The sequence below is a fragment of the Passer domesticus genome, chromosome 4 (genome assembly GCF_036417665.1).
Source record: "Passer domesticus isolate bPasDom1 chromosome 4, bPasDom1.hap1, whole genome shotgun sequence".
Lineage (NCBI taxonomy): Eukaryota > Metazoa > Chordata > Aves > Passeriformes > Passeridae > Passer > Passer domesticus.
Genome location: NC_087477.1, coordinates 60,439,848 through 60,509,408, shown reverse-complemented (window position 1 = coordinate 60,509,408; position 69,561 = coordinate 60,439,848). Strand labels below are relative to the sequence as shown.

Genomic DNA, 69,561 nt, shown 5'->3' with positions numbered 1-69,561 from the left:
ATTTGGAATATGCAACTGAAATATCCTACATTTCTTTCCAAATTTGCCATATTATATTAAATCTGTTACTGCTGGAACAGAATACAAATCTATCAAGGTTAATAACATTCTTTTTTGGACCCTAAATCTTGGTATACAATGCAGAAAGTTTTTTATTGAAAACAAGCAACTGAAATGGCCCATTAGAACAGTTAGCCCAGAGCCCTGTCTTGCCAGGTTCATTGCTTACAGTCAGGAGCAGAGGTATAATGCAATTATGTGGCTGTGTATTCTGCAGCATCTCAGGAAAATATATCTGATCATAAGCCTGTTTTTCTCTGGTAAAAAGAGCTTGTGGACAGCTTGATGGCAGAATATGGCTGGTCTTTGTGTGTGGCGATAGCCAGACTGATTGCAAGAATTAAAGACAAAACACTGCAATTGCCTGTGATTTTATTTAGTTTTGAGTAACATTTGCAGTAATTTTTATATCTAAGGGGGGCTGTATATTTGCCCAGACCTATTCAATTTTTACAGTGCTCCTTGGCAGCTTTTTGGCCCATTCCAAGGGATGGATGTTATTTTGGGGGAAAATAGGTACCTGGGACTGCTCCTAATAAGTGATCCTGGCAGGGTATATAGGCAGGGTTTGTGTATTTTATCCATATGCCCAGAAAAAAGACCCAGGCCAATTTTATTTACTTATGTTGACAGCTATTTTCTCATAGTATGTTTTATAAATAGCTGGAAAATGAAGTAATTTCTTCTTATTTGATTGCTTAATTTTGAGGGGATCTTTTGGTAAAGGTGTTAGACCAAGTAATTTCCTGCCATGCAGTTAAACATTCAGAAGGAACTAATTCCATTCTGACAGAATCAGAGTTTAGAGTATGAATATGTTTTCATTTGCTTATAGTTTTTGTAAAGAAAATCTGGCAGCAGAAATGTCTTTAATTAGTACAGCAATTATTAGCTTATTAGGAGCAATTTTGATCTTGAACAAGAATTTCCTTTGTGATAGGAAATTTCTTTTGAAACCTACAGGAGCTGCATAGAATTGATAGTGCTGATTTTCCCAGTTAAAATGTTCCAACAATAAAGCCACGCTGAGCCTCATGCATGATATAGACATGGAAAAAAAGGATCAGAATACGGGATTTCTGTTTTCTCTACAGCTTATCAGTGTTAGTAATGGGCAACAGCCCTGTTTGCTCAGGATAAGTCAGAAGGTGCCTCTATGCCACTGTCTCTGAAAACTCTCACAGGACAGGTAATCTGTACTGCTGAATTTAAAAGGGCTAGGCAGTATGACTGATTCCAAATGACCAAACAACATTTGTCCACATTGGTTTTTGTCTCCCTTACAGATTCTGTTTGAAGAAAATTTATGGAAGTAATCTAAAGCAGAACAAGGACCGAAAGAGGAACTGGTCAGTCTATCACAACTGCTCAAATTCACTTTATGAATATTTTTTATTAAATGCCCTCTGCATCATCCTGATTACCCTGGATTTCTGGTGCAATGAAAAATGATGCTGTGGATTCAGCACATGAATGTTTTAAAACTTGCATTTATTCTTTCTATGCTGGTCCAAGGTGCACACAGTATCTTCAGCAAGATCTCATCTAAGGACTGACAGATGGCTCCGTGGGATGGATTGCAGGGAGAAGCCAAACTTCCTGCAATAGATAGGAAAAGTATATTTGCAGATAGGCCTTTGAATTAAGACTGCCATCACATTTTGTAAGGATATCTTTCAGCAGCCTTATAGCAGTTAGTAGACTAAGGCACAGGGTTTCTGTCTTTCTTGCCTAATGATTTACAATTGAACCTCCTCATACATGGGTTCTTGTAGTAGCTTAAACCATAACCCAAACTCTATTTCATCTAGGAAAATATTTGTCTTTTCTAGTTGCTTTTACTTTTAGATTGATAAACACACTGAATTGTGTGGAGACTTGTTACCTGGACAAATATCTATAAGGAACAAGTAAGAAACCACTAAGCTGATTTTCACCGCTGGTTTCAAAACCAGTAGATAGTCTAATCAAAGATTAAACCCAAGTAAACTCTTTGGTATTAGCCTTAGGAATTTTATTCTTCATAAAATAAAGCTCTGCTTTGATACCAGGTGTTAATGCCTTTACTAAAATTGACCTCAGCTGATAGCATTACTGAAAAAGCTTTCAGCAACTGATAGAAATTGAAACACTGTCTCTATTCATGTGTAACTAATACATATGGTAGACATAATTTAAAGTATTTCTCAAACTAGTTGGCTTGATATTCAGTATTCAAATAGGAAAGAAAACTATTCACACTGATCTGCAGAGCAGAGCAAAATAGATGACTAGTGACTGAGCAAGCTAGGTTCATGAAAACAATCTTTTAATATTATGGGTTGAATATAAAGAATGCACAGAACAGATCAAATCCAGAATGCAATACTGTATTTCTATTCACTGGATATCAATGTGCCCCTTTTATTGGTCTCGCAGAATCTGAGGAAGTCGTGATTAGATGGCATGAGTGTTCCATTTTCAAAAGAATAGATAAATAGCATGAACGTTCTCTTATGACTTTAAGAAGAAATTCCCCCCACACTATTTCTGGTTCCTAGTAAACTTTGCTGTTCTTTGAGAAATACCATTCCTACAAGATATCATGCAATTCGACATCTGCAGATGCCAGAAATACTGGGATGCCAACACCACTGAAAAAGTCCTTCAATATATAAAACTTGTCTCCTAACTGTTCTTCTTGTAATAAATATTATTCACTATTCATTTCTAGTGACCTTTTTAGCAGTGTTAGATTGTTTTATACTTTAAACAAGAAGAACCTTAGTGTGAGGATCTCCAGTGAAATTTTATGAGATAATTATACAATAAATGGTGAATGTACTATTTGCAGTCATCACTGTTCTGTTTTATTGCTTTTGTAATCATTACCTCTAAAGGCCTCAAATGAGGCTATTGAGACTTTGTTGAATGTTGCACTTGCTCAGATTAAAAGAAATCTTGGTGTTTTCTCTTTTGTTCCTGGGCTTTTGCAGTCTGAGGCCTTGACTGAAGTAGGTGGATTCAAATCAACCAAGGTAAGTGCACCTCTTAGTGTTACTGAAAAAGCACAAAGGTACTGGTCTACCTAGTTTTCAAAGCCAATGAGTAGACATAATCCAGTTCTGGATAATTAGACATCTGGATTATCATAAATGACCTTACTGAAAAGGCATGGTAGGAGTTTAACTTTTCAGTACACATAAAATACAAACTGACAGATCATAATGCTTTAAATCTCCATTAAACTGAGTCCTGAGAAAACTGCAGAAACAAGAAATTCACCCATGTTCATCACCCATTTACTCTGTAAGAGCTCTTATTACCTCCAGAATAACAAAATGCATTTCAAAACCAAGGTTACCACTGATCTGCCGTGTTACTGAGGTTCATTCACTGGAGTTTAGTGAGAGGAAGACTCAAATTGTCTGATGGGTGTTGTTATCACAACAGAATCAATTGTGAGGTTTTCCAGCACTGACAGGGACATAATGAAAACAGATCTGTCTTCTGGCCCTGCTATCTCTTGCTGAGCAAGATGTGGTATCTTCAGAAGAGATATGAAAACCCAGCTTATTCTTTTGGCATAAAATAATATATTTGACCACTAGCTATGCCTTTCCTTTCACCTGCTATTTGGTCGTTCATTCTTATTTTTATTAGTTTTGAAGAATTTCATTTCTTCTCTAGGCCATGCACTAGTACACAGGATGTCACCCTGACAGGAGGACATAAAAGACATTTGCGTCCTCATGAGAGCCATGTATTGACCAAGTAAAGAGGACAACAATCTATTTATTTTCTTAGGCTGATTTTTTTCATGTATCAAAAGGCTATTTTAAATTATATTCTAATTAAAGGTAAAACCACTTTCGGAATAGAAATGTACTAATCTGATGATTAACTCATAATTTTAGCATTAATCGAAAGCCACAGTTAGATCTCTAAACTCTTAATTATATTCTTTTTTGACTCATTCATGTTTTACTTCTGAATTATTATTTTCCAGTTCTATTGTTACATGATAAATCCTTTGATAAGCATATGTAAAGCCAAGAACAATAAATATTTGATTGACACAAGTCTTATTTTGTTGCATGAGCTGATGCTCACAGGTGAAAAGAATTAAATTTTATGGTTTATGCCTGAGGGACCTCTGGTATAAAAGCGTTGTAAAATACAGATCATGTTTAAGAGTTAGAAGTATACACTGCCACTATGGCATAGTAAGGTCATTAGACTAGCAAATGTTATCAATATACTTTTTTTTTTTTTTCTGGAAAAACATCTTTCGTTGTTTCTTTTGAGCTGAGCTCTTCATAAAAACAGACACTCTAGAAATCATTCTTGAGGAAGCAGGTTCTGTGAGCAGTCAGACCTTTTATGGTTACCATGTTTTGAACTCTAGAATTCTGACAGCATCCTTATCTGAGTCATGGACAACTCCACCAGGTTAATTGAAGGAATGTTTGGTGCCCTGGCCAGAAGTGTCACATCTTTGTTGTGCAATTGAAGGGGACAAGCCCTGTGACCTGCTCTCTGTCCATATTTCAGGATGCCAGCTCATCAGTGCCTCAGGGCCAAAGCACCCATGTGCTACTGAGGAGAAGCTGATCTCGGGATTACAGCTGATCAAAGAGGTGCTGACTTTCTTGGTGCCCACAAGAGATCCAAAAGGAAGCCAATGACTGGAAACTCAGTGAAGTTTGAGTGACTGATGTTTGGAAATGCAGACAAGAGTCAAGATTTTACCTTGTGCTTGGGGACAGCATTGACAGACTGTTCTCATGACTTGTGACTTGTTTCTTAGACACTTCTAAGAGGATTCTGTCCCCATCTTGAAAGCAGGGGGCAAAATTCTAGAGACATTTTAATTATTTGACTATGGAATCCACTATGCCATCTCATTTTAGTCATAGAACCTCAGAGATGCTTTCTAACAGACATCTTGCAAAATTGTTTTCTCTCAGAAATTGCAGAATTGCAACATTTCTTAGATTATTAAAATCAAATCACAAAATAGTAAATATGCATGATGGATAAACACTTTTGCTATGAAAAATTAAGAATTATTTAGAGTTCTAGTGTGGCACAACCAGCAGCAGCAGTTCTCAAAGGATGCACTAACCACAGAAATCCTCTTCATTTTGTAGGTTTGTTCATAGTGTCCTTTACAATAAAACAGTAAAAACAATTATGTCTGATGCTGTTTCAAGCCTCCCAATTAATGGGCAAAATTAATTCAAACCCTCTATGGATGATTCAGAGACTTTCTCCTTAACATCCCAGAAGGAATCATCAGGGTTTTCAAGCTGTATAAATTTACTAAACTGCATTTTACGAGCATTTAGATGTTTTCATTCCACTGTTTTCACTGTAAAGATATTACAGATTCTTCTTGTTTCTACTCTAAATACATGATTAGCAATTTATACTCCTTTATTTTTATATCAACTTCAACCTAACTAATTGCATGCCTGTCCTGCTGTTACCTAATACAGAGCAATTCTGTTCTACTGTCCTCTCATAAAATCTGCTATGCCACCAGCCTACACTCCCTAATATTGAGATTTTTTTTTCCCTCCTGGCCATTTTAAGAGACTGGGGAAAGGATTACAGACATTCTACTGCAGCATATATAATTTTTTCTTATTTTATTTTTAATTGAATTTCTCTGAATGGATGACATCACTGGTAATTTACTCAATTTATTGATGGATATTCTTGTAAAATATAAAAAGCTCAGAGAAATACCTTTTGTTTATTCAATTTATTTTGGACCATGTCCACTTGCAATTGTTTAGTCCAGTGTTATATTCAACAAAAAGTTATAACAGATTTTTTTTTTATTTCCAAACCCAAGATTGGTGCAGCAGCTCAGCTTTTTGATGCAGTGTTGATGAGGAAGTTTGTGAGCTGTAGCATTTCAGAGTAGCTGCACTGTGTGGATAAAAATAACTTGTATTCTGGTGCTTGTATCTTAGAAATCAACACTTCTCATAATGATGGAATTCATTAAAACATTTATTTTGTTATCAACCTTCACTGCTACTCATCACTTTAATTCCTACAAATCTTTAAGACTCCTTATCCTTCAGTACCTCTGAACAACACATCTGCTACTCCATGAGGCATTTGCTATCCTGACAACAGTGGCTGTCACACCCATCACTAGTTGTTCCAGTTTCTTCATTTTTTGCTGCTTAAGATTCTCACTTTGCACAAAACCAAACAAATATTGATTGGAAGGGATCCCAGGGCTTAGGTGGTCCCACTCCACCCTTGAAGTAGGACTATAGCTGAATCTTGAAAATCTTCAAGGATACATGCATGTAAATTATTCTCTCATTTCTTATTGTTCATCTCTGATTTGTCATTCCTGTCACTAAGCTTGCTACAGCTTTCTTCTTAAAACTCAACCTTCTCCAGACTGACATTTCTTTAGCTATTTTAATACCTCTATTTCTCTGGTTTTGGGAGATTTTTTTAAAAATTGTGCTAAAATTAGTATACAAATTAAGCTTTTCCCTTTTTATCTTCTTCTTCTTACATTTTCTTTTTTTTCCCACATTGTCAGTCTTAATCCTAGAATGCTGCTCAAAATCCCTATCATGAATAACTCTGAGTGGCCAAACATCTTTCCCTGTTTCCTGCCTCCCTCATCATGAATATACCTGCTGAGGATATTTTCTCATAGCTTCTGCCTCCTCAATGGGCTGACAGAGAATTATACTGAAAACTGTCTGGGTTTATTTTCCTTTAAGTATCTTTGCTGGGATATTGTCCATGCAGTCATTGAATTTTGTCGCATCAGGTGAACTTCCAGAACTTTTTTCCAGCTTCTGTCAGTATTATTTTAAATGTTGCATCTGCACATTTTTTCTTGCTGCAGATAAAATACTCTGAAGGAATCATGAGATGAGCTTGCCAGAGTTTTTGATATTTCAAGGTTTTTAATAAATACCCTCTTCCTAATGTTATCCATGAAGACTAAAACAAAGGTGCCATGTGAGAACTATTTGTAGTGGTCTTGGACTAATGTAAAGCAAACTTAGAGAATATTTTTTTTAAATCTCCAATTTATCTTTCAGTTAGGAGAATTTGCTTACTTTTCAGAACTGTGCAGCAGATTGAAATTCCTGTCAGGAAGAATGCATAGCATAACTCACCAAAAGTCCCATTAAACCTCAGTGCAGAAGGTAAGAGTGAGTGTACTCAGTTTTCTGTAGCCATACGCTGAATTCCCTGTGTTTCTCTTCCCAAGTCTCTGACTGATAATACATTAACTATTACTTACCAGAAGCTGTCATATATGTCAATAATCTTGCTCTGTGTTTAATTCATTTTACTTGTGACTCTCTCTAGATTGCTTACAATTTTCCTTGTGTAAATGCCAAATATCTCCCTTGAACTCGAACCTCCCTGTATTTTACCTTCCTAATGAAGTAATTACTACTGGCTTTGTATAAGCAAGCAAAGATTGCTAAAGAAGAAGTGTTAGACAGGACATTTCTGCAAAAGTCACAGCATGGAATTCTATAAAAAGTTATGAGCCTCAAAGAATATCCTTCCCATACCAGTCACTCTGGTCAATATATAAATCAGAAGCTTTGTGACTGAGCAAGAAACATCCTTGACTTATCAAGTAGACTATCTGACTAATTGGTATCCTTGAGGATTTTTATATCTCAGTAAGAACATTTTCTGGGCTATGGACAGCTTGATTTCATTCTATTTCATGCCACTTCAGCACATGATTAAATCAGATTTAAATGGATGGACTTTACCTATGAGTGTTTGGAAGGACAAATTGAATTAACCTGATTGTCTTTCCATGTATTCTTTATATTTTCTAAATTTTAAGCTGTTACTGATTATCAGTGGCTACAAAAGCCAGTTGGATAAAATATGTATATACCTTTTTTTGGCAATGATAATAAACTTAAATTAATCTAACTAAATTATATAGAATAAAATTAAAAATACAGGGAATAATTTTATAAACTGGAACACTTGCCTGCTATGTCTGGAATTGGATATGCTGTGAATGAATAAACACCAATGAATAAAAATAAGCAATAAAAATATCTGTGGAACATGTCAGTTGACTGTGCTTTAAATTTAATATCCAATATCAAATGTTAAAAATACTATATATTCCTATCATGTAATCACCCATCCAGTTTTCTGTGACTAAATTTCTGAATGGGGTCTCACGAACAATACAGAAAGTTACTGATCTTTGAGTTTATCTAAATGCTTTGGAAAATTCAGCACTTGGAATATGTATTAAAAGATCAAGAATGATTTATGTAATATAATAAATGAGATCACTCAAACCTACCCTGGTTAGGAAAACATACTGGATTGTGTAAAAAACTGTCCAAAATCTAAAGCTTTTCTCTGAAGCCTCCTCTAATTTTAATAAGGTCTTCTATATATACACCTGTATACCTTTACTGCCTAGGACATTTATAATGATGGTAAGAGCACAGATGATGCAGACAGACATGATCAAAGGCCTAAAGATGCTTGTAAACAAAACCAGAGGCAGCTTTGTGGGTGCAGAGAACAAAAAAGTGCAGCCCATTTGTTGTAGTTGTGTGAGAAAACTTTTCTGTCTGAATGGGATGGGATTTCTGCCATAACTGGCTGGTACACTTTTGTCAGAAGGAGTCTTTGGTTTTGTCACCTTCAGATGAAAGCAAAAATATTTCTCAGTGGTTCCTTTTTATTCAGTTTATACAGCTTGCAACCCTAATTATTTATCTGCAAACTTCTGCTTGCACTGAATGAGTGGCAGAACGTAATAATAAAATCTCTGCTGAAGAAAACAGGACCACATATTATAGTGTTACTAGTTTTTAGTTATTAGCGCAGAACCATGTTAAGTTGCTGTCATCAATCTTTATGGGGTTTTGCTCAGATCCTATAAAAGACATTATTTTAAAAAGTGAATTACTTCATTTCACATTTCTCTGCATGCATAGAGCTAACATTCTTTGCATTGTAACAGAACTTCTTCTTGGGAAAGCTCATGGGTTTGGAGTTTTGTCCTTTATCCTCTTTTGATTCCCTCATTGTAGCCTGTGATCAGTATGAGATAAGGAAGCCATTTACCAGCAACTAAGTACTGAGTTCAGCATTGATCAATACACTTTCAGAAACTTCTCTGAGCAAGATGATGCTTATCAATCTCTCCTGCTGTGGTATTTATAATCAAGCACTACAGGTAGTCGAAAGTTTACATCTATAATTCACTATGTTCCTCCATTTGTTGATATGGTCTCTTGCTGTAGATTTCCAAAATCTTCCTAACCTTCCTTTAATTAATTTTTAAAAGAACACTTGCCCATCTTTTTTTTCCATTCTTAAATTTTCAATATTTTTCATGTCCTTAATGGGTAGGACATGGCAAATAAAATACACTGGCAAGGCTGCTCTTCGATTCAATCACATGACAATCCTTGTGCCATGCCTTGAATACTATAAAACACATATATAAAGTTATCATATTTCTTTGTACAGTCTTAAGCTTACACTTGAAGCTTCTCTGTCATTTATTTTAGTAACATAGGGATATAACAAAATGCTGAGAGTTATGAAATTGCTGACACAGAAAACAACTGGAAGGAATTTTGCACATCTATTTCACACATCTTCAAAAAGTGTTGTTTCTCTTTTTTGCTGCTTTGGCACACACTCAGTAATTAAAAGGGTAATGCTTCCAGGAAGGGTGAGTAAATGGAAACTCCAGCTGCAAAGGAAAAGAAAAAAAGAACATATTTGATATTGCTATAGACCATCCAGCAAAAATCACAATGCAATCTGGTAGAGACAGAAGACTTCTGTTTCTTTTTCTGAAAAATATAACAGGCATTTACCCAATGTCCTTCATTGTTTCTTGAGATTTGGATAGCCAGCTTGAGATAACCTCAAACAAGAACCAAATTGTTCATTAGAACTTTGCATAAAAACTTATTTTATCTTTGCATTATACACTACTGATACAAATAATGGAGCTAGTTTGGCTATGAGGAACTGTAATCCTATCAGTCTTGAAGGAATGTTCTCTCTTTTATTTGAAATAAATGAAAACTGCATGCAGATGTTAGCAACAGTACCTTCTTTCAAATCAAGGACAAAAGAGATAAATCATTATTTGAACCTCAAGTGCCCCTTGCTGCAAGGTGATGAACACCACCTAAACAACGCTACGCCATCGTCTGTTAAAATGGTTAAGAACTGACGCCACTGGAGATTGCATGCTTGGGATGGTGATGCTATTAAAAAGACAATTAAAAATTCAAATTTAAAACAACCTTTAATGCAAAATACCGGTTCTATAAAGTATTTATTATGGCTGTCAAATGCATTGACAAAGAATTATTGTTTATAAAGTATTTCCATAGTGTCAGTAATGAGGTTCTCAGTAATTAATTTGAAACACCATCAGAGCTTTCTTTGGATATTCAAACTGGCTTCAAATTGCCTATGGAGTTTTGCATATGATTTAATCTGAAAACACATAATGACTAAGAAGAAAACTGGCAATGGAGTTATATATTCCATTTCTACCCATAGGCTACTGCTTGTGCACCTACAAGTAAATTACTAACCTTTTTGACCTAAAGTCTTTATTGAACTTCATCTAATTAATGGTGATGTGAGCATTTGTAAACTTGCACTGCCTCTGGAGAGTCTCAGCATTTCAGTCTCAGCCTTGCAAAACAAATGTAAAGCACTGCATTCATATTTTCTTCCATATAATTCTAACATGTGTGACTTATTTTGCAGACGTATTAAGGTACTTTATTTTTTTCCCCAGGAGATATCAAATGGATTAGTGGAAGTAGGTGTATTCATCTGGGCATAAAAGGTCAAAATATACCCCTTTGCATCTATAACTTTTTAAATTAAGAGCAAGTTGATCCCAGGTATCATTACTGTCAGTAATTCTCTGATAGGTGTATAAATTCTGTGGGGGAAAACGTGGAAGTGCTAGTTACAATTTCAGCTGTGTCTGTGCTGATTGTGCTGGACTGCCACAGTGGAGAAATGGGACTGTACTGCTAATGAGGTAGATAAGTCCTCAGCAATTACACTGACACTCTTCTAAATATCTGAACTATCAATTACCAACGAAAGCAAATGGGTGCCTTGATGGTATGGAAAAATTCTCTTACAACTGTTGGAAACAAAATCATTAATAACAGACAGATCAATTTCTGCTCTTCCTCTCGGCTCAATCATTACTGTCATAGCAGAGGAGAATTGGGAAAAGGAGGAGACAACAGCTGACACTTGATTTCTAAAAATATAATTTAATGTTTTCTTGCAAGTTAAACTAAACAGTAGCATGGCCTGAAGTACTCACAGAAGAGACTACATCAAACAAGAAGCAACTACAGGTGCAGAACAAAAGGGCAAGGACTGGTATGAAGGAAAAGGGGACTGGTTGCAAAGGACGAAGAGGGACATTTTGTATTAAAATATGACATTTTTTAATCCATGAACTTTTGGAAATAATGGCTTAACATTCTATTTAAATGAAATTAAAGCAAAATTATGAAAGACAACTTTTGCTGTTACGACCAAGAGACCAAACCAGAATCTAAAAATTAATGCTTTGCATAAAACCGCACTGAATATTTCATAAATTACAAGTGCTAAGAAATGAAAAAGCACTCTTGCTAAAGACATGGAGTTGTCATCCTAGGTTCATTTAAGAAATACAAATAATCTTGAACACTGGCCAGTTTTCTTTCCCCTTGTGACATTTCAGTTAAACATTCAGTGGTTTTCATGTTTCAGTTGCACCTAAACAAATCTCCTGGATATATCAATATTTCATTTTGAAATTTAGTAATCTGGTAATGGTTCAACTTGAATTTACCGGTCTATATCTGTAGTCTTAATTTTGGTTTAGCATAAATGTTTGTCAGTCTTTTTATTACACACCTGAGAATGCCCAGCAGACACACTGAGAGTCCCAACTCTCTACTGTTTAGTAGAGTCTTCTCCACCTGCAGAAAAATCACCTCCAAAGTAGGAGGTATTTCTTGTGTCTACTTCTCAGTCACCTAAATGAGAGATGAATGGTTGGGAGAGAAGTGGGAAATCAGGTTCTGCATCTTCAATTTAAAAGTGTTAACTAGCCTGAGATTGCTTAGATTATTTGTAAATGTTATAGTATTAGAATCCCTATCAGCTGACTCTTTTGCTCCTTTCTCGTCAACCTACTTCATTACACATTCTTCCTGAGCATCTTCCAATCAATTTTCAGGTTTAATCACCATAAGTCAGAAATGAGGCTGATTGCATATGTTGATTCCCAGCATCCTTGGTGACAGGAATGTGTCTTTCTTGCTGTTAAAGAGTAATTGAATTGAAAGCCTCTGGGAACGATTAGAACCTGGCGCAGGCTCTGGCTGTCCTGAAACCCGTGCTGCCAGGAGGGGGAACCTGCTGCACATCCTTGAGAGAGCGCCAGAAGCACAACTACATGAAGCCACAGCAGCCAAAAGTCAAAGGTGTCGGTCGCCAGGCCTGCATTTTGTTTTCTTTTGCTTTGATGCCATTTCAGACGAGTTACAGACTTCCAACTGAGAACAGAAACATGTTCACCTAGCTATCCGGCACAAATAATTAAAAAAAAATCTGTCAATATTAAAGACAAGGGGAAGATTAATGAAAGGAGGATTAAGCCTTTCCGAGACCTCGCAAATTACATAAACTACGTGTTGGAGAGCGAACAGAAGGCTGCTTCTGCTTTGTGCCATCCTTCTGTCAGAGGTTGCTGAGTACCTGTAGCTGAGTAAAGCTCCCTAGCTTTATGATTTGACGATTATTCACCAAAGATTTCAGAATTTTATTTCAAAAATCCCGCTTTTTAACGTAATACCGCTGACAGTCTTTAGGCCCACGTGGCTTTGAAGCAGTGCGTGTTTGGGTTTTTTTCTCCCGTCTTTTTACATTACAGGGAACCAATGACACTAAAACACAGGGGCACAACCTCGCACTGAGACCACCGGGCCACTGCAGCCCCGGGAACTGCGGATCGCCCTACGCGGGTCCTGGGACGCTACGATTCCCATTGACATTGCTGATGCTCTGCACTGAGCCTCGCCAGGCTGCCGTGGAAACCCAGAGCCCTGGAAGTCCAGTCGGCCCCCAGTGATCAAACACTCCCCAGACCGGGGCCGAAGCGAGCATTGATACTGTTGCTGTTGCTGTCACCACACACAAGCGCCCCTGAACAGGCAGCACAGAAGGAGCCGAGCACCTGATGTCCGGGCTGCTGTGGACAGCGGAGAAGGGACCAGTGTCCTGCCCCGCGGGCTCGCCCCGCTCCCGCAGCCGCGCTCCCGCCGCCATGCCCGCGCTGCCTCCCAGCGCCGGCCCGTGACGCCGCCAGGCGCCGTCGGGAGCATCCCAGTCACCGCCTACATTGCCCGGCAGCCCCGCGGCCCGGGAAGTGGCGTCCGGCCGCATCCGGGAGTGCGGATCTGCCGGAGCGTGTTTCGTGCCCGGAGTGGCGCTTGCGGTGGGTCGCGGCCGGGCCGGGAGCGGGAGCTCGGGAGGCGGCGGCTGCGGTCGCCCGTGTCCCACAGACTGAGGCGCTTCTCTGCCCGCAGGTGCGGCCATGGCGGACTCCACGCAGAACGGGCCCATGCCAGGCGGGGCCGGCGGCGGGGCCGTGGTAAGGAGCTCGCGGGCCCGGGGCCCGGGCCGGCCGCGGTGCGGCTCCGGCGGCGGGCGGGGGTCCTGCGGGCTGGCAGCGGGGCGCTGCTCGCCCGGCTGCGGCACGGGTGAGCGGCTTTCGCTTTCCCAGCGAAAGCTGTTGGTGTGCCGCCGCTCTTGAAAATGGCTGAATTGGAAGTAATTCAGTGTGCTAGCATCTGTATTTCACAGAATCACAGAATATGTTGAGTTTAAAGGGACCCACAAGAATCATCGAGTCCAACTCGTGGGCCTGCACAGGACCCCCCAGAAGTCACACTGTGTGCCTGAGAGCATTGTCCAAAGGCTTGTACTCTGTCAGGTTTGGTGCTGTGATCACTTCCTTGAGGAGCCAGTTCCAGTGCCCAACCACCTTCTGGGTGGAAAACCTTTTCCTGGTAGTCTAACCTAGCCTTGACGCGGCTTCATGCCATTTCTGTAGCTAGATTGTGCAAGTAAGATACGAAATCATATTATGAAGATGCTTGTAGGTTTCTGGTCATTTCCATAGACATGCACTAGAAATGTAGAGGAAAAGATGACTCTTCAAAAGCTGGTCTAAATTTGGAAAAAAAATTGGAACTCTATCAGAAGGAAGGAAGCTGTTGTTTTGACTCTGATGCACATATAGTCAAAAACATTCTGTGTTTCATTAGAGCCTTTAGGGCTATATCAGGACTGAGGAGGGCAGTGGTTAGGGAAGAGAGGTGCAGGATTGCTGTGAAAAGTTTCCTGCTTTTTGAAGGCCGGGAATATGTAAGCCAAAATGATGTCGCTTTCCTTGTAATGTGGTTATGCTAACTTTAACTGACCCTATATTTTTCTTCCTTCAGTTGGAAGAATTGTGGAGATTTAGCCCCAGGTTTGTGCACTGATTTCTAAAAGAAACCTTGAAGCAAAAGTCAGTCAGGTCTAGAGACCCTACATGATAACATTTGTGAAGCTGACTGTTTAGTGAGGCGTGTTTGGATAGAAAAACTATTTTTCTACAAGTCCTTACCACTGTATTTGATTGTAATGTACAAAGGAACCTCTTGGTTCTGAGGAAGCAAAGCTATTTTTGATCTGGATAGTAACATCATATGAGCCAAGTATCACAGAACAAAAAAAAAGCTTTCTGCTTCAAGCTATAATTTGCTTATATTTGAGGTTGGAGAAAGACTTGAAATTTAATAGAGTTGGGAAGAATGTTCACTGTATGTGAGTATTAAGACACCAACCTCTGGTGGGGCTGGTCTTTTTTTTTCTCTTTTTTTTTCTTTTCCAATGTAGCAATTTCTGATGGCTAACAAGTTGGATACAGCAATGTGGATTTCCCGCTTGTTCACAGTTTACTGCTCAGCTTTATTTGTCCTGCCTCTTCTAGGGTATGTACTGTAATAATAAATATAAATATTATATAACGAAATATAAATATAAATATTTGCAAACAATCTACATTCTCTTTGCACAGAATTGTTTTTTCATGTAAGGTAAATTGCTGCTATTCAGGTTACTTAGATGCTTTTTGTCAGAATAGCTTACAGATTTTAGATTGGTTTAAAACACTTGTAGATGTGTTTGGAAAATGTATTGAAAAAATGTAAAGTAGTAGTAAATGCATGTTTTTGTGTGTAAATGGAGTATTATATTGAGTTGTCTTAGGCACCTGCAGTAAAGTCAGTGTTAAACAGCTTTTGAGTTATTTTCTGGCAACAGTGCTTGTGTACAATAATATAAATAAATACTTCAGGTATTGTTCAGTTGTGATGCAATTCTCAAAGGTAGAAGACTTCTGAGCTTGGTTCACATGGTAACATCTCCTCTGATGATTTGCAGGTTGCACGAAGCAGCAAGCTTTTACCAGCGTGCCTTGCTGGCAAATGCTCTTACCAGCGCCCTCCGACTACACCAAAGGCTACCACACTTCCAGCTTAGCAGGGCGTTTCTGGCTCAGGCTTTGCTGGAGGACAGCTGCCATTACCTGTTGTACTCCCTTATCTTTGTGAATTCCTACCCCGTTACAAGTATCCTTTTCTTGTGTCATCCTGCTAATGCTTTTAAATATATTAAAAATATGATTCTTTTCATCACCTTTGCCATGATTTGAAAAGCTAGTTGAACTAGTTTGATATGTTTGTTATTTATAGAACATACTGTATGTAAAATATGAGAGGCTTATGTTGATTGATACATATTCAGATTAATCAGCTCTATAATTAGAGCACTTTCTTCTCTGGCTACTTAAATTTTCTTTTTTTGAGCCTTAAGTTTAGTGGATTTTATGACCAGCCTCCAGTGATATTTGGAGAAGATGGTAATTTTCATTTATTGCCAGTGCAGGGTTTATACATGTCTTCTCACTGTAGCAGACATTCATCCTGCAGAGAGACAATTATTCAGTAGTAACTTTCTCACATAAGTTATTAAACTGATAAAGTCTGCAAAATTTGCTCCTGTGGATTGTCAAAGGTGATATGTCAGAGCTGACATTTCCTTATGCCACATGATGTACACTTAATGTCCTACTATTTAAATCCTTCTGGCAGAGAAATGTCTACATTCTTGCTCTGTAAAATCAGAATGGCTGGCAACTGCATGTTCTTTGGTAAAAAAATTAGTTTTGTAGCATCTTTTAACAAAAACTATGACTACGTGTATTTCACAGGTTTTGATTAGTAAGCTCAGGTGTGCCTTCTGTGCAGAGAGAATGCATTTTAGTAGAAGCACACTGGTATCTAATGGTGTGTGTTATAGTTTTGCATACTTGCAGACACAAGACAGACATTAATTTGAAGTTAATAAAAGTGCATAGCAAGGAGGTATAAGAAGCAGAAGGAAGAGCTATAAATATAGGTTTTAGACTTATACATATCTTCATCCAGAATAGGTCATTCAGCCAAACTTTTGCAAAGATCCATCAAGCTATCACTGGTGTAGTATAACATCATGGAGAAATGAAGCACATGCACACCCTGTAATTTTCCTTATGGCTTACTTCAGTGAGTATTTTTCCAGTTCTGCTGTTCTCTTTGCTTCATGCTGCCACGTACACAAAGAAGGTTCTTGATGTAAGTATGATATGTATATGTTACAATGAATACAGTTAGTATTCTTGGGGTTTATAAACAGGTTTGAGTTGCAGCTCTGGTTTGGTTTTCTTTGGCTGCATTAGAGGAATTAGAGTGAAACTGTAATATAGAATCTCAGCTAACTATTTTTCTCACTAATTATTTTTCTTCAAATGCTTTTCTTTGAAGGAAACAAAATCTTTGGAACAATTAAGTTGAAACTTAAGACTTGTCTTTTTCAAGCTAAACCATAGCCTCTGAATTTTACAGTTCTATTTCAGTAATAAAGTAACAAACTACAGGGTGAGACTAGCAAGCAGAATACTTGCCATTTGGACTTGCTGCTCAATGCACTGCCTTGTGCATCATAATGTAACTCCAGGCTTTGGTGTTCCTAACTGGGCTGTCTTGCTACCATGGACACTTCCTCCTAGTGGACTGAACAAGGCTCGTGGCTGTCTCTGTGCAGTTGAACCTAAAATTGGTGGGTGAGGGAATTGCAAAATCTGATGCTTTTAATTGAACTCTGGAAATTGTGGAGTTCCAAGCCTGCAGTTTTCCTTAGGATATTAATCTCAAAACTGATAAAGTCTTAAAATGTTGAAATGGGTGGTAAATAGCAATTGTTTGCATTTTGTTTGCATTTTGTTTTCTCTGTATTAATGGAGATAGATGTAACTTTTATGTTTTTTGTAAATAATTTTTTCTTCTTTTAAGGCACGAAGTTCAAGTAGTTTGCCTTTTTTGAGAAATCTGTTAGAGAAACTGAATGCTAATCAACAGAATATTCTAAAATTCATTGCTTGCAATGAAATTTTCCTGATGCCAGCTACAGTTTTTATGCTCTTCAGGTAAGAATAATGATAAATATTTAAATAATTAGAAACTTGCTACACAAGACTGCTTTTTGCAAATGAGTTTTCTGTGCTCATAGTACTCCATTTGTGTGGTTCTGGCTGACAGGCTTGAACTTCAAATAAAATTTAAGTGATTCTTAGGCTTCTTAAGCTGGTGCATCCTGACATCAAAAGGCATTTACTATGATGTAACTGAGCACCAAAAACCCTTCCCTTTGATAGTGTGGGTGTTGAGTCACATGGGAGTTTTTCAGGCTTGACACTTAAATTCGCCTACATTTCCATCAGCACATTGTTCAGTAAGTTTAATTTTGGTTTGTTTAGTAGAATATTAAGATCTTCAGCTTCACTAAAACTGAACTATTATTTTTGACAATTAGATTCCTGAAATTTAAATGGAAAAACTTCATAATGCAAAAACTGTGCAAGCAGGAGTAGGTTGCATTCTCTCCTGTGCTGCTTCTGAGCAGGGACCCTACTGGGTTTTTTTATTCCATTTGATTTTGCTTGCTGTGTTGCCTGTTGAAGTAATTTTAGGGATTTCGAACATGTTGGAATCCTACTGAAGTTGTACAGTCATAATGACCTGCCAGTCACAGAAGTTTGGGTCATTGCCTTTTAATATTTGGAGGAGGATTACAGCCTTTGTTCTATACAGGTTAGAGCAAAGTGGGAACATTTGTCTTGAGTGGTCTCATAAGCAGTAGAAGGGAGGCTTTCTTGGATAGGTTGCATAATTTGTCTTATATTTTGATATATCAGCTGAACATTTCAATGCTTCAGCCCTCAAGGATTACATTCCATCTGAGACCACTTACCAGCTGACAGATACACTCTATCCAGTATCTGAAACTTTCAAGTGCTTTGAACTTGGTACAGCTTTTTTTTTGCCTTTTGCCTCTCTGCGGAGAATGTAGTATGTGAAACATTGCTGCTTGATATGTCATCTGGTAGATACTGAAGTGTTTGTAAAAGGTCATAGGCTAAATTTTAAAATAATTTAATTGCTAAATGCAGCTGTTGTGAGATTTTCTTCTTTAAATGTTGTAGCATAAAAATTGTTTGTCAATATTGTACAGGTTTCAAGATTTCCTCTTTCTTCCCTCATATAGCTCACTTTCAGTTTATATTTTTCTTCGGCCTAAAGATGCTGCTAATACTTGAAGGAGTTCTACTTACTGGAACTTACTTATCATGATGTTTAAATTCAAACAGAATTTTTCAATACTGTGCTATTTAAAGTGGCTTCAGTCACTAAAATTTTGGGCATTTCTGTGCTTCACTGTGTACGGTCTGTGTTTTATGTTTCCACTATTTCACAGCACAGCCACGTCAAACAGCAGTTTTGTGAAATACCAAAGTCTAATTTCACTGTAACTGGGTATTAGCTTGGCAATAAAGTCTCATTATACATCTGTAATTGTCTGCAGTGTGTTCTGAGAAGTTTTGCAGAAGATACTAGAAATATGGTCCAGATATTCAAAGTACTGCAATTAGATTGAACAGGGTCACTGTAACTGGACTGCTTCTGTCAGCCAGTTTCTGGGCTTGCCAGCAAGTGTTTTCTTGCTATGGAACACGTGCCCACCATCATTCCTGTAATTCTTTGCACAGCACCAGAAATGAGGCATATAAAAACACTTCATAAATATAAAATCAATACAAGAACAGCACTTCTTTAACTGCTTCATTGAGCAGTTTCATTCTATAATGTTTCTGCATTTCTAAGTGTATAGTTATGTACTTTTGCTTGTCAGATCTAGATTTTCTGATCCAATGTGACTCAAATCTTAACTTGTTTTGAGCCCAAGTAGTTTGCTAGCTTTTCTTAAAAAATTTTTCTTAAAAATTCCTGGTTTTGGTGTTGTGTTTTGGTTATTTGTTTGTCACTAGTAAGCTCTACTGAACTATTCTCTTTCAGTGGACAAGGGAGTCTGCTGCAGCCATTCATTTACTATAGGTTTCTTACATTACGCTACTCCTCTCGGCGAAATCCGTACTGTCGGTAAGTGCTCAATTGATTTTGGGAGTTCCTCTTTAACTGCATAGTGCTTAGGCATTCAGAAACTTATCATTCTAAAATGAATGCAGAACTCCTAATACTATGTCTGCAAATGGCAATTGTAGAATGTGAAATACATCTGGATGCTAAATAAAAGCCTGTCTGGTTAAAGGTTAGATTTATTTAATGTAAGTGATCAGAAAAGTACCAGCATTCTTGAATGGGAGCTTGCAGAACATGCTTGTGTAATGAAAACTACACTTGTGAATTGAAAGTCTTTCTTATCAGAGAGATATCCTTATTTTTAGATTCTAGGTATATCTGAGGCTAATCCCAAATATGAGTAGGCACTTAAAAACTTGTGTAATAATGAGAGAAAAAAAGGATGTGGATGATCTTAAATATGTTCATTACCTTTTTTAGTGAAATTCATAAATAAAGGTAATTGTATTTGAAATAGAACCTTACTGATTTTGAAAGTTGGTCAAGCAAATATTATTGCTTTAGACTCTGAAATCATAAATATTCCTATGAGTGTTGTCTCAGGTGAGTGTTTTTTAGAAGTTTTCTTATGAGCATTGCATAGCATAAGATTTTGTGAACAGACTTTCCAGTCTACTCGATCAGAAAATGGCTTGCAAGAGTGCCAATAAAGTGGCTTTGGCTACCACGATATGCAAAGACAGGTGTGAGAATCATAAGCTTGATTGCCTTCTATTCCCTACTTTTGTAAAAAATCATTTGTTCCATCCTGCTACATATATTTGTTTTTAACAACACCAACAACATCTATGAAGTCGCTTTACTACTTTAGTATCTAAAAATAATTTAAGCTGTACAATACTAAAATTGACATTCAGTAGAACTAGTTTATCCAAAGTGTTCTGCTGGCATTTTTGTAGTTTTAAGGGAAATTGGTGACAATGGTTTTATTTTTCATGTCTGTCTTCTAATAGTTGCTTCTGCAGTGCAGGGTTCTTGCATATTGCCAAGAAGTAGCACAAACAGAATAGCCTCCCAGCTCCTTACACTATTTGTGACAAAGTATTATTCCTTTTTCTAATTTTTATAGTGCTTATGTAGCCTTTATAGTCTTTTTTTTTCCTTTTGTTTTTTTTTGCTTGAAGGTGGAGTTTTTCTGCTGTCTCTAGCTCAGTAACTTCCAGCTGAGGATAGAGTTAGTTAAAATGTTAATGTTTAAAAGTCAAGAATTCTGAAGCTCTTGGAAGCAGTACTGAGTTGGTCTAAAGAATTTAACTTAAAATGTGTATATGAGTGTGCTATTGAGAAAAGAAGTTAATGAAAAAGATCTGTGTGGATAATACTTCTGATAAATGCTGTAGGATTTTAAAACTGTCTTTAAATCTGATTTTTCAGGACTCTCTTCACTGAGCTCAGGATTGTTGTTGAACACTTAATAACGAAGCCCGCGTGCCCTGTTTTTGTAAGAAGACTATGCCTCAGTGGCATTTCCTTTATAAGCAGATTGGCACCAACTGTTGCATAGCCAAATTCAGGCACTGGTGTTTTGTGAACATTATGAGCAGCTGGCACTTCTGCTGATGATTGGAAATTCCTGGTTTTACACTGATTTCACTCCAGGCTGTATAAAAATACATAAATGCTTTTCTTGGAGATAATGTGAAATTTAGCATATCAAAAACAAATAATAGAAACTTAAATTAACTGTGCTGTATTGTTAATTGATGAAAAAAGTAGCTGCATCCTACCTAAAACATGCCCTATCATACAAGTTTGTTGTTTTGTTTTGGTTTTTTAAATCAATGATTGTTTGAGATTGATTGAAAGTTATTATAAGAGAACTGTGCTCACTAGGTTTATGTTAGTTGGAATTCTAGCTACTTTAGGATGTCTCCAGTGGATAGCAGTTGATACATATACCTATGCAGTACACTTTGGACAGTATTCTTCTGCTTACTAAATGTATCTGTAGAACTATTTTGTCCAATTTGCTATACTCAGTGTGGAAATATGGCTCACTTTGAAGTTAACACAAGGGATTAAAATCTGTCAAGCTGACAGAGATAACACTCCTTTCTGAAGGAGAGCCTATTTTTATTAATAACACTTTAAAAGAACTCTCCCATGTTTCTACCTTGTGACATAATCTTACATTATGCTGTTGGAAGAAATACCAAGACTGATCACAGAAAACTGTGCAGTTTTCTTGTCGTAACAAGTTGTTTTACCAAGCCAAACCGCTGACCTGTAGATTTTAAGACTAAGAGGCAATGCTTAAACTTTTAACCATGTCTCAAATGAACTAATCAATGTTAATGAAGTAACATTTGCAGGGTCATTGCAGATTTGTTCTCGTGTCCACACAAATGTGAGACTGCAGTAATTCAAGCATGTTAGCTTTTTAGAAAATTAATCTGTAGGTAGCTCTGTATAAATTGTTATTCCAGTTTCTGAGACCCTCATTGTGATGAGAAATTTGCATACAGAATTGCACCTGTTTAGGCAGCTTCTGAAACAAATGGGTGTAGGATTTCTTGGCATAAATCCATCTGAAGACTGATCTGAAACCAGTGTCATGACTACAGAAGTGAATATTAAATTAAGTGCATAAATTAATTACACTGGTTATGCATTCACCCAGCAGCTGAAGGGTAGGTCATGGAAAAATAATACTGTCTGAACACAACTTCTTTCCAGAAATTCAAGACAAAATATTTACTGAATTTTCTGTAGTTAGTGTTAGTATTCTAATTGCATAAAGTTAAAGGGCTTTCATTGGCCTTTTGTAAAATTCTGTTGTACTCAACTATTCTTCCATGGTCAGAGAAACCTTATGAGAAAACAGTTTCAAAAACAGTCTTGAAGCAAAGTATTTTCCTGTAACTATTGAGTTATCTTGTTTGTCATATGGATATCATTACAACTTTCCAGTTGTATTAGTTTTTAGATCAGAGCCATGTATTTATAAACTTATTTCATTTTTTTCCCTCAACCTCTTGGTACCAATGAAGCAGTTGGTAATTGAATATGATATTCTTTGACTACTTGTCTTGCTCTCTGAACGTGATTAGCTATTTATAGAATACTGGCACACTGCAGAAGCAACTGCATGCAGTTAATGCTCTACAGCTGCTAAAGACTTGCTATGAGATTGATTATGTGTATATCCTGTAATTTGAGGATTTGATAAAAACTAAAATTTCTACTACAATAAAAGGAGTGTTAAATGTAACTCGCTAGGCTCTTCAGGCTCATTTTCTCCCTTTAACACAACTTACTGATGCTTGAACCTGGAAGTTGAGCAGAATGCTGTCCTGTGTACATGTGCATGTTCTTATATTCCCAGTGCTGCTTCTGGATTGGAATATAATATCTTGTGCATTTCTAAATAATTTTTAGAAAAAAAATTTGCCTTCTGAAGTGCAAAACTTTATGACCTTTTCTTCAAAATCTAATTCAAGAATAAGCACTGCAACAATGGTATCTAATCAGAGAAAAATCCAGACCTACTTATTACTGTTTCAGCTCCTCAGCACGACTCTAGACCCTCTGTCATGTTGCATGATGTGTTTTTTGAATGGTGACATCAGATTCTCTTCAGCTGTTGGCACCACTGCGATGTAAAAATGAATTTGGTCATCTACGTTGATCCCCCATACTGGGAGGGGGAGGCAAATAAATCTGTAATTATAGAAAGCAAAATAACATGTTACTTCTGAGCAAATTTTTGTGGTCTGACTGCTGTTGTGGGTGCATTCTACTGTTCCCTAATTGTATGATGGTACTAAATTAGAGAGGAGTCTAAACTGGATCCAGTGTAATGCAGCTGTAACTGAAGGATGATAAGTAGAGATCCAACTCAATGCACGCAGGAGAAGGATTAAAAAGGAGTAAGTGAATGACAATGCTGTGAGTAAAGAGCTGGAAGACAGTGCTGTGAAATAGAACTTAGATGTGAAACTGAATTTATCTCTTTCTATTGAGTCTTGAAAATGGACCAAGAGAAGGAAATTCCATAAAAGGGATTTGATTTGGTTTTGCTAGTAGCATATTCTTGGCTTTGCTTGACAAAAGAGCAGCTTGTGGCCTGGTAAAACTTACTTCTCTGATGTGTCGAGAAAACATGGAACAATGTTGTAAGAATAATGTTCAATCCAAATAAATAGAGCAATTGACCTGTGCTCTGCATCAACTTTGATTTTTACTGTAGCCTTTCAGCTGCCTGAGTGATAACATCCTCAATGCTGGCAAAAACATTCTATCCTAGAGCCTGCCTCCTCACATTTTTTGACTGTTTCTATTCTAATGATTAAACTAAATGTAAAATGCTGGTAGTATCCTGATAGCTTGAGGGTTTTTTTAGGTGAATAGAGCTGTATGTTCATGCTGCTATGATGTGAACAGCAAGCTGTGATGCAGAGGCCATGACAGAAGTCTGTGATTGTAGAGAAATTTTGCAACTGACCATAAAGTGCCTGCCAATCCCAAAATGAAGCAGAAGAGTTTTTTTACTGAAAGGTTTCCTACCTAATGTGATAACTGTTTCCACTGGCATAAATCATACTGCTCGTTGCTTTTTGTTGTCTTAGCTTTTGTAAGTTAAGTGCTGTTGCACAGATTCTGTGGGTAGACCAAACCCTTGCTCTGTACAAGCTTTCTGTAGAAGTGATGCTTCAGCTTAACACTTGTCTGTTTTCCTCTGTAGATAAAGTATCAGGAGCCATTGGGTCTGTTGGAATAGCTAATGCCAGTTAGGATTTCTTACACACAAAGTAACTCACCAATACATCCATTCTCTCCTTTATCGCATTTTATTTGATTTTATACATATATTGTCATTTCTATGCTGCCAGTTTTATGTTTTTCCTCCTTTCTTTGATGGGTGTTTAAGTGGAGCAATATCTGCTCATGTTGTAAGGATTTAAATAAAAATGAATTATAATTATGAGCCACTATTTCTTCCAGCAGTTTTGAAGCTGCTAACTATGTATGTGATTGTATTGTCCAAACAAATAACATAGCCAATTATTTTGTACAGTCTGTTAGACCCTTTTATCGTTAGGTACCTGTATTGCAACATTTGCTGTACAGATGCCATGTTTATTAAGGAAGTTCTTACCCACTTTAAAGACATGGAAGGAAAGAGCACTTACCTGATGTAAGAGTTCTGGCAGAGCAGGAAATAGAAAGGAGTTGGACAAGTGCCCAGATGAAACTAATTTGTTTTTGCTCTACATATAACTTGTTAGTCCTGCTCCTAAAATTATTGTAACTGTGGTCTTAAATACTTTAAAAAGTACTGTACTTTTGTTCAGATAAAAAGTGCTGTACAGTGCTCAGATTAAGGGTAAAGAAGATAGTGTGCTAGAACAACATATTCTTTTAAAGTCAAAATTGATTTTCATGTGCAATGCTAGGTGTGCCCTTTGTATCACCATCTCTGACAAAAAATAATGCAACAGAGTAAGATCCCAAGCCCTTAACATGCTAGATGGTAGTAGGGTACACGAATCTGTTTTAATTGTCTATAATTTTAAATTGCTGTGGTACACCTATTTGTGATTAAACTTTATATCCACTGAAATTGGTTAATGTATCTTTGTATCGTAACTTCGGTAGTGCTATAAGCCACAGAACAGTCAGGCCTTGCTGTTTTAAATCACCTTTTAAGGACAGAACCTTAAGCAATTCTTTATTCCAAAGACGGAAAGATATCAGTATGGATAGTGTAATAGAATTTAATCTTGAATGTGGATTCAAAAATCTTTTTCATAAAATCTCAGCATTACTTTTTAATTTCTCTGCAGAAGCTAGCTTTGTGATAATGGCAGATGTTGTGCAGGTAAGGGAGTTTCATTGCTTAGTTCTGTGCCATCCAGATGGCATAAACTTTTAAAATTAATTGAAAAATTCATCTTTTACTTGTATTCAAGGACTGAGGCACAAAATGCTAATGTAAGGGCTCAGAGGGGAAATATAGTTCTCCTGCATATTTGAGAAAATGTGAAGCCCTTTCAAGAAAATCTAATAAACATAATAATCTCAGGCTGCTGACACTAAGGAAAAAGCACCTCATTCGCTCTTTCTTTTATGCAGCGATTTACTGGTCCCTACTGATTTTCAAATTGGATCACTGCAGTAAATTATCCATACCAGTACCTGTGAAAGAAAGCACTGGGATCCATATTTGTTCAGTGCTGTGCTTAAATCAGCAAGAATGATAAATTTGATGGTATGAAATTGGAAATACCAAGGGCTTCTCTCAGTGAATGAGCACGTAGTTCCATTTGTAATTTATTGTGACCCTTTTTCACTGTATGTGCTTTGTATGTCAAATATTTATTTTGAAACAAATTAAATAGTTTTCTGTATTGATACCTATTGTTTTGTTGATATTCTTGAAATCAAATTGTGTATTTCTTGTGGATTTTTAAATATTACCAGTTTGTGTTGCAAAACAGCACTTATTTAAAGTTCAGATCTCTGAGTGAGTGAGTCACTGACCAACAGCTTTGTGTTAAGTATTCCAGGTGCATGTTGGGTCTTGTTTTTTTTTTTTGTGTATGTGTTTGGAATAGTGCAGAATGCAGTGAGCTATTGCAACACCTCATTTACTTTTTCTAGAGAAACAGGAAGATTAGGGTATATATCAAAACAAAAAAGAAAATAGCTGATACCTGCCTTTAATTCATTGGAACTATTCTGCTTTATATCTGGCATAGATAATACCAAGTCCTGCAGAAAAAAATCTACCTATGTGCCCACTCTACTGCTATGTTTTCAGTGCAGGTGTTAGCAGAGAAAGTTGTATACCCGTGTTTTGGCGTGAGGAAACTGCTTTCATGGAACAAGTACAGATCATGATATTTTCATTTGCTATGTGTCCTTATGAGTATTCACTTGTGTTACTTTGTCAGTGTTAAAAGCAGTGTTAAAAGTATGTTAGGTGAAGATGATGCATCAGTTCAGGTATTTCACAGGAAAATGAAACTGAAAATCAGAAATTGTAAAAGATGCAGGACTAGATTATTGGTAGGATTTAAAGCAGTATCAACTATAGTTTTCATGAAGATAGAAGAATGGGGAGAAAAAGAATGAGAACACAGAAAATCTAGAATATACTGAATTGGAAGGGCCCGATCAGGATCAGGAAGTCCAGCTCCTGGCCCTATGCAGGACACTCCAAGAGTCACACCAGTTCTCTGATATGTCTGGAAATCCTGCTGGATGCTCTGTTGCTTTCACAAAGCCCATTTCACCTGTTATAGTTTCATGCCATCAGTATCCTCTGGATAGTACTTAAATTTTCAAACTAAATTTTCAAGTAAATTTTTTCAAGTAAATTATGTATTATTCTCCATTAAAGTACTGTTAAAATAGCCACACTGTACAGCAGCTGACAGTCTAATCTTGATTTACTTAAATTGGAAAACAGCTGCAATGGAATTATGTGTTCTTCTCTTATTATGTTTAAAAGTTCTGCAGTGAAAAAGTAAAGAAAGAAATAATCTGGGCTTCTTGGCCTTTTTTTTTGGCTTTTCTCTTTCCATGTTGTTTTGCTATATTTTTTTCTCTGCAATCTGAGGGAAGACCTTGTATGTGCAACTCATGAGGTTTTGTCCTGATGTATGTTTGCATAGAACACGATATAACTTAATACTAAGTTATAACATGATGTAACTTAGTATTTTAATATTTTTGGATTTTTTTTTAATCTAGAAATTGTGACCAAACAGATATCTCCACACTACGATCCCTTTCAACATACTTTCTGCTGTAACAACTTCAGTTAGGTTCTGACTAAAGCAGAACAAAAATAATTGTGAATCCTTTCAGTAATAAAGTTAAATCAAAGCCATGGATCAAAAGTTTTTCGTAATGGTAGACGGAAATCTGAGGTTGTCTTTCTGAATTTCCTTATGTCTAGTGGCATTTTCATTTGTGTAACTGTATAATACAGAGAAACATTGAAGCCTTAGAAAACTACAGGTACAGCAACAAACATCAAGTTCAGCATGCGTTTGAGCACCCAATGGCTCTATTCACATTTCTAATTGTCTCAAATTTTTTAACATCACTCTGGGGCAGAGGTAAGATGTTCAGTTGCATTAATATGTATGTACTGTGACTGGATGATGTATATATATATACTTGCAGCAGTGGAGAAATTACTAAATAAAATGTAGTACTTTGGGGGTTTTTTCCCCTTTTTGGAAATGGTAATACACTTTGCACTTCATGATGAAACAACCTCTTCCTGTCCTCTGGTGTCCTCTCTTTGCAGAGTGCTACATATTTGCAAGGGAAATAAATGCTAAAGAAGATTGTTGCACTGCAAGGTGTTTCTAAGATAATGCCTTTATGCACTTCAGAAGTACTAATTGAGCTTATTTCACATTCTTGTAATTCTTTTTCCTTATGAGCAAAAGAATCAAGCTGCTCTTAAGCTGGTTCTTGCTTGGTTCATGCAAGAAATTATAGGATAAGGAGCAAGACACTGGAGCTGATTAAAGAAGCTTCCTCCAGTCCTGTGTTCTTACGCATGTCTGTATATTACTGTAGAGAATGAGTAGTTGTTTCAGTATTTTGTGTTATGTGCCTAGTATTGTTTTTAAGAATTTTAAGCTAGCTTTCTTGCTTTTGGATGAAGGTAAGTGCTGCAAGCCTTAAGAGTTATTTTTCCTTGCTCAGAGGCTAGAAATTTTATTTGATTGTATGATTTATCTATTTGAAATGAAATTGAATTCTTCCTCTATGTGCTAATTTTATTCCAAACCACTGACCTCTAGTGGCTGGTTTGCAACTATGAAGCTAAAAATTTTAGTAATGTAATGTGCTCCTCCTGAGTCTCTTGGCACAGGAAAGTAATTTTCAGTTTAAATTTCTCAGAAGAATAATACCTCCTCACGATTTACTGTCCTTTGGCAATTACTAGCTGCTGCTGGGGTTGAACCATCTTGATGGGGACTGTTGCCCCCAGTTTAAGAAGCTGCAGATGACTGCTGATGTTAATGTGAATGAACTGCATGTGAATAACTGAAAACACTTCTACGTGTGCTGGAAATGAAAATGTTTACTTTTCGTTTATGTAGATCTTTGATGCAATGACCATGAAACAGCTTTACAGAGCTGCATGACTCAGAGTGCTGTTATGCAAGCTTCTGAAGATGCACCATTCTGTGCTTCATTTTTTGTGAATTTAAATGGTTTGCCTGAAAAACTTAAAGGCTGTTTGGGATCACTGGACATTATGTATTCACAGGTTTTTTTGTACTGTTGGTATGTAGCTGCTTTTTGTTAACTGTATATCATAAAAGGTACAAAAATCAAGTCTTTCCTTTTCCCTTTCTTTTCCTTTCTATGCTATATGAGACCCACAAGGCAGGATATGATGGGAATCCTGAAGAGTAATTTAAACCATATTAAGTCAATACCATCAACTTTTCCAGTGGATCTGGGGACATTGCAAGCCTCTCTCCACTTTATGAACTTGCAATATTAAATGAATTTCAGAATAGAAAGATACTCAAATTTACTTTATATTACTTCATTTTTCATACAAGGAACACTAAATATCCTTCATTTCTTATTAGCCTTTACATATCACATATTTCTTGCTAGATAGTAATACTGGAGAATTTTATCATGATGGACTTGAGCAATACAGTCAGTTACTGCATTATTTTAAACAAACAGGGATGAGGAAAAATGTTTTCAAAGACCTGTCTTTCAATCCAGTCACCTGTCTTTCCTGGTCTGCAACCAGTTCTATGTAAACTTTTCAAGTGTCTCCATAAAACAGGTTCTAAGTCTTAAAAGGTTGTAACCATAGTCCCTGCTCTTCCTGAAGACCTGGTAAGGCAACTTAACCCTATAATTTTTTGTAGGCAAGGTAATATGCTGTATAAAAAAGGGTTCTAGAGTTTTGCAAAAGGAGGCCTGAGGAAATGACTGATATGGTAACAAGTCTCCCCTTCTTATGAGCAACATACCAAGATCTTCACGCAATTGGTCCCCTAGACAGAGGTTCAGGTGGCACAAAATAAATAATATTTTTTTATCAGTTTAGCATTTAGCAACTTGAATGTGAATGAGACCTTTTTTTTTTTACTAACTTCATTTTATGAAATACAGGCTTAAAGTAGCCAGTCTGGATGAGATACCATGCAATTCAGGATGTTTCTCTGCTCATTGCTAGTGATTGATAACTAATGGTTGAGATGCTCATAAATAAGGTTGATATTTTTTTCTTAGGATGCTGCAGCTGCATGCCAGGAGTCTTGGTACTTCATTATCAATTGCTTTATGTACTTGGCTGTCCTGGGCAGAATAGGCTGTTATTGATGCTCTTTTATTTGCTGTTTGTCTCCATTAGTTTTCAATGTTTGCTGATATAAAGGGTCATGCACAGCAGCTGATTGTGTAAATCCTGGTTGACCACCACACTTAGTATCTGTTAATCCAGTTTTGATATGATATTCCAGTTTATGATATATGATATTCCAGTTTTATTATTTTCCTTCCTGTTTCATATTTACAGTGCCAAAACCAGACAAAACAAATTCAGTTATTCAGATGGATAAAATAATATGAAATAGTTAGTGGTTCCATTTGGTTTTAGAGAGGAAACAATAAACCTAAACTTAACATCTCTTCTAGAGTACAGCAGTGACTCTTCAGGGACAAATATTTCAAGGATTTCTATATGTTTCCAAACATATTTATGTAGGGGAAAAAAATAGGGACTCTTAACCTCCTCTTTCTGTTTCTTTTTTTACTGTTAGGCTCTTGCCAAAATAACAAGCAGCCAGCAAATAATCAGCTGCATGTTAAACTCCAACACTGACCTCACCTGTGCTACTTTACAACTTGCAGTCAATTTAGTATTTAACTCCAGTGCTGTACATCTGGTACTTAATGATACAGCATCTGTTGCAATGCCTCTGATTCATTTGGTATGGCTGCAATTGTACTACTGGGAAGATGAGTGTTAATTATTCTGTGGAAGTATTCTACCTCAATCTGCCTCCCCTGGGCTTCTAGGAAAACTTGTTTTGGCAATGCTGTTCACTAGGCAGCTAGTAAAGATGTGCCAACAAACTTTGTTTTAAAATCTAATTGTGTATGTTAAAGGCAGGCACCATAATAACTCTCCTCAGTGATCAAATGCTTTGTGGATTATCAGGTAGATTAATTATCCAAATTCCCTGTCAACCTATCTTCTGGTGAGCTCCCATGTTCCCCCCAGCGTGCAAATGAAGATAAGGAAGCCTGAGACATTTTCTCAGTCATGTAAACCAATATCAAATCCAGAGTGGAAAAAAACCTTTTATAAAAAAGAGTGTAATGCAGTGCCAGTGGGACTGATTACAGGCATGGTCCTGAGCCAGGCTGTAAGTGACAGGGCAGGAGGTGTCACAGCTGGGCACAGCAGCCCTTACAACCCTGGAGCACAGCATCAGCCACATGGCACTCTCCCTGGAGGAAGACATCATTTTAGATCTCGTTTTATCAGCACTGATCTGGGAAGTGCATTTTAGGAGATGGCTTAGGCTAGGGGACCACATTTTCATCTAGAAATCATGCAAACAGATTTAGCGTACATGCTTTAATGTTGTCTCTATGTCCAGGGAAAGGCAATGAAGCTGGTGAAGGGTCTGGACCATGAGTATGGTGGGGAGTTTTGGAGGGAGCTGGGGGTATTTATCCTGGAAAAAGGAGGCACAGGGGAAACCTTACCATTCTCTACAACTGTCTGAAAGGAGGTTGTAGCCGGGTAGGATCAGGGTTTTCTTTCAGGTAGCAAGTGACAGGATGAGAAGACAGTCTGAAGCTGGGCCAGGGAAAACTTAGATTGGACATCAGGAAGAATTTCTTCCTGAAAGGGTCATTAGACATTGGAATGGGAGGTGGTGCATCCACTTCGAGAAAAGACTGGCTGTGACATGGTCTGGTCGACAAGGTGGCGCTCGGTCATAGATTGAACTCGATGATCTCGGAGATCTTTTCAACCTAATTATTAGTGTGACCCTATTAAAAAATCCTCTAATGTGTGTTTCTGCTGTGCTAAGAAATTCAACGCGCGTACGTTTGTTACACGTACCCGTCCGTATTACCCTCCAGCAGGCACAGTACCAGAGCAGGGGCCGCTCTCGAGCCGCGGCCCAGCCGCCTCCCGGGCCAGCCCGGCGGAACGCGGCCCCGCTCCCCGGGCCAGGCGCAGGCGCGGCGGGCGGGGCGGGTGAGTCAGCCCCGCGGTGCCCCCGCACATCCGGGTGCCGCGGTGCCGCCCACCGCCGGCCTCCGGCCACCGCCGCCGCCCGGGGCCAGCGGGGCTCCGCCGCAGCCGCGCCGGCCTCCGCCGATGCGAATCGCCGCCCGCCCGCCGGCCGCTGCCGAGCGGCCGCCGCCATGATGCCGGCCCTGGCCGCCCCGCGGCGCGGCTGCCGCGGCCTCTACCGCCTGTACCTGCGGTGCCAGGCGGCGCCGCGGCCCCGCGCCTGCCACGGTGAGTCCTGCGCGGCCCGGGGCTCGCAGGGAGCTGGGACGGAGCTCCGCGTTCGCCTGGGGCGCAGCGAGTGCCGGCGGTGGTGGCAGCCGGGGTCCCTCCCGGGGCGGTAGCGCCGCGGGCACCCGCGGTCCGGGGAGCGCCGGCTGCGGTCTGAGGGTCGGCTGTGAAAAGAAGGAAAACGCGGAGGTGTTTTGGGAGCGGGGCCGGGGTGTCCTCGGCCGGGCTGTGCCAGCCCCGTCTGACGTAAAAAGGCCGTCATGGCCGAGCCGGGCCGGAGTTTGCAGTAATTGCAGAAAATACAGCGCGGCCTTACCGGGCTGCCGCTGGCCCGAGGGGCGAGCCCTGGCTCGCTTTAGGCCACACATCTCAGGGAATTTGAGTTCCGAGCAGTTTTTCCCCTTTCTGTGTAGTCACGATTAAGTTGCAGCAAATGCTCTTTTTCTTCAGCAGTTTCTTGTGTGTGTGTGAATGAGTAGGAGAAATACCCTCTAAATGTGCTGATTAAGTTTCCCTTGCTCCAGTATCACAAAAGCTTAGGAAACAACACTGCTCATCTTGTGCCACGTGTTTGTTGTAGTGTTTTATAAATTCGTAATAAGTAAGTTCAGTGAACTGCGTTGACTTAAATATTAAGGGCTTTTGTCACATTGTGACAACTGTCAGTAGGAACTGTCCTTTTTTGGGGAAATTTTTCCTTCAGTACAGTTCAGGTCGGTGCATATAGAGGTGCAGGTGTGCACAAGACTAAAAAGGGAAGCTGTTGAGACTTTTACAGAATGGACAGTTCTGTAAAATATTATCTTTTTTTTTTGGTGACAGCTGTGTTATTCATGGTTACGTCGTCATGCTTGGTATGATTTTATCTGCTTAATTGTTTTTATAAATTTATTTGTATAAGAGACTCTATCTCTTAATTGTTTTTAAAAATGTATTTATTTTTTAGTGAGTGCTTTCCAAAGCAGACAGTTTCCCTGCTGCATTTCTGGTTGGAGGTGTTATTTACCCTCTCTACAGAAGTATTGTGCTCCCTAAAAGAAACTGATTGCTGATACAGGTTGGTCTGTACTGCAACTCTGCTTTTGGCTAATCTTTTGAGATGGAAGATTGCCTACCCAGGGTGGTTTCTCAATGGACTTTTTTGCATCTTTAACTTGTGATGTGTCTGTTGTGGATGCTGCAAAGTTTAAGACACTTCCCTGTAAAATGTGTTGTACAATGTTGTCTGTGATTTCTGTAGCAACTGTATAATTTGCACACAGTTCAGTTTTTCTTCATTGGTAAACCGTGATTTGTGCAGAATGTGCACAGAGTGAAATGAAATGGCAACACTGGCTAACGGTTTTGTAGTGATCTGTATTTGTTCTTTTATCAATATATGGTTTTTAAAGACTTTGAGGCAGTATGACTAGAATGAGACAATGCATCACAAAGCCAGTCTTGTCAAATAGCTTTGGTTTTTGGAGTTTTTTTTTAACCCTTAAGATAATCCAGAGGTTTCTGGGAAAAACGCATACTGGAGTGTGGGAAAAACCCCCTAGAGTTAGAATGAAATTTAGAAGTGGATGTTTGAAGGAAGGTAGTGAAAGCATGCTATGTACTCTCATTTTGTAGTTCATAAACATGGGTAAAATGTGTGTGGGTCAGTACTTACAAGCTAACTTTCCATAACTTATGCTGCCAGAGCAGGACCTCTTTTCCTTCTTCTTCCTTCCAAAATGGCTGCCTGAAACAGCTTTTTTTTTCTTCACCTTGTTAGGATGGAAAGTTTCAATGAAAAGTGGGAGCCTGTCTTATGTTCTGCCATGGAATCGTCTGCCTGTGCAGTTGATGAGTCAAGTGAGAGTTTATACCTCCAATGGTCAGAAGAAAGATCTTGGATCAGAAGATACAAATGGATCAGCTCGTGGAGAAACCCTGCATAAAGTTGAAACAGGTAATACTAAGCTACAAGAAAGAGTATTTATAAAAATGTAAAAGCTTACTGTATTTGCTGATAACAGTTTTTTAAATTGTATGATATTACGATTACAGAATACTTAGTATTTTTGGTTGTGAGCATCTATATAGGAAATTCAAATGCATAAGCAGGGAGGAATGCTGAAATTTATTTCTTGGTCATTCTGAAATTTTAAGGGTTTAAGTTTAGAGTAATCAAATTTAAACTGATGGAAAAAATGTGGATGTTGAAAGGGCTTAAGTAATTTAAGGGATAAGCAATGGCATGTATTACTCATCTTTCACAACTTTGCTTGTTCATTTGATTTTTTTTTTGGTAGTGTTTCTGGTGTGTTGTGTCAAAGGAATTAATGGTAAAGATTGAATGAGTGCCACTATTGAGCATTGTGGCATCTCAAGGCCAGGCTATAAATGACTGGTAAAGAGGGTTGAGCTGTTTTATCAGCTGTAGCTTTCTAATCTGACAGCTGTTAGAACTGCAGCATTCACATTAAACACTTGATACAGTGTGCATAACCTGACCCTCCCTGCTGTTCAGTCGTCGATCTGGTACTTGTTAGGTACTTGTGAAATTCAGAAGTGTCTTGTCCTTGCTTCATTGTAACATCCTCTATTTTTGATGCTTGTTAAGTGTGGGACTGTACAGATACAGGCTGCAAGACTGTGCTTAGGAGATAACAGATGCTTTTCAAAATGAAAGCTCTCTTTCTTTGTGCTTTTGTCTACAATGGAGTGGTCTTCTAAAGAAAATTTCCTTTTCCTTATCAGGATAGCAGATATTTGTTTCTTCTTTAGTAACTGGTAAATTCTTGGGGCTTGCAACAGTCTTTAAAAGCTAGTAACTGTAGCCAACTAAGAGGCTTACATTCTGATGTTTAAGTTCAAAAGTGGCTCTTAAACATTGTTCAGTCTTGACAATGCTACTATATCAACCTCTACTTGTCTGAAAAACTGATTGTGAATGGAAGTATTCTGTATCCTTTTTCCTCAGTGATGCACTATGATTTTGTTCTGACTCTAAGCCAAAGTAATAAACTTTGAAAGGGTACTTGATGTACATAGATCTCTGTCCATGGATATAATCTTAATGCTTTTGTCCTTTCCCAGGTAAGAAAAGAAAGGAAAGGAACAACAAAGGGATTTTGTTTCTTTTGTTTTCAAGTGAAAGGGATGACTGTTTAAGGAATGCTAGTTCATTATGGTGCAACTTTATTTGCTGTGTAGGAAGATCAACTTCATAAATTTATGAGTGTTATTTTTCAAAAAAAAGTATCCTTGAATTATTAGGTGTAGTTCTCAATTGCTTTTAGGGAATTAATTAATTGCCTTATTGAAACATAGTTTCAAGCTTCAAAAGAATCTGGTCTTTAAATAATTTGAGTACTATGTTAGGCTAGAAGTACCTCATTACTTAGCACTAACCTGCTAAAAAATCTTAATTAAAAAAAATATATCACTTTGAATAAGGTAATTTTTAATTTTGTGAATGACTATGAATGTGTGGCAAACCTCCGATGTTACAGAGTGGTAGGACACAAAGGAGTGGGTATATTGGTTTGTCATGTTAGAATCATAAGGTTTTTGTTCTGAAAGCTGTGTTGAGATGTATGAGACAAGGATGCAATATTTGTTTGAATTTCCAAGTATTACTTCTGGTTTCTAACTAGAAATCTCACTAAAATTACTGGAATTTGTGGTTTTCCAAATATTAAGATTCATTTCACTATTTTAAGTTATATTTTGTTGTTTTTTTTAATAGAATCATATCCTCAGGTTTCAAAACCAGCTAAAAGACTTTGTTTTCATTCTAGCTCCAGTTTATTACCTATGAGTTGTGGATTTTAGTTTAATATTCTGTGTTTTAAGGAGCTAACTTTTTGTAAATGAAAAAGCTTCTGTCCCTTAAAATTGAATCCCAGCTTGGAAAACACTCTGATACAGAGAAGCCATGAGCCATATAGAGTTAATTATATTTACTGACCTACAGTTTTAAAACTTGTCCCAAAACAGAAGTGCACTGTTAAAATATATTTCTTTAAATTTGAAGTGCTTTCTGAAATATGTTCCAAATTGGTGCTCTTCTGCAAGCTGCTAGAAGCTTATTGATCAATGTTATATTAAATATTTAGTTTTTTTTTCCTCTCTGACTTTTAAGAGTTTTGGATGTTGGAAATCAGGCAAATGCATTTTTTAATTGTCAGGGTGCAATGCAATATTAAGATATATTCTAATGTTATGTCAGTCAAACTCTTTACTGAATAGAAAAGTAGGTACTTCCATATTTACAATGAGCTCTAATTTTCTTTTACAGGACAAGATACAGCCAATGCAGGCCAAAAGCAGTCTTCACCTAAACAGCCAATCCAAGTAAAAGGTAAAGTAATATTTAATGTATTGGAACTTTACTGCTGTTTGCTAGTAGTCAAAAAAAAAAAAAGAGTGTAAGGAAACTGTGGCTCCTCTTCAGTTGTGTAAGCAAATTATGTGAATAGCATTTTCAAACACACTTGTGTGCCAGCTTTGTTTGGTACTGTTTGTTTGAAAATTACTCATAAAAAATCAAACATAGCAGTATTTCTTCTAATGACTCTTCTGTGTTTGTTTGTAATTTTCATTTAAGCTGCAGAGTTCCTTAGGAAAAGACTGACTTGTTTTTTCATGTCTTGTTGCAGTCTGTCCTCGTTGCATGCCTCCTTTTTAGGCATGTCCATTCTCCCTCTCAGACTTAATGTGGCTAAGCTGAATACTTGATCTTCCCCATTCCTTGTTCTAAGTCTTCCTCTGTTCTTTCTTATTACTGAGTTAATCTAATCAGTGTTGCTTCTAAATATATTTTGACCACATGAACTGCCTAATCTGAGTTCTGTAAAATTCCCATTTGTGTGTAGTAATGTGGTGGGCTTGGCACTGGCTGGACACCAGGTGCCACTGGTCTATCACTCCCCTCCTTAGTTGGATAGGGTAGAGAAAATGTAGTGACAGGCTTATGAGTTGAGATAAGGACTGGGAGAGATCACTCACCAAGCACTGTCATGGGCAAAACGGATTGTACTTGGGGAAAATCAGTTATTTTATTGCCAGTCAAATCAGAGTACAGTACTGAGAAATAAAAACTAAATCTTAAAAGACTTTCCGCTAACCCTTCACTTCTTCTCAGGCTTAATCTTCTCCTGCTTTTCTCCACCATCTCATCCCCAGTGGTGCAGGGGAATGTCAATTTCTGTAGATTTATTGTCTCTTAGTGTATGCATGCAGGGGAAAATGCAAGGTAGATAGGAGAAATTTCTGTGAAATAATTGTGAAAATAGATAGATGTTTCAGTAAGAGTTTTCTCTCTCTTAATTAAAGATGTTCAAGGAGAAATGTTTATGTTAAGGATTTTGCTAGTGTCTAGAAAGTGGAATTCTAGTCTTAAAATGCTGCTCTGGGCTGAGAAACTTACTGCTCCAAGTATTACTAAGTATTAGAAAGACAGTAACATTTTTTAAGGCTCACTAATCTCAAACGTGCTTTTTAAAGTGTTTTATTTACATCATCTTTTGTTGAGCTTGTCTTTCTTTTGGAAATAAGGGGTTTTTTTGCCTCCACATTTACCACGGTTTTATACAGTTATTTGAACTAGGAGTAGGATTGTTGGTATACTGTGCAATATACAATTACAGTACAATATGTACAATGTACAATATATGATTTATGTTAGTGAAATTTACCTGTATTTCTGAAAGGCAAGTTAGTAAGTTTTTGATAAATCCATAAGTTGTTTTTTAGTAAGGTTAATATGATTTGACTGTATATTTGTTTTAAATAAAAGATGGGAAATGTTCTTGATTAAAAATTATCAGTCTGTTCTAACCCTAGTAAATAGTGTACTGTTTTTAGGAAATATCTAAAGTCTCTTTCATTACCTTCACTCAGGAGCTTTGTGGGATGAATGTGATTATTCAGGGACTTAAAAAATTCTTCAAGTTCAATGTGGATGAGAGAAATCAGATTATTATGATAAATATTGATACCTGTGCTGTTAGTGCATCCTGGAGAGTCAAGCAATATATTTTGCTATTAAGCATCAAAACACAGAAATAGGACAATGTAGAACTCTGGGAAAATTTTCTCAAAGTCTTTAAAAGCATTGTCTTTCTGTAAGTATCATGTGACTTAAGGAGTAGTTCTGGACCAGCTACAGAAATCATGTCAATCCTGTGATTTGCAAGAAGTTAATGTGTTCTCTAAAGTCTTCTCTCCAGTAGAATCTGAGCTTTTTAAGTTGTATTCTGTAATGTTAGTTACATTACAGTGTTAATTAGTTGTGTTATAATTTTCTAAATGTAACTAGTCTTCCAATGAGTGTGGTTTTAATGCATGTTAGTGTACAGTGATTTACATTTGAGAATAAGATGAAGTTATGTACATACAGACAAGTAGAAAATAATAGCATAAATTTAAAATTCCATTTATAATTTTTCTGAATATGTATGGTATTCTTTTCCTTGTGCATGAAAATTTGATGTGATAAGAGTACATCTTCCAGACTTAAAAAACATTATAAATAAAGCATGTATGTTTTTAATTGTTATAAATGCCCAATGTTAAGAGTACTAAATTTGAACATAATAGTTGAGAAAAATTATGTATACAGTCTGTCTCATTTCTCTATACACTCTGCAAAGGTCAAAAGTCTTATCTGCAGAAAGTGAACTTGATTATTAGAAAAAATAGAAATGGGGCAGCCTGTTGCTATTTCAGTTGTTAGACCAAGAGTTTCCAAATGACAATATTTGAATGAAACAGCTTTTTTTTCAAAGGGTTTCCAAATGGCCATATTTGAATGGTATTTATGTAGCCAAGCATCATCTCTGACATCAAAGTTGAAGAAGTAGCTGACTGTGGCAGCTAGGTTTGAGAACCCTGAACTGCAGCTTAAAAAGTAGCAGTTATGGAGCAGTTATTCTACCTTACTCATTTCCACAATGAGGAAGATACCTTTCTCTTCATTGTCAATTTTCTGTATCACTGACACTGTTTTTCAGATTTCCAGTAAGAGATATGACAGTATGATACTGGATTGAATTAATTTTTGAGGTTTCTACTGTAGTCTCTATGAGTGACTTGTGTATCTATTTTTTTTTTAAAGTGAAACCAGTCCTTAAAAAAAGAGAATATGGACCAAAATACACACAGAATAACTTCATCACTGGAGTCAGAGCAATAAATGAGTTTTGTCTTAAATCCAGGTATGATGGGTTTGAGTTGAGATTTAAATTCTGAATATTTGTTCATTTCTGCATGAGAAGTAATTGTGATTGTAGAATGATTTTGCACAACTTTTTCTAAATGTTTTTATGGTGAACATAATTGTAAGTGGCTGAAGTTAGTTCTTGCTTAGTTTTACAGTGGACTAGGAGCTTGCACTCACTATTCATATTTCAGTACTTGCTTCTTAAAGTAGTTGATTTGTACTTACGAGACCATAAATCTACCTGGGGGGAGACACCTCTGTTCCTCCTGTTTTTACATAATGGTGTGGATGCCCTAATGTGTAGCTCAGCACAGGAAATTTTGTCTGTTTCCCTGAGTCGCTTTGTTATCTTCAGCCTTTTGCAGCTTGTGGTAGGAGTGAAAATTTTGGGATTAAATTTTATTTTCACGTGACTGCTGATTTCCATTTAGGGAGGCTAGTTCATAAAGCCTCTTGTTTAGCATATGTGTACATTATCAGTTGTGTACAGATTGTTCATTGAATGTTTTATAATTTAATGTCTTAATTCTTTGTCTTCAGTTTGTAGCATTTCATAGTATGGAGATATGATTTGGACTTTTGGATGTGAAAAACAGTTTTCAATAGCCTGCTAGAGATCTTTTGCTTCATGTTGTCTGTCTGTTCTATTTGAAGTGACAACTTCCCTTTTTTTTGTACAACAAATTAGTAATATGAAAATGGTAGATCACCCAGACATAAAAGTCAAATCAGAACAATATGATCCTTTTCTTACACTAAACTCTTTGTCTGCTTTCCTTAGTGATTTAGACCAGCTGAGAAAAATTAAGCGACGAAGTCCCCATGATGACACTGAGACTTTCACGGTGTACCTGAGATCCGATGTAGAGGCAAAGTAAGAACATTTAAAAAGGATGATATGAGAGAGAGAAAAGAGGTTCAAAAGTTGGGTTTGCAGAGTGAAAGAGCAATAATGTTTTCCATTTTCTATCTGAACATATGTTATATCCTGATTATTATAATTACATGGTGTATAAGAATTCAGTAGTATGGTTTTATGCTTGAATAAAAGTTGAATGAATAGAAACATTTTTAAGATACTTTTACTTCATGCAGGTCTCTTGAAGTTTGGGGTAGTCCAGAGGCTCTTGCCAGAGAAAGAAAGCGACGTAAAGAGGCAGAGATCAAGTACAGAGAAAGTAAGTATAGAGTTTTCAAATACCTTGAAATATAGCAAGAAAGTATGATTGCTAGAAATCCACAAGATAGAGTTACTTTATTGAAAGCATGTAAATTTGTAACTAGTAATTGCTGACTAGGTTTTAAGGCATAATCTTAGAGTAAAATGTTACTATCTATGCACATACAGTCTGTTACTGTCTTGCAATTTATCATCTTTGTGATATAGGAAGAACATATATTCAGTGGATATCTATAGTCATACTCTTGGCAGGGGGCTTTCAATTTTTAGATAATAATTTACATTTTCAATGCTTTTGCATTTTATCTAATTGAGAATTTTGAGAAGAGTTAAAACTCATCCAAATATTTATACCATGCCACTACTCAGTTATTTTACTCTGAAAAGAATTCAGCTTGCCTTTGTGTTTCAGAAGGGGGAAAGTACCCCCGAATAATTTTTTTTGTATATTCGTATTTTTGTTATCCTTGCTGGTATTATCAATAATATGTACAGCCAAATCAGTAGTTTGTGACATATTTGGATCTGTCTAGTTAGTTAAAATCACACAAGAGGCAATACCGCTTCAAGATACTTAGTCCAGTTGTGTACCTTAAAATGAGAGGTCAATTTTTTTTTGAAGCAGTTGTGCCACTAGAACACCCTTCTGTCAAAAAAGGCTGGAGCTGCAGACACCTGTTAAGGTATCTGTAAGTGTACTGAAAGTGCAGTCAGGAACCTTAACATTTTTATTGACCTGAATAATAATTTCTGGATATAAATAAAATGAATTTGCAGAAGTATATTTTGAGGTTTTTTTTCTGTGCATTATCATTTGTTGGTAGAAATGGTAACCATGTATGGGATCATAACAGATTGTATTTGGCATTTTGCATAACAACATGTGTTTCTGATTAACAATATCAAGGGAGGAGTTCTTTCTTAGATCATCTAGCTCTCATTAGAAGTTGGCTGCTGCATAAAAAAAGTAGATTTCAATTCCTGAAACTATTGGTTGCTAGCACATATTCATGATGCAAATTTTGTACTGCAGATCTGTTCAGAAACCAAAGGCTGTTGTGGGAATATAAGGAGTTTTTTGGAAATACTAAGGTAAGGTCATTTTCAAGTGTTTGGCTAGAAAAGTATAGTGGAGTGTGTTATGACACCTTTTGAAGGAAAATTTGTGTAACTGAATATTACTGGAAGATTTTTTTGCACTGTGATATACCAGATCTATATCTGATTGTTATGCAGTAGTAAATGTTGTGATGATAGCTTGAATGGGTTCCTACTGTGACAATGTAATCCATCAGTAAGAGGGTTTTCTTTCAGTTGCCTTCTTATCAAAATTGCAGCTGTACACATGATTTCAAGTATAACCTATTACTATGTTTGGTGAATATAGTGTTAATTAAAAAACCTAAGTAAGTTTCTTTAAGAAAAAAGACCCTAGAAGATGAATGCTTTTGTCTGTGTACTGCTGGCACTTTCTTTTGCTTAAGTAGACACACAAACTAGGTCCAGGTGCTTGGGTGTGCAGAATGATTCCTTAGTGGGCTCTGGGCCTTGTGGCTGCAGTGGCCTCTGCTGGGGACTTCATTGGAGGTTTATCTTTTTAATAGCCAACCATTTGTAGAAATACCTAAGACCCAATTGCAGTTTGGCTGAACATTTAGTAGTAAATTAGTTGCCTTCGAGAACTTTTTCATTACAAGGCAGTGCAAAGTTTTTTATTTAATTTGTTGGTAAGTGTCTGATGAGATCAAGATTTAATTACTAAATAATCTGTTATTTTTTTATGTAGCCACGCTCCAGTACAGCAACTATGTTTTTCAAGGGACCAGGGAAGGTGGTAATGGTAGCTATTTGCATGTAAGTAAAAAAAAGAAAAAAAAAGGTTTTGTTTATGCAATGAAAGTAATTTATTTGTATTATCTTGGAAATAGTATCAGTGTGTGTATTTAAGATAAAGATGGCTGTGTCTGTAACTAAAGTTACAGAGAAGAGCAATTCTTTTTGAGTTGATCACCCTATACTGTTTCTTAAAGGAAAACTAAAATTTTGAAGGACCTGAAGAAGCAGGTATTTAAAGTTGTCCATTTATCTTGCTCCTTCTTGAGATGAAGCTTTTCATACATTTTAAAGAATATTCCATATGATCAACAGAAAAGAATTCACTTTTCTCTGTATACTGTTATTTCTTTTCTAATCGAAAGCTGCCTTCTCAGAATCTGCTGTGTTTGCTTCCTCTAACTTGAATATAATTTCTGGCACGTGTTAAAATATGCCACTAGAAGATGTTGTTAATAATTTCTTCTAACACTTTATTTAGATACTTAAAAAATTGGCAATAAGCTGTAGAAACGTCTACACAATACACACTGAGCGTCTTAATGGAGGAGTTCCATAGATAATTTTTACAGTGACATCCTTGTCTTCCTGTCAGTTGTCTCACATCTGTATCCTACTGAGAATGGCTCAGACTGAGGATGAAGTAGGGAACCTTGCTCTACAGTATTGGTGGAGGATGTGTAGGAGGTAAAGGATTGAAAAAATAGAAATGGAAGTTGTACAGACTTGTATTCTCCCACTGGTAGAAAATTAGTTGCTCTGAGTAGTGAGTGTGATGGTAGTTTTCAGGAAGTGTAACTTATTTGGAACTGCTTAGAAGTTAATGATTTCTGAAAAGTAAATTGTGTATCTTTATCAAGTTTAGCTGAAAGGACTTTTTTCACAGTAACCATGCAGAAAATCCCTAAGAATTATCTGTTTGCACAGCTCTCTAATTATTAAACTGATATTTGAGCTGACCCCTTTCTGGCCAATAACACATGATTGTACAGCACTTCTGGCTTTGCTGAAAATATTAAACATCAACTATTCTGTTATTTCTTCTCTTTGTTTTCAGAAATGGGTTGAATTTTTTCTTTAAGCTACTTGCTTGGGTTTACACGGGTTCTGCAAGTATGTTTTCAGAAGCCATACATTCTTTAGCAGACACATGTAACCAGGTCAGTATTTTTTTCCATTCTGCTCAAGTTAGCACTTGTAGTAAAACTGGGAATAAAGACAGATACTTTCAGTAGCTGTAATGCACTTGAATTTTAAAAAAAAGGGATGCTTCTTTATTTGTATTAATGTAAAAATGAGAAATCATAATGCAGATTTTGAAGTTTTTTAGAAATAAGTTGCAAGAGTAGAGTTGCAGTAAGAGCTGTACTCAGCTACTTCATGGATCATGAGTGGTGTTTGAAACTGAAATGATTTTGGTTAGTGTTTTGGTTAAATGTTAACTAGAAATGCTTTTCCTGTCAGTTACTGTAATACAGTGTCAGACTTTGTTACTTATTCATCTTGTTTTCTTTTTCTATTCCTTGATTACCTATCAGCCTATCACAGCATGAGTAGCCCCATATGTGGCATGTTTATTTTGAGAAGTGGAGTGGCAGGCTCAGAATTTGACATGTAATGTTAATGTGCAGGGATAAAATTATTGTTGTTTCTTCCAGTGTTTTCTATAGTGTGCTTGAAGCACATGTTATGAGACCTTGAAATGATATTGCAAGGCTTTGGGGGAAAAAAACATCAACCCTTAAAGAAAGGGTTGAAGGAAAGGCTCCTGCAGCTCAAGCAAGAGGAGTCCTTGAGTAGCTTGTCACTCATAAAATGCAAGTCTTGTGCTCCTCCAAATTTGAGAAATCTATGGGACCTTAGAGCAGACTGAATATCTTGAAAAGTCTATTAACATAGTTTTGGCAAACTTTTTGCTTGCGTTGGACCCCGTATGCTTCTCTGTCCAGAAAGACTGAGTTGAAAACTCACAGTTTGTTTGGTGATTTCACAGTCTCAGGTGATCCAGATGCAAAGTGAAGACAGGGGTGCTCCTAATTCAACTGATAAGGCTGGCCCCCCATAAATTTAAGTGTGTCAGTGTATAGGTGAACCAAGTTTAATAGTGGTATTACATTGAAGAGCTACTCTGTTTTTTAAATATCAAAGTTGACTGAAATGGGGAGGTTTGTTTTGTTTTTCCAAGTAATTGAGTGTGTGGTTTTGGGAGAAACACAGGAGAAACCTTGCTTCCTCAAAGCAGCTTGCTGCTGCTAAGACTAAAGTATCTGCATTTTAATACTTGTTACTATGTTTCATTATCCATAGTCTTAAACAAAACACATGCTTTGCAAAATTCAGGTCTAGATTTATAACTTCCTGCATCAACTACTTAATACATGCCTAATTAAATATACCCCAGGTAGGCAATTTAGATAGCAAGAGGTTTTCTTTCTTCAAAATGTGCAGGCAAGTTGCAGTGTAAAGTTACTGCTTTAAATGTTGACATCACCCTACTACACCACAGTCTCAGTATAGTTTCTCTTTGAGAGGGATTTATTTACATAGCTTTGCTCCCTGAGCAACTTCATTCCTTCACACTGAAGCACAGCAACAACACTTGTGATTACACTTAATGTTCATTTTCAGTTGCGATTCTAAAATTATAATTAACAGTAATTATATATACACACACACCATATAATTGCATATATATTAGATATGTAGGTATAACTAACAATTTTTTGGGAGTGGTAAATTTAGATGACAAATTTGGAGGATTATATTCCAGCTCTAGTAAGATATCAGTAGCAAAGCATATATGCAGTTCAACAAATTACATCTGCCTTTACCTTTCAAGTTCAGTTGATACAGAAAGTTTGTAATTTTTTTTTAAATCTTTTGTTTTAAATAGGCATTGCTGGCTTTGGGCATCAGTCAGTCTGCGAGGACGCCTGACCCTAGTCATCCGTAAGCTTTTTGAGTAAATAAAGATTTTGGTAACTATATTTAGCAGTAAGATGCGTCCTTGTTTGTGCATCACCTTGTTGTTTTAATGTGCTGTTTTGTGTCATTTCTGAAACATATTATTTCTGATTTTATAACAGCTAAAATAAGAAAAGGGTTTTCTTTCAAGCTCCAGGAGTTAAAACTTCAATGGCTTGGTACATGTGTTGGGTTCTTTTATTTTTTTTGTGGTATGCTTTTGCTCTGTTTTATTTTAATTGCCATTATTTCTCTAAGTTGTCCTGGGCTCTTCTGCCTCTTCCAACTAATAGATCTACTTTTTAAACACTGTTCATTAATCACAGAATTAAAGCCATGAATCACAGGATTAAAAAAAAAATAAATTACTGTCCTCTTCCTTTTTTCGATACAGTGCTTTTATGCAAGCTAGTTACTTGTACCATAAGGAGTTGTGTTTGATATAAACTGCTCCTTGCTTGTATCTAGTCATAGGGATATTACTTGATAAGTTCTTACAAGTTCATGAAAGTTATAAGCTGTACTCTCCATGATATTTTCTCAGTGTTGAGCTATTTTATTCCTCACATGTTTGGACAAGTCATTAATTCTTTAAGTACTACTTCAAAAATGTGTCTAATTTATGGGATTAGTTATGCTTTTTTTCATTAACAGCATTGTTAAAATTTGGAAAATTTAAATCTCAAATTTGTGCAAATATTCATCATATCTCATTTTTTCCTCTCACTCCTTTCTGTTCTTCCTTAATACAGACTAAGAAGTGCACTGTTTGTAGATGGAGTTAAAACCAAAAAAATGAATAAACACAAACTTTAAATATTGCTTTAATTCCTCTATTGCACTTAAAAACTGCAAGTGTTAGCTGAACTACTGAGAAATGTGTAAATTTTTTTCCCATTAAAATACTAGGCTGCTCACAAAACTAGAGTCCACATTTAGAAGTAGCATTTCACTAAAATCTTAAAATGGTACAAATGTTGTTTTAGTTTTTTTTTTTTCAGTTTAAAATAACATCCTCAGTCATTGTATAAGAGCTAATACAGCTGTTTAAAAACAAGTTAGAAAAACATTCATGCTTGATGTCCTTAGATGCATTAGATATCCTTTTTCAAGTAGGTTCTTTTTCCCCCTTGGATTAGATTGGATTTAGCAGCTTTGTCTTAAATAGATACCAAGTCATATGATGATAATTTAAGACATGTAAAAATTAATGGCAAACTCTGAGATATGTTTGTAGAGATGTAGAATCTTATATTCCTAAAATAATTCTCCTCTCTTTCTTCTAGGTATGGTTTCACAAATATGCGCTATATTGCCTCCCTGATTAGTGGAGTAGGCATTTTCATGATGGGTGCAGGACTTTCTTGGTATCATGGGATCATCGGTTTACTCCACCCTCATCCTGTAGAATCTCTTCTCTGGGTAAGCTGATCTTGTTTGGTATTGTATCTAACACCAGTGACTTAATAAAAAATAGTGGCATAGTCTGAAACTCACTTCCTGAGTCGGTTTGAGTCCCAGCATAATCAATGCAAACCATTCTTAACGAAAATGTGTTTAAAAAAAAATCTTTAAACTATAGTTGGTCCTGCAGCGAAAGGAGCTGTTGTTTAAACCCTGCATCTTCCTTTCATATCCTCCCTTCCAAGAGGTCATGTTTTGGAATATATTGCATGATCCAATTATTATTGGTTTCCTTCTGTTTAGGGACAATTACATGACACTGTGGGTAATGTGGTTCTGGAATGCTACATTTGGATATCCTGTGGTGAAGAGATCTGTAGAAATACGCATATAATATAATGTCATATCTGATTCTTGTTTTTTCATACAGGCATACTGCATTTTAGCAGGATCATTGGTATCAGAAGGAGGTATGCAGTTTCAAATTTCTATTTAAGTATTTGTAATCTCTTAAGATTACAATGCCAGTAATTACAGTAATAACTTATCTTTGCTTACCCAGTGAAGTTTTGAGCTCTGTTGCAAAAAGAAACATGTGAAAACTTTTTATATGTGTCTGTATAGTAAGAAGTTGAAGAACACAAAATTTGGAAAGTAGACATGGATTGCCTTTTTGGTATTAAACTATCAGTGAATGTAACTATTCTGATTTGAACTTGTGGAAAAAAAGTAACTATACTTTATTCCAAGTACCAACAATCAGAGCTTTCTTGGTGATCTGTCACTATGATATAACCAAAAACTCCTCTTTTCAAAATGGAAACAAGTCCTTTTGCCTCTAGCAATTTTCAGCCATAACTTTGTTGTTTCAGCCACCCTGCTTGTTGCTATAAATGAAATTCGGAGGAGTGCTCGAGCCAAGGGTCTTTCATTTTATCAATATGGTATGTATCATTATAGCAGTAAGGTATGTGGTGTTATTTAAACACAATCTGTTCACTAGTATTTCAATAATGATATAAACAATTTTCTGTTTTCCCTCTTACTTTTCCCTTTATTGATCTGTTTTCTATTTTACTAACAATAACATTTTACAAATTAGGTGAGAACGGTTGATTTAAGAGTGCTATTAAACACTTGACTAAGTGCCTGTGTTTTTCAGGATAAATGCCCCTTTTAATTTTTCTAACATTTTTGAGAAGCTGCCATAATTGGGCTTGTTCTGTGTATGTATAAATGCTTTTGGAAGTGTGAGCATATGCAAAACTTCAGTTTACACCTATATAATAGCATAAATTGTTCTTTTAAATTGCTGTTGTTAATATAGTTTAAGTTAATTTACTATGTTAATGCATAACATAGTAAAGCTAAATTTTCAGAGCAATGTAACTTTTTTCTGTTGTGTGTGCAGTTGTGCAGAGTCGTGACCCTAGTACCAATGTGGTGTTACTGGAGGATGCTGCAGCAGTCCTGAGTGTGGCTGTAGCTGCAACCTGTATGGGACTGACTTCTTTAACAGGTAAAGTTCTGCACAGAATGTGGATTTTTCCTGTGCATGATATGAGCAGAGCATTTAGTTTATATTGGTTGACTTAAATATGTCTCTGCTCTTCATTTCTGATACTTGTACTCTGTAAGCAGATTTTTGAGCTGTTTTGTCATACAAACTAAGTTATTTTTTACGAAAGGTAAGATGATCTGTATGCCAAGTGGTTCAAGGTGCATCTTTGCTGCATAGTTAAGCTTTCTAAAGAGGGATGTTTACTTATTCATCCCTTTTTAAGTATTCATTTTTTAAAAGGAATAAATATTGGAATTTTGTTTCTTGTGGCTTCTAATGACTTAATTGCAAGTTTCACTTTTTATATAGAAGGAATTTTAAAATTTCATTTCTAGTTTCCTTCCTCAACTTTAAAACACAGTACTATTTCTATAGGTCTGAACATGAATAAATGTTTGAAACTTATTAAGTACTATGATTGTAGAAATGTTTAATACTTGCAAATTTTTGAGTTACTAATGAAAGAACACTGCATTTTGTTCTGCTACCTATGTTTCAGTGTATATAACTTTGTGTATAAATTTATGTTTACTAATATAGAAACACGTACAGACGAGTTTACTCATTTAGTCCTGCAGGAGACAGGAGTGGTCAAGGGACAGGAGGGACTTAAGCCTTTGTTTTATGATAACATAACATAACAGCTTCATCATGTTCCTCAGTAGGAAAAAATTTCCACTGAATGAAGAAAAGAAAAAAGTAAAATAAATTACTGACTAAAAAAACCCAAAACCACCAACCAAAAAAATCTCACTAAAAAGCAAAACCCAGAAAACCCCTCAAAACTATGAACTCTTTTCAATGTGAAATTAGAATTCTCTGCTATCTTTTAGAAGTACTCTGTGAAACTAATTTGCTATATCTTGTTTAGGAAACCCCTATTACGACAGTGTGGGGTCTCTAGGTGTTGGAACTTTGTTGGGAACTGTGTCAGCATTTCTGATCTACACGAACACGGAGGCGCTGCTGGGACGATCCATTGAGCCTGAGCAGCTGCAGCGCCTCACCGAGTTACTGGAAAGTGATCCCGTCGTGAGGTAAGGACCTTCACAGCTCAGTAGAGCTCAGTCTCTACTATAAACAACAAAAAGCAAGAAAACATTTAATGCGAGAAATCTGGTAATCTTATTTTTTTGGTGTGGAGTCTTCTGTATAGGGATTCTAGGGTCTTTGTTATTGCCAACTTCTATTTCTGTGCTAAAACTTATAGTAAAAGAATACTTGTATTTCTTGGGTGTTCAACAGCTAAAATAGCATTGCAGATACATTACAGGAACTGACAATGAACTAATGAGAGAGCCATCACAAACTTAAAACTATTTTCAAATTCATGAAATGCAAGCACTTAAATGATACTGTTATGTTGTTTGAATAGTTTATTAGCACCTAAATATTTAAATTCTGTTACTGTTAATATTCAGTGTGTGGAATCCTGTTGACAGGACATGCTGCAGTAGTATATGATGCAATAGATTCTTCATGTTACATGCTTATAAATTAACTCATCGCTAATTTCTCCTTCTTAGCAAGTCTGCAATTTGTAGTAAACTTATAGCTCATTGTAATTCTAAATCTTGCTTAAATGCTTTTCAATGAGCTATTTTAGCTTTACCCTATTAACCTTGATTTAGAAGCAAACTTCTTTTTGTTTTCTTTCAGATCTTTATTTAGGAATATATTTCTGTAAATCAGCTGAAGTGGTTTTTTATTTGTAGTAATTTTTGAGCTGTGGAGGGAAAAACTCCAAGCCCATTAGTTAATGATACCAGAGTACTTGAAAGAAACTAAGTGCTGGCACCATCACAGTTCTAAGCAAGAAGTCTGGATGATGTGCCCTTCATTCCAGAAGCTAAACAAGAATCCTGTTTGGAATAGAATTCTGTTAGAATTTTCACATGTCAGTAAATTAAGTATTTGTGGTGGCCCTGGATTAGTCTGAATGGTGAAGGATGTGTCAACAGTGCTGTGTTAGAGTAGGTGAGTTCACATGACTTCTGTACATGACTTCTGTAGTTCTTTTTTCCAAAGTGCACGGTTGGCTTTTGCTTATCTCAGGATGAAATAATAAAATTTCTCCTAGGCCAAGTACCATTTTATATTGTAGTCCATTTTGTAGGTGGCTCTAACTTCTCAACAGAGCAGACTTAGTTCATGTTCTTCTTGCTGTAAACTTTTTTTAAAAACAATAAGTACCTTAATTTTAAAAAAAGCATGAATAATAAAAGAAATAAAGACTTGTGAGAAACAGCATATTTTTATTTCTTTGCAGTTAGAAGCTGATGATGTTTAGGTGCTTATCATACTCTCTGTATGCACTTTGTCTTCAGTTATCTCTTTCTTAGATCCATTATGTTACCAGCTTTGATTCCTTTCTGTGCCCAGTTTGTTTTTGATCGAGTTCTTACAAGCTTGCTATCTCTAGCTTGGGTAATGTACATCTTCTAAGGTGACACCTGGTCTTAATCTCAGTTCTCTGCAATGTAAACTTATATTACCCTTGCTTGTTACTAGGTATAGATAGGTATGATTTGGAGAAAAAGTTGAAAAAAAACAAACCAAAGGCTGAAATAAGGGAAAAAATATAGCAGTGAAATGAGGAAGCCTTTTAACATTAGGTATTTCTTCCAAGGCCTACCTGTATATTTTCTTCAACATAAGCTTTGGACTTCTAGGAGTGTCAGGATTTTCTTGAACATTCAAATTCTCTCATTTTCTTAAATGGAGATGTGTAGTGTTGTGCTCTTACATATCCTTCTGAAACCAAATGTAAAAGAAAAAGCTCCTGGTTTGGCCTGCTTCTAATAGTGACTAATACTTGCTTTTTTATTTCAACCTTTCAGGGCTTTCAGTTCTCATTGCAATGCTTTTTGCTGTTGCTGCTCCCAGAATATTCCTCCCTTATTCATTCAGGCATGGTTTGCAATGTTTATTTTCAGATGTGTTTTGCCAAATCAGGAGATCTATTAGGGAATCATTCAGTGTTCATCAGAAAGTATTTTAGATCCAAATTGACAAAAGGATCCAGGGGCTCTGATATCTACTCCCTGAGCCCCTGTTAGCACCACACTTAAGTTACTATTCCAGCAGCAGCTTGCCTGAACATTGTGATCCACTGCTAATTATGAAGTATTTGATTATCAGAAAATAACTGCTAATTATAACTGCTGTCCTACTAACATAAGTCTCTGGTAGTGATATTTTTTAAACTAAATCTTGATACTTTATTTTTTTTTATAACAGAATTGTTTGACAAGACCTACATTGCCTAAAATCTTAATGACTGCAATTAGTGTTCTTAATACAGAATTCTTCTCTCCACCTTTCTAAATATTTTTCCTTCAGTTGGCAGGTGAAGCTGTCCTCACTTAAATGGATGGACTTATTTACTCTTCTTAAATTTTGGCACAGTGTTGTTAATCTGGTTTTTGTTTTAATTCTCATCAGTATTGCAAGATGAAAAATTAATTTGCCTTCAGTTATTCTTAGTTCTTTTAACTCTTGAATATAAATTATGGAACCTGTTGGATTAGAAGCATTTTCTTTCATTTAAATATCCAATATGCTTCTCTGCTCTAACGAGGGAAATGCTTTGTTGTACTAATCTTGCTTTTTTTTTTTTAAGACACTTGCTGCATGTTTTTTCCTATTCTGTTTCACCAGTAACAATTTTCCATTTCTGTCTAGTAGCAGGCTTGTTTCCATGTTATCCTTTGGTTTTGATATACTTAAAAAAGTTGGTTTGTATCACACTCTGTGACATTTTCTTCTGCTTCTCTTTTCAGCTTGTTGGACTTTATAATTTCCCCTTTCTTTTCATTTTTCTTAGTAATTTCTAGTTGTGTCCCATGTTTAACTCATGATCCTGAATAGCCTTTCAGAGTTGTTCTCAGCTGGAAAATGATTTGATTTTATTTTTGCTATACAAACATTCAATTCTTAACTCTCATTGGCACCTTTGGTGCATAAATCATTCTTGTGTTCAGTTTAACTGAACTGTGGGAGATTAGCCCTTCATAACTGTGAAATAAAATATGTGATGTGGTACAGACTCTGTCCTGATTCTGTTCTTATGGAGTTTAATCACAGATTCCTAGACATAAGCTATTTTTAGTGACAGTTTCATCTTTAATTTTATTTCATTGTAACAGCTGTTGTGTAGTGGTGCTTCTGTTGTGCTGGAAAATCTGTCATTCTGGTTTGAACAAAACCCAAAAATATTACAACCGGTTGCTTAAAACCAGTAACTTGATGTTCTCTGACAAATTTTTCATTAATTTGAAACTTGCTCTTTTCCCTAGTTAGAATTGATGGTGTCTACTAACCATGCAGAAGCTTCCATAAGCAACCTTTGTAACTTAAGATTTAGCACACACATTTGTATTTTTGAATGATTAGTGATTTTTCTCCTCCTGACTCACTGTCTTATCTTTCCTGGGCAGATTATATGCACTAAGGTAGACTGTTTTCCTTCATATTTATGGAATATGCATAATTTCACTGAATTTTATCAGGCTACTTCTTAATGAGAATCTCAAACACCACTTGTTATCTTCTTGCCTAGTTCTGATAGGCACTTGATATGTCTTCAACATTTTTGAATCACATGGCTCCAAATTATCTTTATTAACCTCATCTATTATTTTAAATACTCTCTTTGGAATGAGGTAGTTTGATGCCATCTAGTTTGCTCCAATTTATACTGATTTGATTTGATAACTTCCCACAGAATAGTTGTGTGAATTGGAATGGAGCTGGAAAGTCTTTATTGCTACCAGTAAGCTGATAGTTCTTTTAATCTGCTTAAATATTTACTAAAATGTATTTTTGGTGTCTCTATATTTAGTTCATGTTCTGTTTCTTTTTTAATATGCTTTCCTCTCTTCCACCCTGAGTATTACAAGAAGTATTCTGTAAAAATTTCCTGTGATTACTCATCTTAAAGTTTGTCTCCTGTTCTATTTTGGCTGTTCATTCTAACAGGCTCCTTCCAACATACATGCTTTCTGCTTTCTTCCTGCACTGCCTGTGAAGTTATTTCAGATTTATAAACATTCAGATACAAAGAAGCATTTCTAGTTGGGAAGAGTAAATTTACTTAAGACAAAGCACGTGCTAAATTTACATATTCTGTGACATGACATGATTTAGCAAAATACATGGAGGTAAAGTTTGTTACTTTGCATCAAGTGAGCTGCATTGCTCATGTGTTAGAATTTACCAAATAGTCAATAATGCATTTTTCTATTAATAAAACTAAAAGTCTTTGAAATCTTTTATGCTTGTTTTACTTTGAAAATGTCAGAAGCAAGAATTCAAAAAATGTGAACCTTTTATTATTTGTGTCCTGTGTTTTAGTCTCAACTTATTTTTTCTGACCTTGATGGGGAAGTATGGAAACTTGCTCTGGAGTGGCAATTTAAAATTTTCTTGCCTTTGAAGATAAACTGAGTTTTTGTTCATGTAATTAGAAAAAAATAAAGTCTTCTATTTTGTGTTTATTTCACTCTTGAAATTTATTACAGTATGTCTTGGTCCTGAGTTTGCTTCTTATCCCAGAAAAATTAAGAGCTTGTTGTTTACTACCTATATTCACATATTAGAATTTGTCCAACAAGCTGGAACAAAACTCTTCTGTAGAGACCCAGAATTTTTCAAGGGACCAAAACATAAACATTAGAGGTTTCATGTTCTAGTATTTATTAGGAGCCTTTAAATAAATATAGATTTTCAGCATTTACAAATAGGTGTATCTTGATAAGCTGTGATTAATAGTTCTGAAGGATCAAAAATGAGTTCCAAACACAATATCCATAACTTTTTCTTAAGTCAAATGTATTTTTGAAAACTCACCAAAAGATCATGCCTTTATCAGCTTTAAGAAAGGACACTTCTATAATTGCAATGTGTCCTTTATTAATTCACAACAGGTTCCTTTCCTCAGAATTGAGGGTATTTAAAGACTATTAAATACTGTCAGGTATGTGCATGAAAAATTCTCTGCAGTGGAAAATAAATTGGACTTAAACTTTTAACGCAGAATGGAGAAATTCTCACATTTTCAATTGTGAAATTTTTTTAATATACTGTTAGTCTAGTTCTGAATCTGTGATGCTTCTGGTTGTCAGCCTTCTATTGCAGTGATTTATAGATGTGTTGGTGTTGCAGAAACCTGTGGAAGTGATGTAACCAGTTAAACATAAATCAGTATTTAATGGAAGTATGGGTGGGGAAAATGAGGTTATTTTGTCAAAGAATGACCTTTTAAAATTACAGGATCATTTTGTGGTGACAGTATTGTTAACATGAGAAGTCAAACTAGCTAGTGGATTGTTCTATGTTGTTTTACGTTGTCTTTGAAAATGTATGTGTTGCAGAGCAATTCATGATGTTAAAGCCACAGACATGGGAATGAGCAAAGTGAGATTCAAGGCAGAAGTAGACTTTGATGGTCGTGTTGTTACTCGGTCTTACCTGGAAAAACAAGATATTGAACAGCTGCTACAAGTAAGTAGAAAAAATTGCATTTGTAACCCTCAATATTTGATACTTACTGTTCAATTTGAAAAATTGAAAGCCTAGACTTGCAAGTAGATGAGATACATTTCACTTCTTCTTTTGAAGGGTTGCAGATGTTCTTTCTTTATGTTAGCATTTGAATGTACTTAGAGAGAACTGTATTATGTGCTGCTGAAAAAGACCGACTTTTGGCCTGAGAAGGAGGAAGGCAGATTTTTTTTTTTAAAACTCATTACCCTTGAGAGTGGTTCAGGTGGTCAGAGCCAGGTGCTAATAATGCCAAGGTTGTGCATTTGCTTCCTGCACTGGCCATTCATATAAGTGTTGGAGTAAATAACCCTTGTGTGTCACTTCCACTCTTAATATTCTATGATTTTGTGATTATTTTGTTAGAAAATACAGATTTGTTAAAAAAAAATGATGAGACCATAATTCTTCCAATACATTTATTGAATTACAAGATCTGCAGTTAAAACTAGAAGCTTGTCACCTGCAAATAGGCATCTGTTTTGGCAGAGCCATTTGCTCTGGGTGTTGGTGGTGCAGTGCTGGGGTTTACAGGTCCAGCCATTCAGATTCAGTGTGAATATGGATTGCCTGTGTCAGTGATTTAGCACTTTGATGATGTTTAAGAATTAACCATCTTTAGTAAGTGTCAGTCTCTGATTTCAGTATAGTTCAGAGTAGCTTTTTTTAAGCCCTCTTTTCAAGACAGAAGTGTATGTATTCTGCTGTATTCTATATGGCAGAATTATGAAATAATTATTTATCTAAATTAGAATGAGAGTTTTAAGTGAGCAAAATGTTTTGACAAGACAATGTTTTTGTTTTCACTGGTACCTTTTTATATACATTTGTTTGTTTAAATATTTCTGCCCTTTCAAAATGAAATACAGATATCTGCATTTTGTCTGCCCATTAAGCATGATTTAGAGTTATGTTAACCTTTAAATTTTACATTACAATTTTTAAAATCATTAAGTCAATATCCCAGTTTTAAAAACATCTTAATGTCAAAATAAGAATTAGATATGTGTATGTATAGTGCAATGTCTGATCTGTTCATCTACAGGACTTCAATTTAATACAATTTTGAGAGGAAGAGCACTGTCAGCTTTGTACCACTGAGACACTGCAAGTTGGCTGGTTTTAGATTGCCAGTTGCTTTGCTGTTGCAGTTTTTAGTACACTTCTTTTCATGGCTTTGTTAGCTTTTGTTCTTTACCTGTTATTCCCTCTGGCAGTTGCATACAGCCTCCACTAGTTCTTACAATACTTGGAGTATTGTTGGGAAAAATCTTCCTGATTGATTCTAGGTTGGCAACTGTTTCTTACACAGGTCATTGTTGTTACATGTAGTAACCTCATGCCAGCTATAAACACATCATTGAAGGGTAGCTCCTTTCAACTGAAGTCAAAGGCAGTGTGGTTGCCTTTTGACCTGTACTTTTTCAAATAAGCAGCTCATTCAGCTGGCACTGCTGTCAATGTTATTCTTTCTGCAGTTGTGAAATATTTGTTGAAATGTTATCATTTAGATTACCTTGTTTTTCTTTTCCTCTTAGACTTGCTGTTATTGTAGTCATGGGTTATTGTGGTTAAGATATGTTTTAAGCTTGCTCAATTACATTATTCCTTTTCAGTTTTAGAGTGGTGAGAAGGGAAAAGAAGTTGCTGCACAAGTCATGCACTTGCATGCACAAGAAGAATAAGTTGTTTCATAGTTTGTATTTTTTTGCAATAACCTATTTATGCTAAACATTATTCAGCTGAGATAAATCACAGGACAAATGTCTTCCAGACAGGTTGGTGTGAGACCTCTAAGCAAAGCTCATGGCTTTAAACTGAAAGGTGATAGACATTAACTAGATATAAGAAAAAACTCTTTACTGTGGTGGCCAGGGTGGTGAGACAGTGGAACAGGTTGACTAGAGAAGTTGTGGATGCCCCATCCCTTGGGGTGTTTAGGGCCAGGTTGGATAGGGCCTCGAGCAACCTGGTGTAGCAGAAAGTGTCCCTGCCCATGACAGTGAGGGAACAAATAGGTGATCTTTAAGGACCTTTCTGACTCAAACCATTGTATGATTCTGTGGCAGTACTGTAGTTCCTGCTTTGGTGCTGCTGATGTCTGTGGTTCTTTGGAGAGTGGAGTTTAACATCCTCTCTTCCTCAATCTCATTCCTTTCGTTTTTTATGTTGTTGGTCTCTTAGTCTGACTTCCTGTCAACTGTCTTCAAGTTTCCGATATTATGGAGGAGTCATACTTACAGCAGTATTTGCCATCCTTGTGGACTTCCAGATGGGTTGATTATGTGATGCCTAGAGACTGCAGTGTAATGGAATAGCAAGAATGTAGAAAATGGAGGTAGAATACACAGGGGTACCCTGCTCTGCCTTGCTGTGAGGAATACCTCAGAAACTTCTAGCAAATGAATGAAATTCTCTAAACTTCTTTGGAAAGTTAAGGAGGAAATCAGTTGAAGATAGAAGAAGGATTTGTATTAATGCAGGTGTAATGACAGAGCCAGCTGTTTTCATCGAATAGATGCTACTCTTCTGTGTCTTTGAGACACAAGAACAGATGATGTTTTCAGAGTAAATGGCAAAAGCTGAAGTGTTTTGTTTGGGTTTTTTTTTCCTCCCTCTTGAAATATGTCAAGACCCTCTGGAGTGCTATTCCTTTATTTTCTTTTCCTCATCTCCATCTCTTAAATTTAATTTCTTCGTAGGAAATTCAGCAAGTGAAAACCCTTGAAGAATTAGAAGCCTTTATGCTTAAGCATGGTGAGAATATCGTTGACACGCTGGGAGCTGAAGTAGACAGACTTGAGAAGGACCTGAAGGTAAATTTAACTGCTTATTAGTGAGTGCTTATTCTGTGATATATATGAAACAATATCTCTGCATCTACTTTCTGGGATTTAATTTGTAAATATGAGACAGGGAAGGGAGTTGATACTACAAATGCAGATTTTCTTGCTCTAGTATTATTATCTAAGTTCTGGCCACCAGCAAATCCTTACTTTGCCACTTATCTATTTATTAAATTTTTTGTTCCATTTTTTACCAACATAGAAAAAATTTCATTCAGTAGACCTGAATCTGTCTTTTTTACTGCACTCTCACAATGCCAGACTATTTATAGGCTGTTGAGATCTGTTTTGGCTGTAAAAAAGAATTTTTTTTTAAACTGGTTCTTAGAATTGTATCAAATATTTCTGGATGATGGGACTGCCATTCAACATCTTTCACTCTTGTTGAAGCTGTACAGTGTTTATTTTATTTTACAAAAGCCTCTCAGCTGTCTTTTTTTTTTTTAATTCTGCAATTTAAATATCCTCTGCCTGATGCAAGAAAGGGTTGTTCCCATTTTTGATTTTGTAAGTATATTGGGGCTGTCAGTCATACCTTCCTGGTATGAATTCAGAACTACAAGTATACTGACCCCCAGATAAATGCAGTCCTGCTATGACTGCTTCTTCTGACCATGAGACACTAATCAAGAGCATGTCTGTTCTTGCTTGGTATATTTGATAAATATTCCAGTTTAAGTTTTTATCCCTAGGGTTGTCCTGTTTAAGAATCAAAATATTATTTTTGATTTTAATTGCACCATCTGAATCAGTTCTTCATGCATGGTTTTTGAGGAGCAGGATCATGCCTAAATTTTTTATAAACATGGATACTGCTTTTTGGTATAGGCATATATATAGTGATTGTGTTGGTATTGAATATGCTTTACTAAATATACTATCCAGGTTCACATGCTGGATGTCTTTGAAGTCATGACTTTCTCATGGATTGTACAATTCATGTAATGGTGATAACCTATTTCTATAATATCAGAAAATGCATATTTCTTAATAGAAACAGTGTTCTGAATCTTTATAAATAGTGGCAGAGAACAAATTATTTCAGCAATCTTACCCATTATTCAGGAAAGTATCTGTTAAAACTTAAAGAAAGTGAGATATGTGTATATATGTGTATCTGAACAGTTTTATATAAAACTCTACTGCCTTGTTAAAATTGAGCGCTCCTCCATACTTTATAAAGCATAAGAACTAATATATCCATGATGTTGGAAAGTATTTTTCAAATAAAATATGACTTAGCCTTCCAAAAATGCCTTTTAATATGGACAATGTTTATTGAAATTCTTCCTCATTTTAAAATAGTCCCTATGTTACCCAGAAAGGGGATTTGTTATCCAGTTGACAACATCATACCAGAAATACATTACTTGTAACCATGTGTAAAAATGTATTTGAAAATTTTCAACATATTGTTTTTAAATTTTATTTCAGCAACGCAATCCTGATGTTCGTCATGTGGATTTGGAGATACTGTAGACTTGAACAGGAGAAATCTTCATGTTGCTACCCTTGTGGAAGAAGTGATGTAAAGGGCTGAAAAGCTTCTGGGATTGCAGTGACCTCAGCACCATACCTCGCTTCCTTTGCCCTAGGCTTCCTGGACTGTTAGCACTGCTTCTGGTTCTGGAAGAGCTCTAGACTTGCAGACAAAAATTTCCATGGAAAAATCAGTTTCAAAAAGCTACTTGAGTTAAATTCCACAGGAGAGTCAGTCCAAGTGTATTTACTGCAATTCAGAACTTACAACTTGAGGTTTAGTTAGGCAAATACAGCAGCCTGAAACTATACAACACATGTAGTTTTCCCATTTGTGTCCCTTTGCAGTCTGTTTGCACTTCTTTAGCTTCTTTCAAGATATCATTAAAGGTTCTTGGGAGATATTAAGATTAGTTAGGAAGAGTTTGTTCCAGTGGAACCTGCCAACCTTAAATTGTAATATTTCAACTGTGTGATTGTTTCACAGTTTTTCTTTTCTATGAGATAAATTGTTTCATATGGGCGCTGGCCTTATCTCAAGTACCATGAGCTGGAAACCTGCTTTTTGCCACCATTGCAACTGCACTTGAGGAAAGCAAGGCTTTTCACCTTGGAGGAGCCAGCTGTGTGGGGTTAGCCAGAGTGCATTGAGCTACTGTGAAAAATTACTGCGTACAAATTTCGGTGCACTTCCTCTCTTTAAATATTGGTTTTTTTCCCTACTTTAACACTTGTTTTCTTATTTGTAAGTATCTTCAGATGTGATCTGGGAGATATTTATGGTAGTGCTTATTAAAAGTTACCTGGCATTTTTGGCTTTTTATATTTTAATAGACTTGATTGCCAGATATGGTCTTTGCTAGAAGAGACGAGAGATGTAGCTGGAATATATAATAGTAAAAAAATTATCTATTTATAATTAAACACATGAATACATTGTATTTTTAATTTATTTGCCTTTAGATATTACCTGAATTCAAAACCACTTACTCTGAATTTTTGTATAATTTGACCTTGCTTGTTTGGGATAGTAGAGTAATTCTATCAGTGGTCCTCAACAATCAGAGAAAAGCGATTAGTTTATACCTTGGAAATGTGAAATTCTAGTGCTGTGTACAATTGTCTCAAGGCTTTCTGCAGAAGGTACTCAAGTTGTACCAGATTCTTTGAGACCCAGTCTTTATTAATAAGGTCATGAGTGGTGAACATGCAAGTTGAAATGTAAGTGAAATAACCGTATTTAAGTAGCACTGAGGAAAAGCCTTTATGCACTTTAATGTAAAATAAGATTTGCTTGTGGGTGACAGGTGGTAATAAGACCATCCTAGTAACTCAGTTGCTGAATAATGGCTGAATTGCTGAAAGAAGAAATATTGATATAAAACACAAGTCTTGAAGATATTATAAGTATTGCTGCAAATAGTTGTGGAGACCAATATGTACAGATTTCACTAAAAGCATTTTAGAATTTTTTTTTCATACTAGGTGTCACTTTAGCAGTGAAGAGTGAGAATTTAAAATAACATGCCTTTTTGACAACTGCAAAGCACTTTGCATGCTGGTCATTTTAAGTAGAAAAACATTCCAGAGTTAAGTTACAGATGGGGCTTCACATACAGTAATTGTGGGTGAAAGGATCTTCTTGGTACCCTTTTCCATAATCTCTATTCACTGGTGGCTTTTTATAGCATATTAACTTATTATGGCTAATTCAAAAGAAGGCTTACTTTATCTGGTTTTCTCCTACTGCAAAGCTAGTTAATATATTAAAGCCTGATCATTTAAAATGCAGTTTAAAGGTAATTTGGAAGTCTCCCATATCAAATAAATAAGGCATATTTTTAGCACATTATAAATAATTTACCTTTCTCCTCACCCTTCTATGTAAAATTCATCTCATCTCAGTATGCACTCTCCTGGTATTAGTCTTATTCATGAAGAGCACTGGAATCTGGTAATGCATAACATGTTTTCTTCTCCCTGGAATATTTATATGGATTTTGAATTTGAATAAACACGTTAATAAACCAGATATTTCAGAAATCAAAAACCTGAAGAGAAGTAAAACTGGGAAAATGTTCTTCCTGCAGAGGTTAGTGAAGACAGCCAATGTGATCCAAGTGGTTTGCATGCTGGAGTTACTGATGAATGAGTAGTGTCAGTGTGCACTTTGCAGGGCAGAACTTTCCCTGCAAGCTTAGTAAATGTTATCTTATTAGCCAAGTGTTCCTGTATCATTTTCAAGAGGAGGTATGAGCTTGTTTTCGTACAAGACATCTGCTCTAAAAGCCTATTAAAATGTTTTTTTTTATTCATTGGAGATGTAATTCATCTGAATTCTGATCTTAGTTTCCTTATTTGAGTCAGAAGAATACCCATTCACACCTTTTGTTTATATTCCAAGAGAGGATTGTGTTCCTTGTCTCCTAGTTTGCTGATTATAGCATCACAATATGATAAATTCAAGATGCCAGGACTTGAGTGGTTTTGGGTACATTACTGTTGACCTGAGGACCCAGTTCTGTTTTTTAAAGTGGCCTGGATGGTGCTGTACTACAAAAAGGCAGGCAGACTGGTTTTGGCAGAACCTTGTAAGTTTACATGTCCTGCAGTTGGATGGAAGTACTGATTCATTGAGCCTGCCAGGTTCAAAAAGGATAGTAATTCCAAGCTGTTACATTTTAGTTTATATATTAAAATTCACAAATTGTTTTTAACAGATATGACATATTTACTGCTTTTTTTTTTCTTTAACTGTCTTTTTAGTCAAAACTTTGAGGTAATGTGGGTCCACTACTTAGTTTGCTTTTATTTTAATGTTTTTGAGGAAAACAATTAGGTAATAAATTTACATTTACATGCTAGAGTCCTCAGATTAAAGAATTGTACATGTGTGGAGGAGTGAATTTTTCTTTATCACAAATGCAATTAAAAATGGGTTTTTTTACAGATTTTAAGGAAATAAGTGAGGATTTACCTAACAATAAAGTTATATTCTAGGATTTTTTCAATTAAGGTGTGGTGTTTTAAAATAATTTATTTCTGTAGACTGGCCTTGCATGTTCTATTTTTTTCAAATTTTGTTCAAAGTATGGCTGCCCTCTCTGCTTTGTGGAAGATTTCTTACATGCTGTGCAGTGACTCATAATTCTGTAAAACTTGCAATGTTTTAAAAGCTTGTCTTAGTGTTCCAATATACTGAATTATCTTAATGTATTTGAAGTCCAAGTTGGCTGGATACTAATAATACATTTTTCTATAGAATTTTTTTTCCATAAAGGATAAAATTTTGAAGTGATTGTCTTTCCCCCAGCAATGAACTTCAAGTCTAAATTGTCTCCATTATACACTAGAATTCTGCTTTTGATGTGGTGTCCCTTTTCCCCTCTAGTTTTAAAGCATTTATTAGGGATACAGTGCTAGTAGTAAACACCCCAGTGCATTACAGGGACTCTTTGGGGGTTTGTGTTCTGGTCCAGAAGTAGTGGGGGGAACACATTTTTTTAAGGACAAGTTCGCATCCTTTATTCCCTGTGACTCATCCTTCAACGGAAGACTTATTTTTTTCTTCCTTGTATTCCCACACATATTTTATTGGTTTTTTTTTATGTGACTCTAACTTTTCGAGGAAGAAGCTATTACGAACACTTTGTTTTTGAAAGCAGGGCTGAATTCTACTCTTGGTCTGTGAATTTTGTACTGTACTTCTTGTTCATTAATAGTTAAGAATAGCGATTACTGCTCTGAAAGCTACAAACCATGTTAGCCAAAACCAAGTTTTCTGATCTTGTCAGATTGTTTTTCATCTGTGTCTGGAGACTCATTTTTAGAGAGATTTCTACTGCCCTCTCTTTGATAAAAGGAGAGTACAGGAATGTTTTTAGGTATGTTTTGTCTAGGTTTTACATTGATTGCAGTCCTGTGTCCTCCTTATTTGTAATCATTTTAGCTATTTTTTCTGTAACAAAGAAAAAAATATGCATTATAGAAGTATCTCTAATAGTGATAAGTACATCAGATACAGTCTTCATACAAAGAGTTTTTATGCTCTTGTCTATTCAAATTTTTGTCTACAGCAGTTGTCTATAGCAATTTCTGAAAATTGTCAATGAATTAATCCTTTTTCTAAACTTGACTTAAATGTTTTCCTTAGAGAGGAAACCAGAGCACCATATTGTTTGAGATTTGAAAAACAAAGAAGTGTTTCCTTTTCTGGTCATGTGTTCTTGAGGCATTTTGACATGGTAGAACAACTGATGAATATTGACTCCTGTACAAAACCTGCCCTTCTGTGCATACCCAAAGGCTTACAGAAGTGAATATAAAATGACAGTATGCTTTTTTCCCTTCTAGCCTAAGTATCATGCTGCTTCTATTCTTATTGTTGTCTCTGAATAGAGAGTACCACTAATATCTTTTGCAGTTTACCTGCATAATGTAAATGAGTTGAGATGTACCAAAAAGGTTTTCTTTTTAACAGAGGGTTTGCATAGTTTAAGTAATTTTTCCTTTCTTGTTAGTGAGACACAAATCATTAAGATCAAAAGTAGACTGTATTACTTAAAAAAAGAAATAGGAATCCAGGCTCTAAAGCACAATAGTTCAATTTTTGAAATGTATGTCCTTTGAGGAAAATAAAACAGAAGCTGTAAGTGGATGTATGGTCTATAGAAACTGCAGTCAGTCAGGCTTTGCTGAAGCAAAAGAAATGAAACTAAAAATATATGATTAAAAGAAAAGAATCCAAGGAAGGAAAAGACCCAAGACATTGAGCACCTGGAAATAGGAAAGGATGAATATCATCTAAAAAACTTCTCCAATCATTATTTCTTATTTGTGGACAACAAAAGAACAGTAAGAAATTATCTTTTATTAGAATGTACAAAACTAGGTAGGATGATGTTTTCTTTCTTTCACCAATATTCTGATAGTTGAGTAATTTCCCCAGCAAAAACTTTTTTTTCCCCCCTATACTGGAAGTCAGAGCCCCTGTCTAACGATGTCCTGATACGGTGTTCAGCCTTGCAGGTCCAAACCTATTTGTCCACTGAAAGCTGCTAAGGGTGATGTTGTAATCTGAGTTTTTGTTGGTGAGGTATGTGTTTGGTAAGTGGAGAGTGAGTAATGTTATTTGTGGAAGTGGGAGCTGGAATGAATTAAAGAGAAAATTAATTGATTCTTTTAGACAGAAGATGACTGAAGCACCATACTGAACGTGCTGTGGGAAGAGAAGTGCTCTGCTCTGAGGTCTGCAGAATTCTTGCAGTGGACTGTAGTCATTGATGAATACATCAGTCTTTATTTTTCAATTTGCTGAGATGTCTGTGGATAAGCAAGCTTTCTGATTAAATCACATTCTGAAAAGGAGATAAAACATTCAAAGTGTAATGTGAAAAGGATGTATGTTTTTTAAATACCACAGATGCTATAGCACATTATAACAGATAGGCAGAAAATATTCTGTATTACATAGGGTGCTTGTGGACATTTTTTGCCTCTAAATCAAAGCCACCAATTAAAATAAAAGGTCGTGGCTACTTTTTATGAGTGTTACACTAACAGCAAGCCCAGTCAAATTTTTGTATAGCCAGCATTCATAGCTCTGTTCTGAGGTGCCTGTTAAAATAGTGGAATACAGGTCCATAATCTAGCATAAATTTGTTTTTTGTAATCTAAATTACAAAATTAGACTGTGTTTAAAACTTTTGAGGTTGTGATTAGCTGCTTCAAGTCTGAAGTCAGAAGGAAAAAAAAGCTGTGATGTATAAATGATGTAATATAAGAGGGATTTTGTAAGTTTCTCTTCAAATAAAATATGCTAAAGGACTGTGTGAAAAGTGCTTGAAAAATGCCTAAACTGTTTGGAAAGCATTTTGGCTATTGCCAAGATGGTACTAAATTTGAAAGTCAACAGTGAGGATTTTTCACTTGTGGTAGAACTTTCAAAGGGCAGTGTCAAAGTCAAAATCCATTTTTCCATGCAGCCTTTTAATCAGATTCTCCAGCCCCCTCCCCACCCCACGCCCTGCATTTTGGTGTATTGGCTTTTTCATTCTGTGTCTTGGTCACTCCATATTAGTATGGGGAAGTCATTTTGATTTGTGAGGTGTAGACATTGGAATACTTACCTGCATATGTTCTTTGTTTTGTAATTATACTTGAATTCAGTACATTCTGTATCGTGGCTGGAAGTTGTAATTACTCAGTAAAATATTGCATAGCCAGTAAGGGTCGTGTTCTGTTAATTTAAGCAATTTTATATGAATTGGAAAAGTAAGCAATAACACTGACTTTAGGCAGCTGATAGTTGTCTGTGTTTCTGAATTCCAATTGCATATAACTATTTTATAGATGCAAAACAAAGGTTCTGTCTATTTGTGCTAGTTATTCACTGCCTTCACGATGCTGGCACACACTGTTCAATAATAACGTGTGCTGGGTAAGGGAGCGACATGCCCAGGCTGGCCAAGGTCTGTGTTTGTTCTCTGAACCTCACTGGCAACTCTGCCTTTCATCTAGTTCACTCCCTGCCCTCAAAGAGGGTTCCTGCCCCAGTACTGGGAAAGCTCTTTCTGCCTGGCTCAGAGGCCCCACTAGCCCTGTCTCTGGTTTGACATCCTGACACCTGTCCTGATCCCAGTGTAAGGATGACATGTAGAAAGGTACAGATGGATTGCATGTCTGTACCTTGACATGTCTGTCAAGGGTGTGAAGAATTCCTTGAAAGGGTTGGATTTATGTGTTGGGCTTGCATAGTAACCATAGTTTCACAATCCCAGCAAAGCTGTCCAAGCCTCTTAAGAAAAAGCTTGAAATTAGTCAGCTTAGAAAGGATTTAATGTACTGTCTGGTACACTTAAGTGCCACTTTTTATCACTAATACCAATAAAACTGCTTATTTATCCAGTTATGGGAAGAACTACTTCTAATTGGGCTAAAAAATTGTATGTGGTTGGAAAGAAGAGTCAAAAATGTCAGAAATCTGGCTGATGAATTGGAGAAACTTGAAAAATTGGTTTTTGTCTGTATGGTATCAGATACCAGAAATAAACTGGTCAAGCAACATTTTGCAGGAAAGATTTTGGCTGTGCACTGTGTGTCCTTACTGCTAAAGATGTTTAATTTCATAGTTAAGGGACTCCCTTTCTGAAGGGAAGTTTGTTGGTTTCCTATGGTTTTGTTGTGTTTGTTTTTTGTCTCTAATGAACCAAATGGCACAAGATCCACCTGAGCAGAGAAGTGACAGACTTGGGAGCCTCATCTCTTGTCTATTTGAGGCCAAGTTCAAATACTGGGCTGTCTTTGGGCTGTTAGACCACCAAGCAAGTGGTCTGAGCCACTTTGAAAGAGGGAGAGAGCTCTGTCATTTCACATAGTGTAACCTGGAATCTTCAAAATCCTTTCTTTATTTGCTGTCTGTGGCATTTATTGAAAGGCCATTCCAAAATAATTGTGTTAAATTGGGGGTAGTGGGTTGAAGTGGGACCTTGCAGTCAGCTGGTTGAAGGTGATCTAAAAAGTCCTATTCAAGAATGAGTTTTGTCTGTCTTTGCAAATATTTTATGAGGGACTTCTTAAAAGATCATGGAAAGTAAACCTTCCTTTAGTGTTTGAATTAAACTTTTTTTGAAAACCCTAGGAAAAGTGACATAGTTTCTGCTTTCACAGAAGTTGTGCCAGCTCAGCTCCCAGTAAATTATGAGTATTGATTTACCCAAGCTCTTTGTGATTTTATTAATTTTTTTTAAATTTAGACTTCAGTTCTGATGCTGAATTTGGGCTTAGAGAATCTAGAAAAGATCTTACTTTCTGATACCTGAGGTGACTGAAATGTTATTCACTGCCCTAGTGTAAACTGATATTCAGTGTTGTAGAGAAGTATTTTTTTTACCCCAAATACTGATTCAACAGCAGTTTACCATTAAATCAGGCTACTCTGGATACACAAAGCATTAAGTTTAGGGTTTAAATGTGGGGGTTTTATTTTTCTCCAAGGTGGTCATAAAGAAAATCCATCTTAAATATGATGCACGTAAAAATGCATTCATATATGAACCTCTGTCTCTGAATGTTGCAACTGTGCATAGGTGTCTTTGGCTGCAGATTGGTACTCACTGATGTTTCTCATGAAAGACAACTTTCTCAGCATCTCAGCAAAACAAAAATTAAATACTGTGAAAGAAGATGCTAATGAATTTGGACAACTTGGAAACCTTGAGGCAAGAAAGAATTTTCAAGTAAGGCTGTGGCTTGAGCCCATTCTGCTCCTTTCCCTTTATGCTTTGCACTGATTTAATTGGTTTTGACATTTACTGTAGAATCTCAGTTTCCAGGTGATCCAAAACAAGGGTTTTAGGTATAGAAGACTAATTCCAGTATCTATGTTCCAGGTGCTATATCTGATGAGTAGGTAATTGGACAATTCTGGGTCATTGAGGGAGATGTGCAGTGGTGCTCTGGCTAGAATTTGGTGGGTTTACAAATGTGCCAAGGTCAACTTTTTTTCGTGGAAATGTCTCAGCCTGGAAGAATCTTCCTGATGCTGTAGGTGGAAAAGATACCCCAGGTGTTTCCTTGATGTTCTGTTTGTCAAGAGACTGTGTTGGAACTTGCTGCTCGGCTTCTTTGGGTTATCCTTTAGCAAATAACAATTCCCTCTTTCCATCAATAAGTAGTTCAGGTTTTGGCTCTTTGAGGTTCTCACATAATTTTGGAAGAAGAATTGCAGCTTTTCAATTACATTGCTACCAAGCATTTTTAAAAGGTTTAATTAGACTTTTTCTGCTCTACTATTGACCCTGTTCCTAAATGGGAACTAAATTTAATATTAACTTTTCTAATAGGAAACTACTTTGAGTCATTAGCAAAGCAGTTTCTTTCCATTTTCCTACAAAGACAACCTAGGTTGAGGCAATTATATCTGTCAGATGAGTGGGAAAGTTTAAAGCGTTTTTAAGGACAAAAGGGTTTTTTAGCTTTTTTCCTTATACAACTTATTGTTGTATAAGTTCATGTCAGATTTTTTTCTCTCAACTTAGCTAATTAATCTGCTGGTGTGGCTTTTTTTTTCCTTAGTGTGATACATTTGCAGTAGAAGCTGCTTTTATGCTTCAGATGTTGAAGGGTCTGTGGAGGAGGGTTTTTGCATTCATAGGGCAAGGTCATATATGAGATCTGCCAAGTATTCCAAGGGGCTCCCTGGTGCAGCAGGGAAGGTTTATCCCTGCAGAGCTGCTTGTGTATGAACTCACTAGGAACTAACCAAGACAGAGCCTCTGATTTAAACAGACCTGAAGGAGTGGTCAGGTCACCTCAGTGGTGTTGGCTTGCTCTGTCAATAACTAAGATTCACGTGATGATTTCCTGGAGCTGTATTCACACTCACCTTGTGCTGAAGCCCTGGGGTACTGTTTGTAGTTACTGATGAGCACAAGTAAGTCAGGTAGGGAAAGATGAGTTCTTTTTGGGATTATGTGCATGTTTCCAAACAGAAACTCACTTTGCAAGTCAGTATTGTATTGTTGTCCATGCTGCCTGAGGTAGTGGCAGTCCACTGGCTTCAGTCAGTGCCTCAGCAGAGGAAACCCTGCCTAGACGAACTCTTGAGGACAAGGTTTTGCAAAGTGAGTATTTAATCTTATTAAAGTAAGATTACAAACACTTTAATAATATGAGCTTGTTCAAAGCAAATGAGGTAAAAATGAAATACCTTCATATGCATGAAGTTCAGTGTCTCACTTGGACCTTGAAGTTCTCTTCAGGGACATCTTGTGCCTCAGGAGAGATATAACTGAGCATGGGCCACACTTCTGAGGGCACCAGCACTGCAGCACAGCAGCAGCACAGGTTGGCCATTGCCTTACCAGTATGTTTAACAGGTATTTACTGGAAAAGTGATAAAGTGCAGCATTATTGAATTACATTCCCCATCTGTGCTGCTTGTTCCACTGCAGGTACTTCCCAGGCTTGCTTCTTCCCCACCCCAGGTAGCTCTTCTGTACCCCTTCCCTCTGCCTGCCCGGCCCCAGGCACTACCTCTCATGATTATCCCCTTCCATATGCCCTGCTGTTAGACCTAATCTCTCTTTTTGAGCTCCATAAACCAAATTTCTGCCTTTCTCTACTTAGGTTCTCTTCTTCCCTGCCAGCTTTCCCTGCTGGGCTCCTGCCTATACTGCTCCTTCACCCTGTTTTGTTTATACACAGCCCATCCCTGTTCCCTCCTGCCTCCGGATCTACCCTCAGACATTTCCAGCTGTTGCCCAAAAGTCAGGAAAGTCAAAGTTTTTCAGAGAGAAGCTAATTACAATTGTTTGCAGATGGATTAATACAGATTTTCTACCACCATTTCTCAGAGTTACCTGAAATTATTTTGGTGGGGAGATTAGTAAACGGT

General features: G+C 36.6%; 2 protein-coding genes and 1 long non-coding RNA gene across 6 annotated transcripts; 2 read left to right on the top strand and 1 right to left on the bottom strand.

Annotated features, from left to right (window-relative positions):
• Positions 1–13,492: 13,492 nt before the first annotated feature.
• TMEM33 (transmembrane protein 33) lies at positions 13,493–26,027 on the top strand. Its single transcript, XM_064418301.1, has 8 exons — positions 13,493–13,585; positions 13,677–13,741; positions 15,034–15,128; positions 15,580–15,767; positions 16,744–16,811; positions 17,529–17,662; positions 19,590–19,673; positions 21,048–26,027. The coding sequence occupies exons 2-8, from the start codon at positions 13,685–13,687 to the stop codon at positions 21,175–21,177; spliced, it is 756 nt and encodes a 251-aa protein (XP_064274371.1). The 5' UTR covers positions 13,493–13,585; positions 13,677–13,684; the 3' UTR covers positions 21,178–26,027.
• Positions 23,150–31,851, bottom strand: LOC135299364 (uncharacterized). 3 transcript variants are annotated; one of them, XR_010361348.1, is made up of 4 exons: positions 31,756–31,851; positions 31,575–31,682; positions 31,392–31,485; positions 23,150–23,333 (listed from the first exon to the last, which is right to left on the bottom strand). It is a non-coding gene; the product is annotated as an uncharacterized LOC135299364 (long non-coding RNA). The 3 variants fall into 3 exon arrangements; XR_010361346.1 differs by having other exon boundaries at positions 31,392–31,682; XR_010361347.1 differs by lacking the exons at positions 31,392–31,485; positions 31,575–31,682.
• An 84-nt stretch (positions 31,852–31,935) lies between these two features.
• Positions 31,936–66,242, top strand: SLC30A9 (solute carrier family 30 member 9). 2 transcript variants are annotated; one of them, XM_064418300.1, is made up of 18 exons: positions 31,936–32,160; positions 33,920–34,096; positions 36,431–36,493; positions 39,251–39,350; positions 40,137–40,229; positions 40,451–40,533; positions 41,569–41,627; positions 42,322–42,389; positions 43,426–43,528; positions 45,262–45,317; positions 46,619–46,754; positions 47,167–47,206; positions 47,609–47,680; positions 48,148–48,255; positions 49,169–49,334; positions 54,672–54,801; positions 57,543–57,656; positions 59,121–66,242. In XM_064418300.1, exons 1-18 carry the CDS (start codon positions 32,064–32,066, stop codon positions 59,163–59,165), a joined length of 1,710 nt encoding a protein of 569 aa, XP_064274370.1. In that variant the 5' UTR covers positions 31,936–32,063; the 3' UTR covers positions 59,166–66,242. The 2 variants fall into 2 exon arrangements, with proteins under 2 accessions (XP_064274370.1, XP_064274369.1); XM_064418299.1 differs by lacking the exon at positions 31,936–32,160 and adding an exon at positions 33,194–33,217.
• The last annotated feature ends 3,319 nt before the right edge of the window (positions 66,243–69,561 follow it).

Excerpts from the sequence above, each read along its gene's own strand:
- TMEM33 (XM_064418301.1), top strand. The coding sequence starts at position 13,685 with ATGGCGGACTCCACGCAGAACGGGCCCATGCCAGGCGGGGCCGGCGGC. Across the intron at positions 13,742-15,033 it reads GGGCCGGCGGCGGGGCCGTG|CAATTTCTGATGGCTAACAA; the intron begins GTAAGGAGCTCG and ends TTTCCAATGTAG. Across the intron at positions 17,663-19,589 it reads ACAGTTTTTATGCTCTTCAG|TGGACAAGGGAGTCTGCTGC; the intron begins GTAAGAATAATG and ends ATTCTCTTTCAG.
- SLC30A9 (XM_064418300.1), top strand. The coding sequence starts at position 32,064 with ATGATGCCGGCCCTGGCCGCCCCGCGGCGCGGCTGCCGCGGCCTCTAC. Across the intron at positions 49,335-54,671 it reads GAAAGTGATCCCGTCGTGAG|AGCAATTCATGATGTTAAAG; the intron begins GTAAGGACCTTC and ends TATGTGTTGCAG. Across the intron at positions 57,657-59,120 it reads GACTTGAGAAGGACCTGAAG|CAACGCAATCCTGATGTTCG; the intron begins GTAAATTTAACT and ends ATTTTATTTCAG.